The sequence below is a fragment of the Quercus robur genome, chromosome 2 (genome assembly GCF_932294415.1).
Source record: "Quercus robur chromosome 2, dhQueRobu3.1, whole genome shotgun sequence".
In the NCBI taxonomy this organism is placed as follows: Eukaryota; Viridiplantae; Streptophyta; class Magnoliopsida; order Fagales; family Fagaceae; genus Quercus; species Quercus robur.
In genome coordinates, this window is record NC_065535.1 from 20,722,392 (window position 1) to 20,793,577 (window position 71,186).

Genomic DNA, 71,186 nt, shown 5'->3' on the forward strand with positions numbered 1-71,186 from the left:
ACATTAAATTCATATGATTGTTCCTTTTTCTCTTTCTTAAAAACGTTTAAAAATGGTAGGTTTCAGTTAGTTCAACTGGTAAAGTCTTTGATAGTTGAATAAGAGATTTGAGGTTTAATCACCGCCTACATCAAAAACTTATTGGTGTCTTGGTTTGATCATCAAAAACTATTATCAGAAGTGGACGCTATAAGTTGAAACTCTCTTTTAAAAAAAAAACGTTTAAAAATATATTAGGTGAATTTTTATTTTTAAAGTGATTGGAATATGAGTTTTAAGAGTTATTTTTCAATTGAATTAATTAATGAATATGTTATTTTTGTCATTCATATAATAGTACTTAATATAATAAGTTTACTTTTAAAAATTCGCTTCCATTAATGTGTCAATATATCCAAAAACAAATCTACAAAGATGTGTTTAACACTTATTAAAAAAAATGTATAAACTTTTTTTTTTTTTAAATTTTGCTAAGCGAAACATTATAAACATATTTTTAGACATATTTTAATTCTTTATTGACTAAGAGTTCCATTCCATCGTTTATATGATGCATTAGTCATTTACATAAAAAAAAAAAAAAAAAAAAAAAAATTTGGGATCATGTACCTTCAGTATGGTTTGACATAATAAGCTATGTATGATATAATACTGATTTAATACTAAGACTAATAAGTGGAAAGAATATGGTGTAATAGTCATTTACAATGATAAAAGGGGTCATTAGTTAAAATTTACACACACACATATATATATATATATATATATATAAAAGTTGTTATTAGTTAAAATTTACAGTGATTTTTTAACTTTCATGAAAAACATAAAAGGGGTAGACGGATCTTCAATTTTTTTTTTTTTTTTTTGGTATCAAAATACCTTTGCCTGTAATAATAAACAAGTTTTTTGGGTTTCTTGAATCCTTTGAGAACAACTCAGATAGAATTAAGTAGAAAAATAATTATGACCTCTCTCTCTCTCTCTCTCTATATATATATATAGAGGATCCAAAATTTGAGGAAGAATGTTCTTATAAATTATTATTACTTTCTAAAAATACATGTTATTGTGACATAAGTCATTATAAATACTCTTAAATTTACGATAAAATTGGCCTTAAATTCATATAACTATTTTCCCTTTTTCTTCCTTAAAAATGTTTTTAAAAAATGTAATCGGTAAAATTTTTATTTTTAGGGTGATTTTTTTATGAAGATTGTTTTTACATGGGGGATATGAGTTTTAGGAGTTATTTTTAAATTTAATTAATTAATGAATATGTTATTTTTGTCATTCTTATTATAGTAGATTACTTTTTTAAAATTTGCCACCAATAATGTTTTCATGTTATCCAAAAACAAATAATAAACATTTATTTAACGGTATTTTTAAAAAAAATTTATAATGTATAAACATTTATTATTATTTTGTCATGTGACAAATTATAAACATATGTTTATATATACATATTGTAAGGACTCAATTTGTAACGATCCCCAAGGAGTATTGGGTTCGAACGTTAAAGGCCCAAACAATAAAATTTGTAGAGCATGGATGTCAAAGAACTAGGTTAACTCTAAAAGAAAAACGATTAAACCTCACGTTTATAGATGGATTAGCACTGATACAACGATCAATTTCTCCTTGAAACAAGTTCAGTTCTTTAGTTCATAAGGTTTTCTTCTAAGTACCCTCTGTTTAGAAGTTCCGATTCCTTTTTCTCAATGCATTCTTCCATGTTATATATTGCCCTCTTGGTGTCATCTTCACGACACACGTGTAGGTTGGATTCGGGGGATCCCTTCCTATCCCATCTAACACCTTCTGGAACCTCCAACCAGTAGCTATAAGGCTGCCTCATCACTGTTCAGGTATCACCTCCACATTAATGCGGTCAGAGAGTTGGTTGAGAGGCAATTAATGCGGAGGCAGCTGTTGTTAAAGATATTTGTTTACCTTTTCTTTCTTATCCTTGGTCCATGTCCCACTTTTAGTGGTAACGTAGCTCCGAAGTGTATTTGTAATAATGTGGCGTGCAAGTCGTCCTCGGACTCATATTGCCGAGAAGGATTTTGTCCTCGGACGAATACTGAACTCACCTCACATGATATCTACTCTTCCTTTCGTTTAGTTACCCTTATAACCTGATATGGGCCTCCTCGAACAATTTTACATCCTCGGATGGGCCACAGGCCTAATTAACATGATTTTAATAATTTATTGATTAACCGGCCCCCACACACACACACATATATATATATTATATTTTCTCTCTCTTTCTTTATAAATTAAGAGTTCCGATCCAACATCACTTATATTCAATTAAAGCTAACAATGTAGTAAAAGTAAAGATAACAAAGACAGAAATCATAAATTTGTTTTTCTCCGTTAAGAGAATTGATGTTGTTGTGTTTTTAATTACTAATTAGCCTAAAATGCAAATCACATTCTTTTTTTTCTTTTCTTTTTTTATACAAGATAAAATTTCTATTTAAGCTTAATCTAAGTGTATATGTGTGTGAAACTTTCTCCTGAAAACTTAAACCCCGGCCCTTGCCCCCCACACCCCATAAGCACTTATACTTGTGTGGTGAATTGTTATATTTCATTTGTAATTTCAATCCTTAAAGTTTACATTAATTGTCAATTTAATATTTTTGTTTGCTTCCATTAAAAGTTGATTTTAATCCTTCCAAAATATGTAAATATGTAATTTTTTTTTTTCATATTTTAATTTTAAAGGAGAAATTACACTTTTCTACCATAAATTATATCTCATTTTAAACTTACCCCTTAACTATAAGAATGCATGATCGCCCCCCTAAACTAAAACTCGCGTAACACTTTACCGCCCTTCTGCCACTTTTTCAATTAAGTCTATAATCTTTACTTGGTTATCTCTCTCTCGCGCGCGCACACACCAAGTGCAACTCCATGGTGTCAGTGAAGAGCTTAACAACAAGCTCACTCCTTAATCTCACCCATATTAACAAATGGTAAAACGATCCACTATTTTTCTCCTTAAAGTTCATCTATTTCAAAGTAAACTTCAAGGGAGAGACATATATGATTCTAATTCCCAGTATATGCGAGAACCAAAAAAAGAAAAAAAGAAAAAAACAAGCATAAAACAATTACATGAAACAAAAATTAGGCTACGTTCACAAAGTTGCAATGATTATCAAACCCTAATTTTGAAGCAAAATATATATAACCCAAAGAACGAATAAAACAATTTCCTGGGCTGATTTAAAATTGTTACGCTTCTAAGTTGGGTTTGGTCTAAAATCATTTATCTTTGCAAGCCTCGTCTCTAGAACAAACCAATTCTTCCAAATGATCTTCTCCCTTCCTCCCCAAAATGGAATCCACAATCTTCAGAATATTATAATCTTTTTGCCAAATAGATGTGCTTTCCATTATTGGGCATCCTCAACTTCACTTCATTCCTCACATGTAGTTTCTGTTCACATTCATCTTCATTGCCTCTAGTAGATTAAATTTCTCTCTAGTACACATACTTCATCTTACCACCTTGATAAGCCTAACCATCACTGGAATAATATCCACTTTCGTCATCAGACTCAGCTTTCCTTTTATTAGACCCAACTTACTCACCACTATGATAAGCTTCATTGCCAATAGCATCACTATCAACATGCCAAATTGAAGAACGAGCTCAAAGTTCATAGATTCATTTTCTTTTGTACCAATCTTGAAATAAAACAAGAACGGTTTATTTTTTCCACATATTAAAGAAAGAAAAAGATTTGACTAGCTTTTTTTTTAATATTAAAATTTGTAATTTAAAAAAAATCCACAAAAACTACATTGTTTTGTGATGAATTTACGGAAAATTTTTAACAGGAGTAGTCATAAGGGTCACATTTGACAACAAATATTTTGAAGTATTAAGGACTAAATGACAAAAATTAAATTTTGGGACCACCCAAACCTAAAGAGTGCAATTTGCATTTTCTCCTATTATTTATCAGTATTTATATTTATTCACTAATATATGAGAGAGAGAGCGTACAAAGATTTTCAAAGCAAAATTTAAAACCCAGACTATAAGAGAGTACAAGTACACTTTTAGGTGCTTCAGGTTCTTCTTCCAAGTGATTTTGCAAAAACTTTTGTGTTGCCCAGAGTTTTCAAGGAAAGGTTCAAAGACAACGTTTCCATGTACCAAAGAAAATAAGTTCTAGTAGCTACCCAACTTAACTAACTAAAAATCAAGCATAAACTCTGATGCCTTGGCCAGCATACCAGAAAATTGGCAGAACTCAAACTTAACTTTCTATTTACCATATTTACGACTCAAAAATGCAAACTCAGTCATTAGCAACCATGGAATCCATCACACGGCAGCTCTCCAGTTCTCCAGTTTCTTTATCCGCAATCTGTTTTCGGGAGGAATGTTTTTGGCTGACGGAGGTGCATCAACAATAACTGAGTCATCCTCTTTAAAGTCTCCTCTCAAAACTCCCATTGCAATTTCATTCTCAACCAACTGCTGTATTACCCTCTTCACTGGCCTCGCTCCAAAGTTCGGGTCAAAGCCCAACATCCCAAGAAGCTCAACAGCTTCCTTAGTGTAATGAAGATCAATATTCTTCTGTTTGAGCCTGTCTTTTAACCGATTCAACTGAAAAGGGAAAAAATGTGTTAAAAATGTAATTTTTATGACGATGGAAAAAAGAATTTTCTAACTGTGGGATTGCATTAGCAATAAATAAACTCTTAAAAAAAAAAAATTAAGAAGACAGAAAGATCATACTTCAGATTGCTGTAATAAAAGCAAGAGTCAATGTACAAAAATATATACATTAAAACAGGCCTGGGTTAAATTAGATATGTTCAGGAAAGTTATAAAAGACTAACACTATTTCAGTCTGACCCTACCTTTTGGAATCCCTATAAGGGAATTGAAGTTTTGGATGTGTCACTCAAACAGCATGAGATTATATGTGAACAATTGTCCTAAATGTAGCAGCATGGTCTCATGCTTCCTCTAGATAGTCATGAAAATCAGTGACTAGTATTTAACAATAAGACCACAATCAACTAGTAGGATCCTCTCCCTAGAATTTGGTGTTGGTTATACTCTCCCTCCCCCCTCCCCCCTCCCCCAGGGGCAGGGCCCAAAAAGAAAAAGAAAAAGAAAACAAAAACTATGCATGAATGAGTGCATCACACTGCAAGGCTTGCACTTACTTGCAGTAGGCAAATGAAGGCATTTAAGGACAATCAGCATAAGCCTCATTAAAAGAACACGACAAATTTTTATATGACCCTATGGGGAAGATTATTTACCTGTATCTCGACTATTTTACTTATTTCATTGGAGTCCAGGGGCTGGAACACAATATACTCATCAATTCGATTCATGAATTCTGGACGGAAAGTTTGTCTAGCCAATTCAACAACTTGTTTTTTCATTGTTTCGTAGACTGCTTCCTTGCTATCCTGTGAGCTACTAAGAGTCTCAAGTATATAATGGGAGCCAATGTTCGAAGTCATTATCACAACACAATTTGTGAAACTAACAGTCCTTCCTTGAGAATCAGTTATCCTTCCATCGTCCAACAATTGTAACAAAATGTTGAAGACATCATGATGTGCTTTCTCTATTTCATCAAAGAGTACTACAGAATAAGGCCTTCGACGAACCACCTCAGTTAACTGGCCACCTTCTTCATAACCAACATAACCAGGAGGGGCTCCAACTAAGCGTGAAACTGCATGCTTCTCCATGTACTCACTCATATCAATCCTGACAAGAGCATTTTCCGTGTTAAAGAGATAACCAGCTAAGGCCTTTGCAAGCTCTGTTTTCCCAACACCAGTAGGGCCCATGAACATGAAACTTGCTATGGGCCGATTTGGGTCAGACAACCCTGCCCTTGATCGTCGGATAGCATCTGCAACTGATTTAACTGCAAGATCTTGACCAATCACCCTCTTGTGAAGAACCTGTTCCAGATGGACTAGTTTGTCTCTCTCTGATTGCTGAAGATTTGATAAGGGTATACCAGTCCATTTGCTTACAATCTCAGTGATATCAAGATCAGTGACCTCTTCTCGAAGCAAAGATTTTCCAGACTTCCGGAAGTCAGCAAGATTCTTCTCTGCCTCTTCTAATTGGCGTTGAAGGGACATTAGAGTTCCATATTTGAGTTCAGCTGCACGATTTAGGTCATACTCACGCTCAGCAGCTTCCATCTCTAGGTTAACTCTATCAATCTGCAAACATTGAAAAAGATATGAATCAAAAAATATTAAAAAATATGAAGATATTTCTCGTGTCAAAGAATTCTTACACCAAGTGAATAATTATTAATTACCTCGTGTTTTATTGATCTTATCTTTGTCATGAGAGCCTTCTCACGATCCCACTGTTCAGTTAATTCTTTCTGTTTTTGTTTAAGCAAAGATAAATCATTTTCCAGTTTGCTTAACCTTTCTTTGGATGCTTTATCAGTATCGTTTTTAAGAGACAGCTTTTCCATCTCCAACTTCAGAATAGCTCTGTCTATTTCATCCAACTCTGTAGGCTTAGAAGTGATCTCCATTTTCAGCTTTGCAGCGGCTTCATCAACAAGATCAATGGCTGAAAGCAAAAGGAAAAAAAAAAAATCTAAATTAGAAAATGATTAAAGAGAATAGTGTTGAAGATGATGCCAAACAATAATCGTTTCTCAAGCTTAGCAAACGACAAGTAGCTCTTTTCCAAACAAGGCGTTGTGTGCAAAGAGTTGAAGTCAAGTCCTTTTCGTTTGAGCCTTTGAAGTTTGATGCAAGACAATTAGAACAAAATTATATAGGAAAATAAAGGATAGGTACCTAGAAGTCAGCACTTAGGATTGCTTGGAGTTGGCACCAAGAGAGGAAAAACTGCTAGGAGTCAGCACCTAAGGTTGGTTGGAGTCAACACCAAACCAAAGAAACCAAAAGGCCACTTTCCATTCATCTCTAAATCATCTCCAAAATAAGTACAATAAATTTCATTATATAGGAAAAACTAAACCCTAATTCTAATAGGTGTAAGGAACCCTAATTTCCTTATTACAAAAATAACTTTGCTTCCAGATATTAAAATACTAATAGCTTAATAAACTACTAGGACCTAAAACATAAAAATACAATTGACTTGCAAAAATAAAAATCTCCTTGTGTCTCCCGTATCAAAGTTACTATCTCATGCTCAGCTGCAAGGCATTTAAGCCTCTGTTCTTGACTTGCTCTAAACGACCTATTATTTAGACTGGTCTCAGTTATAAGCCATTAAAACAGATTTGTTTCTGTCACAGTAGCTGAATTCCGTTTTTGTATTAGTTATTCTGTTTCGATTAGTTGTAACAAAGACTTGATTAGTTTGGATCAAACTGTCTTAGAGCTTGTATTTAAATACTCATACTTATACATGGTGATCATTGAGAAAAATGAACTAGTTGTCTCGTTTCCTCCATAGTTAATTCTCTCTGTATGTTTAGTTCATCATAAGCTTCCATCTGTCTCATTTTCAATTTCTTTCAAATAGTAGACGCATAAACTTTATGATTTTAATAGCACCAAACTTCACTTTTCTTTTTCTTTTTCTTTTTTTTGCTGATTTGAACAAGATTTTAAAAGGAATCAAATCTCCCTGGAAAATACCATGCTCAGAGGATTACAAGGAGGAAAAAATAGAAAACACAAAAAGCTATTTGTTCCTATATTAGACTTTCCAGAACTCCCTAGTTCTTATAGCTTAGCAAGAGAGACAACATGTGTCACTTGTCATAAAAAATGTCAATGATTGGTCAAATCCATCCATAAAGGGCACCATTGCAAGAGCTATTAGAGCACAAATAAAGATATGTAAAGTTTTTTTTTTTAACTATTAAAAAGAAAAGAACAAAACAAGGGAAAACCTTTTTTAAAAAATCTGATTCCAAATCCAGAAGTGGAACAATGCCTCTGCCCATGAAAAAGTTTTGAACTCTTTAATAGGAATGAACCATGCTTTTTTTTCTTTTTTTTTGAATAATGCTATAGATACAAACTATTTTACAAAAAATTTTACAAATTGCTGAGGTGGGAAGTGATTATTGGTAAATGAAAAAGTGATATTAATGGTGGGTCTAGATAAAAACCAATAAGAGTTTGGCCACATCAACATTTTGTAAAAATGTTGTAAAATAATTTGTGGTTGTAGCATTACCTTTTTTTTTTTTTTTTTTGATAAGTAGGAATGAACCATGCTATTATCCATTTAGAAAACTGCATCTCAATTAATTGGCAAGTGAATGCATGGCAAGGAAATAATTAACATAAAACTATTTTTTCAACTGAAATTAACATCCAATATCAAACACTTAAGTTACAATTTACCTTTATCTGGCAAAAACCGTCCTGTGATGTATCGATCTGCAAGAACTGCTGCTGAAACAAGAGCACTGTCTGATATTTTAACACCATGATGCAGCTCATATCGCTCTCGCAATCCACGAAGAATGGATATTGTGTCTTCAACAGAGGGTTGATCACAGAATACTTGTTGAAATCTACGCTCAAGTGCAGGATCCTTCTCAATGTATTTTCTGTACTCATTCAATGTAGTCGCTCCTATACATCGAAGCTCACCTCGCCCAAGCATCGGTTTCAACAAGTTCCCGGCATCCATTGCACCACTTGTAGCACCTACAGGCATATCATCAACAAAGCTACCATATAAGATACAACATAAGAGTACATAATGCATTACATTGTAATTTGAGCATACATGCCACATTAACATGTAGCTAAATACGTGCAAATTGGTGAACATACACATATGCATGTGCAAATGACTGATTGTCATTTGCGCTTTCACATAGTAAATCAATCATGCTCTAGGCAGCAACATATATACCACAGAAAAAGAAAACAAAGATGCCAGATTCTATATGAGAGGAATCTAGCTCCATAGGAAACACAGAATAAGGGTACAAACCTGCACCAACAACAGTATGAATCTCATCAATGAATAAGACAATCTGCCCATTTGAAGCAGTGACCTCCTTCAAGACAGCTTTCAACCTTTCCTCAAAGTCTCCACGAAACTTGGCACCAGCAAGCAATGAACCCATATCTAGGGAGATTAACTGTACACCACGAGAGAAAAAAAAAAAAAATTTAAATTCAAATTTTAACTGATTAAAAAGTTTAGTAGTAAACAATGAAGTAAAGTCATGGTAAATCTATCAAAAATTAACAATACAGAAAGCTTAGTTTGAATTGCTATATAAACATGTCCTAAATAGTTCCATCTGCTGGGATTAGAACAATTATCTACACAACTGGATTCATAATCATAATCAATTGTGATGACAAACATGACATATTGTGATGAAGATATACAACAGGCAATAGGTTCAGTCAATCAAACTCCAATCTCAACTGAATCTGTTCCATCAACGCCAGATCTAAGATGTCACTGATTGGATTAAAAAAAATCATATATGTAGTAGAATTTTAGTCAACTCTTCAGTTAAGCATTGGATGTTTTAAGTCCAATACCTACTACTGAAAGTACTGTGGAAGATTTACATTCCAATGGAAAGGCAAATCTTAATTTCATTTAAATGTTGTAAAACTATTACTTATTGATTTCAAAATCTGCTAAGCCATCAAATATATATGATAAGGCAAATTGTATCTCATGTATTGCTTAATTAAACTCTACAAACACGATATACCTAAAGAAAAAAAAAAGTTCGGACTCAAAAAGCCATAGCAACATGGCTATGGAGTTGTCTTAGAATTGTGTTAATGAACTCCTAAGAAAGAATGATGATTTAAAAACTACTTTTTTCTTTCTTTCTTTTTTGGGAGGGGGGTGGGAGGAGGGGAAGGGTTCAAAACCTAGTGCCACTAAGCCACAAGGCTCTTGGTAGAGAGGATCCAAACTTAATAAAAAATAAAGGGTAAATTACACCACCCTCGCTTGAGGTTTATTGAATAGCACTCCCCCTTGAGATTTGTATAAATGCAATAGTTTAGTCCATGCCCTCTCAAAATGCATAAAACTAATTATATAAATATATATATATTTATATATATATATATATATATTTTTTTTTTTAAAGGATTCTTACCCAAATTATGGATGAAATGACACTCCCCTCCAGGTTTGTGGATTTATAACTCCTCCCTAGATATGTATAAATTACTATGAATCTTTTTTTAAAATGGAATATTCTGTTAGTGAAATCTTCACAGTTGCATTTATAACAAACCTTGAGGGGAGTTTCATTTCATGAAACATTTGGGGAAAAGTGTCATTTTGTAAACCTCAACGGAGGTGGGTGAAATTTACCCAAAAATAAAAAACGAATTAGAAAAAAGAACTGTACTACCTTCCGATTCAACAGTGGTTCTGGAACATCCCCTCGTACAATTCGTTGAGCTAATCTGAAAAGGATATTAAAATTATTAGTGCAAATTTATGACTAATGGATATGCAGGTTATTCATAGGAAGTTCGCTATAGCCCAGCACTCAATGTCACAAGTAAATAAACTACGATGATACTAGCATATGCTTAAAAGAAATGGTCAACATAACCATCACTTCAAAATGGCTGTCTGAGTGAACAGAAGAATTTCATGAGAGGAAAATAGTGAATGGATGAAATTGAAACACCAAATTCAAATGCACAAACCTAACTGGTATGATTCCTTAAAGAATGTAAAGATATCATGTTACAATTTCTATATTATGAATAAAAAGTTGGGTTAAACCAAAGCCTAATTTAAGCTATCATCATAAAGCATCATATAGGCCATATCTATTAAAACTATCTTGTTTTCTTAACAATTTTATGTTCAAGATAGAGCAAAGCATTGATAGCAAATGTCTTCTCCATAACAGTATTTCAGGCTTCACATTCATACATTACAATAAGGCAGAAAAGAAACTATAGCCAAACACTGGTGGCATAAGCTTCAGTGAGTTACTCCCCCGACCCAAAAAAAAAATCCATCAATTCTCTCATCTAGACTCAAATGTAAAATCCTCCTATCCTACACAGTTGGTCTTGATTAAGTAAGCCATCTATGTATTTCCTTTTCTTTTTCTTTTTTCTTTTTTTTGACAAATCCTTCTATATATTTCCATTTAATTATTTAGTAATACCATATCTCATGATTTGAATTTGCAGCAAGAGCATAAATCATAATAAAATAGCAGTGGACTCTATAAGTTGCAAGGTACCAAATATGAGTAGATTTTTACCATAAGTTGAATTAGTAAGGTGAAAAAAAAAAAAAAAAAAGAATAGCCAAGAGCTATTAGTTCTTTTCTTTCCATTATTTCTTTGATGTTTATCGTAAAGAGTGAATTAAAAAGATCTGAAAAAGAACTAAACTGTCTGATAGCAGCAGATACTTACATAAATGCATAAGATCACCTAAGGCACAACTTTCTTGTACTTGTCAAAACTAAGATGAAGCATGATTCCCATAAGTGAAACACACATAGCACTTCAAAAAACATACCCTTCAGCAATTGCAGTCTTCCCCACACCAGGTTCACCAATAATAACAGGATTATTTTTTGTTCTCCTAGATAATATCTGTATACAACGGCGAATTTCGTCATCTCGACCGATTACAGGATCAAGTTTGCCTCGCCTCGCAAGTTCTGTCAAGTCGTTCCCATATTTCTCCAATGCCTCATATTTTCCTTCAGGATCTACATACAACAAGAAACAGGAGTATGAGATAAAGGTAACAAGTAACAAAAGCAGCACTAGAAGGTGGGATTACATTGTTGTTAAAGATCAACTTGAGGTGGAAAATTGGACAAGAAAGTCAAAAAAGAGTTTCAAGATGATCTCAATTTTCCCCTTATATCTCTCTGACGTCTTAAGAACCTCTGTCCTTACTGTTGTCAATTTAAGAAGTTTAACAGGGAATCCTAAAAAAGAACTAGAATATCAAGATTAGCTGCTTTGTTATGACTCGAGCATCATAGTACCTCAACTAGAAAACAAGGGTGTTATGCAATACTTTCCTAAAAAAATGCAACAAAATCTTGATCCAATTACAGATCCCAATATCCACATTTGACAAAAAAAGATGTCCTACATAACAAAAAATGAAAAGCAGGAGCAACCTAACACACTACTTCATATTCTTACATGATATGTGGTAATAAATTTAGCGAATACTATCTTTTGCGGCTTGCTAGTCAGCCCTAGCTCAAATGACACTTCCTGCTCTCATAAAAATGGGTGGAGAATAAGGTCACGAGTTCAAAATCTAGTGGGTGCATGTGTAATTGACCAATTAATAAAAGACTATCTTTTGCAGCTTCCATGATTTTGTTCCATTATATGTACAATTCATGCATATTGTTTTTGAATAAAATGGCATTAAGATGCTAAAATATCTGCAGAACTAGAACTACAAGAGATTGAATTTGTACTTTGATCAGTTACTCTCTGACTTCCACGAACAGCACTAACGGCATCCTTCAAATCCTTCTCACTGAGCTGGAGGTCACTAAATAACTTCTTTCCAAACCTCTTGTCAGAATAGAATGCCAACACAAGATGCTCCACTGACACAAAATCATCTCCCATTTCTTTCTTATGCTTGTGGGAATTGTCCAAGAGGATAGTAAGATATGAGCCCATAATAGGGCCACTAGTGTCACCCACGACCTACCACAAAGAAAAATTATCACATTTCCAGAAAAAAAGAAAAAAGAAAAACCAGCAATAACAAATACTACAGGGTAGAATACAAAAACCACCCTTGAGGTTTGGGCTAATGTCAGGCACGACCCAGACTTTTCAAAAAACATCCAATTTGCCCTCTAAGCATAAAACACACTTAACACAGTTTGAAAGTTTCCCTCCTACTCCAAGTCTGTTTCTGCTTCCTTCTCTATCTCTATCTTTTGTTCATCTAGTATTTACAACCCAGAAACTCCCCTGTGCATATAATTACCACAATACAAACACTGTAGGACTGCATTGTGACAATTAACTTGACTGCAAATTAATTTTAGGGGAAAGGAGCACAAACAATGTTAAGTGCAGTTTGTACTTGGGGGCAAATTGGGTCGTTGCATTTTACCCAATACTATATCATGATCAAAGCAACTACCTTTGGTTGCTTAGATATAAAGTCATCTGTAGCCTGCAGAACTGAAGTGTTGTCAAGTCCTGCCTTGGTGAATATTCTCCTGGCTAACCCATCCTTTTGCTCCAGAAGGGCTTTCATCAAATGCTCAGATTCCACCACTTGTTGTTTGCTAGCCCGTGCAGCATTGACAGCATCAACAAGTCCCTCCCATGCCATCTCAGTGAACTCTGATGGATTAGCCTGATTTTAAATTTTAAAAAAGGGATAAAGATAAAGAGTTTCATACTTAGCAAGCATATTAAAATCTGTACTAGACAAAGAAGGACGTTCTACTACTATATATGTTGAACCAAGAGACTAAAGCCATAGGACAATCTCAAAGCAATGGGTTAAACTACACCATTATCAAAATTAAAATGATAAATAAATTAACCAAATTTTATAAGACCAAAACTCAACAATTGTATTAATCAATTACTTTTTTTTGTTAGAATAACAATTAAAACAATTAAATTCATCATTTCATAACCCTTTAAGCTTTTGAGAGTATTGTTGATTTATCATGGTATCAAATCAGATGATTTTGAGTTCAAAACCAGTCTTCGCCCTACCTTTCATTTAAAATTTAAAAATCTCACAGGCTAAGCCCCCCCACTTATTAATGTGGAGTTCACATGTGAGAGAAGTATTAGAATAATAATTTAATGATTAAATTCAATAAACCAAAATATATACACACCACACACACACAAACAAATCATCCAATATGATTATCTAACAAAAATGCACATAAGGGTCTTCATAAATTTTCATCCAATATGATTATCTAACAAAAAAGCGCAAAAGGGTGTTCATAAATTTTCAATACAAGAATCACATAAAAAGTTTTTTGCTTGTATGCTTTGTGTATGTATAAATGCGTGAATGAATGAAACAAGGGAGTCGAGTATTGTATGAATTGGAACCTGAGACCCGTTGGAGGCAGAGTAGAAGGAGGGAGTGGAAGCGTGAAAATGGCGCGTGAAAGTGTTGGCCAGAAACTTAGCCGAAGCGACATTGCTGTCGGATACACCACCGCCAAATACACAAGGCCGTGACGAAGAGGGTAGAGAATTGCGAAGGATATATGAAGAGAGTGGGCGCACGGAACGAGGGTGAGAGTGTGAGAGTCTAGCAGCAGTGGCTGTGGCTCCAATAAGAGACTTGCTCAGCCTTGAAGAAGCTCTTCTGCTTGCCATTTTTTACAATTTTTTTTGGTTCAAATGTAAGAGAAGAGAAGAGTTGGGTTTTTGAAAGCGTGGGGAAGAGGCAAAGGATGGTTGTGGAATTGTTTCGGACCTTCTTCTTGCTTCGTACTAAATCCACTACTTGCTAGTAGCCATGTTGGCATATACGGGTCCCACCACCGATTCTTGGTAACTCAAAATTAAAGGGCCAAAATTGGCAATTAAGTGAATTAACTCCAATTGCCAAACTATATACTTAGTTGGCAATGTTTCAAAATTATATTTTTAACTAACATCTCAAGTTTAAAAGATTTGATTTAGGACTTCTAAATCGAGCTTCAAATACTCGGTTTTCATGTTCTGATCATGTTTTGATTTAGTGTTTTCCCATGTGGTATTCACCTGGAACTCCAGTATTAGAGGCTTGAGTTATATCTTGACTCTTTGAGTGTCAATTTTTGTGTTCTGAGAATGACGTGGTTTATCCACATGAAAGCCACCTGGAAACCGAGTCTCTAAGACTCGATTTCATAAAGGGTTTATTCAAAATTAAACAGTCACAGACACCTTCTCCACTCTCATGCCTCCACTCTCACTCACCCTCTCCACTCTCACGTACCTCCACTCTCATTCTGTCAAATTCTCGTCATCCACCAAAACCCGCACTCTTTCTATCAATTTAAACTCTAATTATATATACTCAACCACTTTGCCCTTTAATATTCATAACCTTCTCCAGTTCTCTCAAGTCTGCTTTTCTTCTCCTAAACCCACTTTTGAAGTACATTTTCTTTGCACCAGCTTCAATTGTTTTTCTTATTGTGTGATTTTTTTTTCATGTGGGTTTGTCTGCGTTTATCTGCATCTAAAATGTTTTTTTTTTTTTTTTTAGGTTGGGTTTTACATAATCATAGCATTTGGGATTACGTGTGTTTTGTTTTGTTTTACTTATATTTCTATTGTTGGTAAAGAATGTAGGAGAATGTCTAATTATTGATTGATATTGCTATTGGGTCCCTCTCTTTTACTCTCTTTTTTTTCCTTCTGTTTTTGTTCCTTATCATTTGGATTTCTCGCATTCATGGTTGCAGGAGTATCAATTTCATAATTTTAGTATTTTTTTTCTTTATTTCATAAATATTTGATTGATACTGATTGGTCACCCTATATAGTGTGTGTTTTATCCTTCTTTGGTTTCAAATCATTTTACCTATTTTAATTTTTGGGTTTTCATTTTAGTGTGGTTAGAATTTGATAATGAGAGGATTTAAATGCTTCATTGAGTTTAAGTTTGTCAAGACTTGTCGTGGCTCTATATTCTGATTTAATCAACACCACTTAAACTCCTCACTTGCACTCGACTCCCACACTTATTCTTCAAATTTGATGTAAAAAAAGGGCAATGCCTGGAAGCCTATAAATGATGCCATTTATAGTTTATAATTACAGCAGTGTACTATTGAGTTTCCAATCTAGCTTTTTGGGTTATTTTTTTTCTTCACCTTTCATTAATTTTTCAACGCATACAAATAGCAAAACTTGAAATCCTAACCACTCCTAAAAAATAGGAACCAACTCCTATCTAAATTTAAATTTATATGAATTCAACTTATGAACTTAAAAAAAAAAAAAAAAAAAAAAAAAATAAGTTGAACTGATCCTTATCCTATGTTGTCTGATTTTTGAACATAACAATTCCCAAGTGGATGTTCTATCACATCATTCAGTTGGATGCATACTTTGTGACACATTGTGGGTAAAATTCAACTTTGGAGAGTTTGGTTTTAGGGGTGCCAATGGTAGCATTTTCACAATGGCTGGATCAAGGGACAAATGTGAAGTTGATTGAAGATGTGTTGAAGACGAGTGCGAATGTGACAACAAATAATGGAGGTATTATAGAAGGTGATGAGATTAAGATGTGCTTGGAATTGGTTGTGGGAGATGGAAAGAGAGGGAAATAAATGAGAAGGGAATGCCATGAAATGGAAGGAGTTGGCTAAGGAGGCTACCAATGAAGGTGGTTCTTCCTATAAGAATGTTAAGGCTTTTGTGGATGAGATTGGAGATGTTTTTGTTAAAAGAGTGTAGGTTTGTTATAAAATGAAAGCAATTAAATATTTTAGGTGGTTGATTTTTGTTGGGTTGGGAGCTAGGTTGCTAATGATGGTGGTTCTTCAATTTGCTTTTTTTACCCCCCTAAACTTGAAATTTTTACATTTGCATTGTGATGAATTAAGATCTGTTAATTTTAAGATTAATTTCTTATTCTATTAGTTAATAATTTTTATATTCATGGGAATTGAATTAAGGACTTCACTTTATAATATTTGTTTTAAGTTTCATTAAATTTATGTACAATTGTGTTTGTATGGGTTAGATCAATGATGCCTATAAATGATGCCATTTTAGTATGAGCTAAAAGACTTCAACTTCAACAATACTAGAGTAAAAGACTTCATAGAGAAATTGAATGAATAAATTATAAAGGAATAGAGACGAATGTAATGAAATTATAAGTTATCTTGTTTGGACGTAGATTAGGCCTGCATTTGTTGTATATTGCAGGACTATCACTTTGTTGAATTTTTTGTTTTTTAAGGATCTTTGTTAAATTGTTTTTGTTTTCAATAATGTCTATTACATGCTACCTTATTACACACAAAGTATACACAATTCAGTTTTTGAATTGACATTGTATATTGAAGTGGTCATTTCCGTCCAAAATGTCTTGTTTGGAAAATACTTTATGTGTACTTTGCGTGCAATAATGTGTGTACCAAATTCTCATTGTACAAACTGGCTTTTGTTGCTCTAACTCATACCTAGTTCTATAAGCATATTGTGTGTTCATTTCTCAAACTAATTGCTTATCATTCTTGTGCAGTATGGCTATTGCAAATGCTGGACAGATTGACCATGCGCAGCCTAGACCCATTGATGATTTGGTGTTGACTTTACAGGCCGAACATCGGTCAGAAGCTATTTGGAATGGGCTGGTAAAACACAACACTAAAATCGTTTGTGTTGTTCTGAACTGTATCCTTCTTATGGTACCCCATTTAATTCATAGAATGTACACACATTTGCTATCAAATATTAATCCATGGTTCTGTTTTGTGCAGGATCCGAGGTCCTTTAACTGCCGCAGCCATAGTGAAAAGTTCACCAATCTAGAGCCAATGGTGGACAACCAAGTCGTTGACATCATTAAAGGACTTGGTTTGAAGGGACTCCTCAGGACCCCAAGTAGAGAGATTGACCATGGGTTGATAATGGCCTTAGTGGAGCAATGGCGGCCCAAGACTCACACCTTCCACATGCCACATGGTGAGGTCACCATCACATTGCAAGATGTGAAGGTTCTTCTCAGGCTTCCTGTTGATGGCGAGGCTATAACAGGGAGCACGTAGAAAGAATGGCCGCATGTGTGCCGGAACTTCCTTGGCTTTCAACCTATAAATGATAATACAAAGGTGCTTATTGGCCAAAAGATTGTCATCAAACGACTTTTGGAGCAAGTTGCCAGTCCATTGCTGCCTAATGCTGAAGAAGATTAGCTGCATAAGTATGCACGATACTACATCCTAGCGCTACTAGGGGACACAATCTTCATGGACAAATACAGCGATAAGGTGCATCTAATATAGGTGCAGCAGTTGGAAGACCTTTACAACCCATGAAGGTACAATTGGGGAAGTGCTTGTCTTGCATGGTTGTACAAAGAGTTATGCAAGGCAAGCGATAAGACATCCAGTCAGATTGGTAGGTGCTTGCTGTTGGTCTAATATTGGGCATGGGCCAGGTTCCCATTTTTGTGCCCGAGAGTTAAGCGTGGCCTGCTAGTAGGTGCTTATGGTCCTCCAGTGTGTGGTCCATTATCCCTAATGTAAGTCTCTACCTCATACACGTCATATATATTATGTGATCATTACCTAACCATGTAACTTGATTACTTTATAAATTGATTACATTATAGTTTTAATCATAAGATTATCTTAGTAGGAAAGTTGTAGATATTAATCCCTTGTTTTTTATTGTAGGTGGTTGTGGGTCCCAAACAAGAAAAACAAGCCCACCCACATCTTCAAGGACAGGTATCGCGAGCAAATAGCTTCAATGTTGCCAAGCCAGGTATGAAAATAATTTTTTTTACATGTTTAGGAACAAGATATAGGTTTGGTGAACTTTAAAATACAAATATTTTATGGATCCTATTAAACATGATCTTTACATTTTTGTCTTCTTTAATCGTCATATATCCGTAATTTATTCGTTCATGAATGACTTCTTGTGAGTAACGGTAAATAATCTTTATGTTGTAACAAGCAGGGTTCAAATTCAATTTTTCCATTATTTTCATCTTCAAATCATTCAACGTCTTCAACTTACAACGTATCATGATCTAATAGCACTGGATACCCGGCCCTTTAAATGGGAATCCGTCAATCTCTTCAGGATTGACAAGGGGTCCACCGTAGTATATATTTATATCAATATTTTTCAAAGATTGTGAACCTATTAGAGTCAAGTGTAATATGTTAGTGACATATTTTATCTCTTTCATTTAACATCTGATAGTTCCTTGGATATCATTAGGTTGACAAGTCTCGAACGATGATGATCTTTGGGCTATATCTTGTAAAACATGAACACTGAATCAGAGGAGACCGATGGCGATCGGCTAAAAGTCCTCCGATGATGAAGTTAGTGAACTTGGAATTCTCTGTAAGGAAGGAGTATTTTCTTAAATAAAAATGTCTGAATGCCTTACCATTCATCGAAGAATCCTTATATAGTATGTGTGGAACGGTTATCTATTTAATAACCGTTCCTAATGTCGAGGAGCCCGAAGAATTGGGGGTAACTTCCATAACCGCTATGGAAGTTACCTTAGTTGGACGGCTCGTTCCATAGTAGTTAATGTAGAATTGGGCACTTAGTAGTTCAATCCGGTGAACTCGTCCATCATTCATTAAAGACGGACGAGACTATCTAGAACGGCTTGTCCTTGTCCAAATGATGAAGGATGGATAAAATTCCCATGGGATCTCGTCCGTCCAAAGACGGACGAGGTTAGCCAGGACGCTTGGGACGATCACTTCGCCTGTCTGGTTTGCCCTAGCTTGTCTTTCGTTGGACGAGCCATATGGACGAGTCCAGGAGTTGATGTTTTTTGTGACACCATCAACATCAATTACAAAACCTTTTTATCTACACTAAGTTCTGAGAAAATTACAACTTGTTACATTATATGTATATACAAACACACCCCACATTTGCATATACTCACCACACATCATATACAAATACACTCAATCATTATCATTTCATACTCAAATATAAAAATAAAATAAAATAAAATAAAAAACACTAAAGACAAAACTCACCCCCATTACAAAATTTCAAATCATTCTAAAAAAAATAAAGAAAAATATTAAACCAAACAACAACAAAAATAGTCATGATAATAAAAACCTAACAATACAAAAATATCTTAAATATTTTTTACTTTTTATAAAAACCTAGCAAATATATACACTAACTTGTTACATCATATGCATATACAAACAAACCCCACATTTGCATATACTCACCCTATCACATACAAACACACTCCAATCATTATCATTTCATACTCAAACCAAAAAAAAACTAAACACACAACTCACCCCATTACAAAACTTCAAATCATTCTAACAAAAATATAAAGAAAAATATCAAACCAAAAAAAAAAAATAGTCATGATACATACCCATGAAAAAAACCCTAACAATACATATATACACTAACAACTAGAGAGAGTGAGTGTTATAAAAACCTTACCTAACATGAGGATGTGTAAATGGGGGTGAGTTTTGTGTTAGATTGATTTGAAGTTTTGTAATAGGGGTGAGTTTTGTATGAGAGCGAGAGAGAGAGTGAGAAAGGGAGAGAGCACAAAAGTCTCAGCTGCTAGGACCTGTGAATGTGCCCGAGAGACCCACAAAATAGAGATTTATGAGGACTAAGGACAAGAGTAAAGCTGCCTAAACCACGTGGATTAATATCCACCAGAACTTACAAATCGAGACTCTATGACTTGATTTCCCTTTTAAAAAACTGAGTTTCTAAGGCTCAATATCCAGGTGGATCCCACATGGATTCTCAGAACACAAAAATCGAGGCTCTAAGTGTCAAGATATAACTCGAGTTTTAGAGGCTCGATTTCTAGGTGGATGCCACATGGCAAAATGCCAACTCAAACAAGGAAACCGAGTCTTTGAGGCTTGATTTACAAGTCCTAAATTGAGTCTTTTAAACTCGAAATGCTAGTTACAAATATACTTTTAAAACGTTGCCAACTAATTATATATTTGGCAATTGGAGTTAATTGCCAATTTTGGCCCGCCAAAAAACAAAAACAAAAACAAAACATACATTTATGAGCAATTTTTTTTACACAACCATTTTTAAAAAACATTCACTAAATTACTGTACATGTATAATATGGTAAGTGTATGAACGGAGATAATTTGGCATATTTAACAAAAGTATGTTTCAAAAAATCGACAAAAAAAAATACAGAAACGTAGAAATAACATAATGTGTATGGTACATATATAATATATTTATATTTTAAAACCTCGCCACAAAAATATAGATATATTTACTATGTATTTTTTAGATAAATACAATTATTCAAAAAGAGTGAACTTACCCCCAAAAAAAATGATTATTAAAAAAAAAAAAAGTAGGCTTGCACTTGCAGATGGCAGATGCAATAGGGTGCATTGGGGTAGATGAATTTTCTTTTAGATGTTACTGTTAGTATTTTGAGTTTTACAATGTTTAAGTGATATGTGCTATCTTTTTTAAAGTCTATCTATTAGGATTATTTTAATCTTTTACTGTAGCTGAATAGTTGGCAAAATTTGCCAAACAGTACAATTTCTGAAAAATTTCAGCTGGATAACACGCGTTCAAACTTATTTAGTTAGTTAGACTTTTTTGGAAGTCGATTTTAGCAAACTCGACTTCCATGGAAAACAAGCACCCCCCATTGCAAATATTTAAGACTGACGTGGATTAAAATAATGAAAAATGCCACCTGGAAGTCAAGTATACTGAAGTCGACTTCCAAAGTCGAGTATCCTACACTCGACTTCCAGCTTAGGTTAAAAAGGGAAATCTGAGTTTAATATAATCTAGTTCACTCTCTCTCCACCATTCACTCTCTACACCGTTCCTTTTCTTCGATAACCTTCTCTCTCTCTCTGGTGTCCCTCTCCGTCCATAGTTGAGTGACAAACATAAACAAATTTTGTTTTTGAGTCCGCTCTCCTCCAACCGCCTCCCTTCGCCACCGTCTTCAATTGCCCATTAATTTCAAGGTGATCCAGTCATTCTCTTCTAAACTTATTTCCTTTGAAATTCTAATTTGATAGCCCTCTGAAATTTAGAGTTCTATTCTATAGTTTAGATTCACTATTTTTAGAATTTATGGATTTGAGTATTTGGAATTTAAGGATATTGGAATTCTGGATTGAAGATGGAGGAAAGAGATGAAGGAGAAGGGAAAAGTTAAAAACAACTTATGCTTTGTAAAGGAAGAAGTTTAGTTCTAGACTGCAAGTGATTGGAGAGGGATTAGTTTAAAGAAACTTACTCTGTAGTTGAGATTCACCATTTTTTTTTTTTGTATGTCTTTTTTTTTTCATGATTTCTGTTGGACTTGCATGTACTCCTTTGGTTTTTATGCAAATTAAAAAGTTGTTACAAATACTCTCCCGATATAGATCCTGCTCCTGCAGCCGCTAAGTTCACTTTAAATTCCTGTTTGTCTGTCTGTTTTAATAAGGGTAATCTTCCAAGTGATATCAAGTCAGTTTGTAAGGAAGATTATCCCCCTTGTTTCGTTTCCTTTATATAATTCCATTGCAGATTATCAAAAAAAAAAAAAAAATCATGCATGCATATCTGTCTTAATATATAAACAAAAGCCCTTGATGAAATGTTAAGATGAAACTGTTAGTTTGGTCATTTACCCTGCAGGCCAACTTTTCTTATTTTGTCTATTTCTCAAAATATAATTTCTTGGGATGTCTCGGCTAGGAGAAATTTCATATGCTTAAATACTGTTGACATGTCCTGTAGCTCAACTCCTCCATTTTTAGTAGGTTTACATGCAAGTAAACATACGATTAGATAGATGGAGCACTCTTTTGATGAATTATATGTTGGATGCTGAAGAGAGAGGGGGAGTGGGGGAGGGGGAGCACATTCAGTGATGCTTCATCTTTGTTGCAGTGATAAGACTAAATTTTAGCCCCAAGTGGCATAACCTTTGCTATATAAATGTTAATTTTTATCTCACTCAAGGAGCTGCTATGTTAATCGAGTTTAATGTCTCTCAACAACTTATAGTGCTTATTGCTCTTAGTGCTTCTTATTTCTTAGAATTCCATATTTAGTCCAACAGTTTACCTTTGTGAAATTTATTTAGTTGCATTAGAATGAAGTCTTTTGTGAATTTTTTGAATTTCTATTAAAGATTGACTTGGGGCATACCTGTCACAAAATAAGATTGACTTAGGTCACATGGTCTATTACCACAAAGGTGATCTCATCACATATTCTCTTTGTCATCATCATTTACCAATAAAAAGAAAGCATCATGTACTTTATCACATTGTGTGCTCATATGCATCCAGACAATGACACCATTGTTCTAGGTAGTATACAACTATAAACGGGTGTTGTTGATAACTCCAGAGTAATGTGATATTGTAGTGCACACTCATCAATTAAATGTTTTTATAAATTCATTGTTCTACATAAAACTTTATGTTTAGTTTATTGTCAAATTAAGTTTTCTAAAGGGCTCAGTTGGATGATCTCTCAATTTTTTTCCTTTCCCCTTATTTCCTTTCTCCAGCAAAGGCTTTGCAATATCTCCATGACCTTGGGATTGTACATAGGGATGTGAAACCAGCAAATATTCTTGTAAATATCTTCCTTAAGTTCTTGATCTTGTTTTCAATTGGTATTTTTATTTTCTAAATTCAGTATCAAAAATTTTATTTTTACTTGAAGGTGGTTAACTAATGTATATGTTCTTGATCTTGCAAACTTTTTGATTGTTTAGTTTTGAATTTTTATTACTTATGAAAGGAGAGTACAATTTTGTTATGACACTAACCAATATTGCACATTTAATCTCTCTATTCAATGTCACTAACCAATATTGTACATTACACAAACCTATTATTTATAGCTAATACGACGCAAACTTTTTGTAGCATGACGATAGATCCTAGACCCATTGATCGTAATGTATTGACGGAACAAGTTAAACATCGATCTGAGTTACTGTGGAACCCTGGGAGATAGGTAATTGCATGAGTTTTCTTGTACTATGCATTCATGCCATAAATACTAAATATTTGCAAAAGATTTTTATCTATTGTTATAATATTTGTAGGATCCTCCTGGCACACTGGATTGTCGAAGTCGCCATGAAGAATTAGCACTTCGAGTTCCTATGGTAGATGATCATGTCCTTGCCATTGTAAGGTTGCTTGGTCTAGAGGGTCTGCACTTGGTCCCATCCATACAGCTTGACCATGCATTGATCACTGCATTTGTAGAGCGATGGCGCCCAGAGACCCATACATTCCACCGATCTCATGGTGAGATGATGATCACATTGCAAGATGTGGAAGTTATCATGGGGTTGCCCATCGAGGGTGAGGCAATGATTGGGCCCAGTAAAAGAACTTGGACAGATGTGTGCTGAAATGCTTGGAATTCAAATTCCAAATGGCCCTCAAACTGTGCTAAAAGGTCAAAGGATTCTGATACCCGCACTTGTCGAAAGAATCAGACAACCACTACCTCCAGATGCCAATGAGATTCAAGTTCATCAGTACACTCGCTGCTATATACTAGCCCTACTAGGGGATATGGTATTTCTTGACAAGTCCGGAGATAGGGTTCATCTCATGTGGTTAGAGTTCATGCAGAACCTTCGTAATCCACGCAAGTATAGTTGGGGTAGTGCAGCCTTATCATGGTTGTACAGACAGCTATGCAATGCAACCGACAAGAAAGCAAAGCAAATTAGCGGACCATTGATTTTGGTCCAATTGTGGATATATGTCAGTTTGCCACATATGTCCCCACAGATGGTGCCCCAACCCGAGAGTGTTTATGGTCCACCACTACCACCAATTCCTCTTGCTATGAAGTAAGTATATATTGCATAATTAGTGTGCTATTATGTATTATGCCACATTTTTATACGTAAACGACTAATGACCATGCAATGTTACTTGCTTGTAGGTGGGCAGGGGCGATGAGTACAAAGAATGCTCCCACGCACATGCTTTCTGCATATCGCAATCAAATTGCCACAACACAGCCCAACCAGGTATAATACTTGTATTTATACGTCCATAACATCTTATGTCCTTCAAAAAGTTTTTCATTGCCCACTATTATGCTATTTTTATGCAAATTATGGGAAAATTTCTGAATGTGGTTGCTTTACTTGGTGGCTTTTGTAGGTTAAGTGGGAGCTATATGGAAATGACTTAAGCCACCTTCCTCCTTCCTCCTAGTTTTCGCATTGAGGGAAGTAACGTATGGAGGTCGATTGTTCCACTTATATGTTTTTGGCTCGTAGAGTTCCACCTACCTGATCGTGTCCTACGACAGTTTGGGTTAAAGCAAGAACAACCCAGAGATGCTAATACCAATCACGATTTGCACAAAATAGATGCAAGGGGAAAGGTAGAGAAAAATTGGTCTGTGGAACATGCAGTCCATATTCAGAAGTGGAATGATCGTGACGAGTACGTTTATTATGCACTCAGGATGGGGGGGTCATGTCACATCATCATCCATATATGGTGTGGTATCGTAGGATCACTCGACTGTATATCGACTGCGCTAACGCTAAGATGGAAATTTTGGTAATGTGCATAAACTTATGTTGTTTTGCATGTTGTGTTTGACGTTATGTATGTGTCGTACTTAATAATGCTGGTGATTTAATGACAGCTTGCAACCCAACTAGTTGTCCTCAACTAGTTCAGTGAAGAATCTTACGAATACAAGTTTATTAAGAAGGCCCTTGAGGATGTGGATGAGGTTGATCGTATCGATGTGCCAGCCAATGATGAAGCAACAAACCAGACTGAAATACCAAATGTAGGGCCCAGTGCAAGCTTAGCTACTCCAGTGACACGTCATCGACCTGCCCCCACCCCTCCTCTAGCTTGCCTGGAAGTCGAGTATGCTATACTCGAGTTTCATAAAAGTCGAGTACCCTATACTCGACTTCCAGGCAAGTTAATTTCTCTTCTACCTGAAGCTTGAAGTTGAGTTCACTAGACTCAACTTTCAATAGAAGTCGAGTTTAGTATACTCGACATCCAGGTGGCATTTTTCATTATTTTAATCCACGTCAGTCTTAAATATTTGCGGTGGGGGTGCTTATTTTCCATGGAAGTTGAGTTTGCTAAAATCGACTTCCAAAAAGAGTCTAACTAACTAAATAAGTTTGAACGCATGCTGTCAGGTTGAAATTTTTCAGAAATTGTACTGTTTGGCAAATTTTCCCTGAATAGTTTAAGGGGCCGTTCGGTAATGTTGTTCTAGTAACGTTATTTGTATTTTTTTGAAATATGTGTGGATAAAAAAGTGTGTAGAAATGCATGTAATGTTGTTTAAAACTGAAAACATGTTGTTAAACCACTCTACCAAACCGGCCCTTAGGCTTTAGATTTTTAATTTTATCATTATTTAACTGCCGTGTTTATGTATGGATTTAACACTTATCCGTAATCGAGAATGAAACTTTTCATTCCAAAATTTTGAGTATTTTTGGTTTGTTTAAGATCCGATTATTTTGTTGAAATTGAAATTTTTTTGTTAAAAGTACTAAAAGTTAGCTGAAATAGAACAGTGAAATCCATAAATAGTACCAAAAAGTTCAATGGGGCCCATGAATAATAGCAAAAATAAGTTGAATAGTAAAATAAGCTGGCAAAATTAATCATGTCAAACGAACACTTTATCTTATATTTGAGAATCAAATGGCAAATGTGAGTTTTTTTAATAATACTATTACTATGTTTTTTCTCACACACTTGGCTACAACTATCCTACGTGATAGACTGTGAGTGGTAGAGAAAAAATTGTAGGTTCATATGATAGTGACAAATAGCTATTTACAATCTATCACATAAGACAAATTTTTTTTTTTTTTTTTTTATGAGATGTCATATAAGACAATTGGGGCAAAGTATGTGCAAAAGTGTGCGGTACTAATATTATTGTAAAAATAATGGATCAAATTATATTTTAGTTCTTAAAATTTGACCTCATAAATATATATATATATATATAATTATATGGTTTAAATTTTTTTTGTAAAGGTACAAAGTTAATCCATTGTACCTTTAGCTGTTATGATTTTTTCTTGTGTAATAAAATTCGATAATGCATGTGGCACTCCATTATAATGATAAGGTCATAGAAATAGAAGGACTAATTTAATTTATTTACAATTTTTTGGAGGACTAAAATAAGATCTGATTTTAAATTTTAAAATCAATTATATGCTTTCATCAAAATTAAATAAAGGGTCTCTTCTCAATCTTCCATTCTTCCAAGGCTTGTTGTTTGAGTTTAGAATAACCATAAAGTTGAGAAGCTATTTGAGGCATCATGGATTCATGGTACTTGCACAGAGCCTTGGCAGCAAGTAGCAACAAAAGTAATGATTCTAAACTTGGAACAAATTGAAGATTAATTGCATCATGAATGAGGCTCAAAATTTCAAATAATTATACAACTGTTTTTTGAAATAAGGGAATCACCCTTCAACATGGGATCTCACAAGGCCCCTGTACCAGCCAGATGGTGTCTCGTATCTTGGATCACAATAGCTCCAAATGTTTTTTGCAGCTGTCCAAAGTATTGTTGTTCAAGGCCCCTTGTTTAAGTAATTGAACGACTCCATTTTGCTCATTCCTAAATCCAACTGTGCTGCCACTGCCAACAGTGATAGGCCTATGAGCTTATGTATTGTAATGCCATCTATGAAGTAATATCTAAAGTTTTTGGCAAATAAATTGAAAGTTTTACTTCCCAAAATGCTAACTTCTTGGCAAGATGGCTTTGTTTCAGGGCGACTCATACAGGACAGGTTGTTAAAAAACTATTCAGTCCCAGTTTACATGCCATTAGAGAGCATTAAACAAAACTGAGTTTTTCTGGGAATGGTCAGACTAAAATTTAACTGACCTAGCTAGATGCTAGTGCCATGTTATTAATTAAGGTTGTGTTTGGGGTAGCTTATATTGGGCAGTTTCTTTTATTATTTAGCTTATTTTTGCTACATTTATGAGTTTCATTGCATTTTTTAGTATTATTCATAAGTCACATTATATTATTTCAGCTAACTTTTAGCTTTATCTACAGTACTATCAGCAAAAAGTTTTCAATTTCAACTAAATAAGCTATTCCCAAACGAACCCTAAGTTTGAGGATCATTGGACATAGGTGACAAGGTGACAATCTTCATAGAAGTGGAAAAACATTTCTGAAATTAATCTTCACATTAGACAGTTACAGCTAAGCATGTTTTACACGAGCAGCAAGATGTCTTTTTGTGCAAGAGGGAGTTGTAAACATGGTATTGCAGAAGCAGTGGGATTTCCTATTCTAAAACAACTCTCAATGGAATTAAAATTTGTCCATAAATTGCTTACAATTGTACAACGTTGAATGTGTTTGTCTTTGCAATCTTCATAGATGAGGAAAAGAGCAGACAGATACACATGCCACACCAAATCTACAAGGCCACATCCTCACATTCATTTTGCCAAATCATATGAAGCTCTAAGGAACTATACATGGAACAAATTTTTACAAGAACTAGTCATCGGGGTCTTCTTGCAGTCCTCCTCCTATTAACAGTCTTCACCCATTTAAAGGATTCACTCTCACCATCTTGACAGTAATTGGCACGCCTTCTCTGGCATGGATTCCACATCTTATCAGAAATCATATTCTCTTCACTGGCCTTGTGCAACTCCATCTTTGTTTGAGTGCCATGCATCTGGATATCAACTTGTGCAGTGCTGGGTGCCATACTGAGCAAAATCTCTGCAGCAATACTTTCAAATGCTTCATCCTGAGGTGATTTATCTACAATATTGTCACTACCTTCTCTCCCAAAAACTGGTTTTTCAGATACTGCCACATTGTTACATTTGGAATTTGAGTACATACTACTTTCAACGTGTTTGACTTCAGAATCAGAATGGGTGGAGGAGACCAAAACTTTCAAACCATCTTTGATGACCTGGGGCACTTCTTCACATTCTGATTGAACAGATTGTCCTCCACCATGGCTTGTCTGAACTGCCTCACAACAACCATCACCAGGTCCAGGAGAATCCTCCAATTGAATGATGATATTTTTTTCCTTACAGCTCTTCATATAGTGGGAGTGTACACTATTGCTTCCATTATCTGAGTCATTTTGATTTTCATCATGATATGCGCTTGTTTGAGAGGCTAAAGGAAATGAGTTCAGGTCTTGCTTTCCTGAAATTGAATTTGATTTCAAGGAAAGGGACCTTTGGATGGCGAATCCTTTACAATATGTAGAATCATGCTGCACAGAATCCAGGGTTGAAGAACCTTGAGAGCAGATGACAGGATTCTTTGGGAAGAAACCCTCAACAATATGACCATTTGCCAGAGCTGGAATTTTCTGAAGACTATCTTCCCCAGAATCTAAAGTATAATATTTCTGAGTCATGAAATTTACGAAGCCCTGGAAAGAAGGAAAATGTAGGAAATACAGAAATAGATCTTAGATAAGCTTTAGACAGACAAACAAAATATACAGTGTGAGCTATTTTTAGCAAGCTAACTGATAAAAAAAGCAACTGCATGGGGTTGGAATTCAACTAGCTGAACACCTGTAAGTTGGATGACTGAATAAAGAAACGTTAGTGTTTCCTGTCGATGTGATGTCTCTCATGGAACAGGCTACATGTTTAGAAGATGACTTCTCCTAGCTTTCAGTTGAAACAGAATTAAATTTCTAAGACCATAGGGAAGGCCAGAAATAAGCACTTCAATTTTACCCCTGAAGAACAATATGGCAATTGGTTGGCTACAGGTTACTAAGTTGAGGATGCACCCAAAACTACTGAACCCAAACCAAACATAACCAACTCATTAACATGTTGGGCAGATTCATGGGAGTGATTCAAAATAACAACTTGCCTGAACCATGTCATTTAAAATCAAAAAGGTGCATGGGAATGTGACCTAAAATCCATTGAGGATGAAAGAATTTGACAATCAGGACAGAGATAAAATGAGCATAAATCAATATCCAAGAGTGGCAGCAGGGAAAATTATATTTCTACAGATTTGTTATGAATAATCAAATAAAAAGTGCCCTCTATCTTATAAACAAAGAACAAAGATATCAATCATTTTTTTCGCACCGACTCCACAAACATTGAATTTCTAAGAATATTTTGGAAAAATTTCACAGATTCAAGGAAAGACGGGTTTCAATTTGCATAACCCATCTAGGAAACTGTGAGGGATAAAGCCCCAAAAAAAAAAATGCTAAATGCAATGTACAGAAATGCTGTGTGTAATGCAGACTTATTTCCTATAAGTTCTAGCAATGAAATCTATGGTCAAAATCATCGTGTAAATGCAGACTTAGTATAAGATCAATCAACCAGTAATGCACTACATGATTCATTATCCCAATTGCTCTGCATCCATGTGTGCACATATGCCATTAATACATCAATGTAATGCTTTAATCATCCATAAATCTACAAAAATTAATTTTAATTCACAAAAGCCAAAGTGTGACTCAAATATAAAACCATGCATAACATGAAAAGATGTTAGGGTATTAAATTCTCTTGCACTTCAGATGGCTTTCATTTTTTTATTTATTTAAAATAAAAAAATAAAAAATAAAATAAAAAAACCTCCTGAGTGATGTAATTTATACCAGAATGATTAATGCAGCCTTACTCAACAAAAATCACTGTAAGAAGGTATAATATGCAAGATCAAGATAAAAACCTGATGCAATACTGTTGGCTTTTCGATGTGCATTGAATACTGGCATAGATCGGACTTGGCACCTGCAGGCAAGTACTTTCTTGGAAAATCTTGTGATGTTTTATTTTCACTGGTGTTATTTGGACTCGGAAAACTTAAAGCAGATCTTTTTATCTCAGTTCTGTAAGCTTTGTCTTCTGAAACTCTGTCACAGTCTTGAATGATTTCTTGACCATTTTCTGAAAGTATTCTTATGTTTGTTTTTGGATAAATCTGCTTCAAACTTGGAGAACCCATTTGAATAGCAGATAAATTTTCTTTGACGGAAGAATCTCCATCTGCATTTGTGGTTCTTTTTAACGAAATGGAGTTTTCATCTGACATTTTGGAACTGTTTGGCTCAATCTGATACTCAGATTCATCCATGCAGTCCTCCGGGAGCTTTTCAAGATCAAAATTTCTGATCGGTTTACTCTGAGCAGTTTGGAGAGTTTCAACCCCTCTGCTATCCATCCATTCTGAACCACATCCTTTATGATCTAATGCATAGAAAGGGTGCAAGGAAAGACTTAGCGACTCATCCTTATAAGCTTGACCAGTAGCATAGGTTGGCCTCAGATGTTTCCCATCCAAAACAGAACCACTGTATCTATCATCTACATGTACAAAACCTTTAGAACTGCAAGCAAGAATTTGGGCCTGAGAGTAAATTCTTATTTCTTGCATTGCAGACTTTTGAATATTGTACAGCTTGTGCAGAGCCTGAACCTGCAGTAGTCATGATTTGATAATATAGACAATGAAATTGGGTGGCGAAAACAATAACATTGCACTCTGGATGGTGTGGAAAAAAGAACATTCCACCTCTATGAACAAAAACACCTCAATATCAGGAAGAGGAGAGCTATTCTGTTGAAAGAGATTACCATCACTGTGATGGTAATTAAGAGTGATGTACTTAATAGTCCACACAAGAATCCATATGAAGCGAGGGAAGAGACATTTAGCCAGTGAAACATGACCTGCTGCTGAGTCATGTCTGTCAACTTGCTTTCTGCAAAGAACTTCCCCTATGGACTTAAAGAACTTGTTTTCATTCATTTGGAGAACGTACAATGTGTTTTTAACAAAACATTGATGCTAGAATAGAGTTCCAAGAATAGACTTGAGAAATTGCCTCCAAACACACAGCCTAATGTTCTACAAGGCCCCCCCCCCCCCCCCCTCTCCTAGCAAACACAAAGAAAATACTCAAACCATCCCATCCCAATTATAGTGATAGTAATAATGATTGGTATGATATATATAAAGTTAAAAAGGAAAAAGATTTTCTATCCTACCCCAAAGAAACAACAGGAATGCAAGCACCAAATATTATAGTTGTGTCCAAAGGCCAAAGCTCTACATGAAAGTTCATGTGTAACGCTACGCTCAAAGACTGCAATTAATATAAATCTAGTCACTATTGGAAGACATCCATGCCATTTTTTTAAATTGGATACATAAAGAAACAATTTCAGAAAGAAAACCAGACATTTAAACTTCCCTATAAGAAATGCCTATTATGTTCACCTAAAATGTTCCAGGTCATTGTTAGGAGTAAATAATTATGCTTTCCTTGTATCTTCTTTTTAGGGATCATTGTCAATGGCATTCATTGTTTCTAATTAACAAGGACCTTTACCACTTAACTCAGTGTCACTAAGTCAGTGAGCAGTCTATAGTGCTTGAACCATCAACAATTCTTTTTTCTTTCTTTTTTTTTTTTTTTTCTCAATAGTTGAATACAATTGACACTCATCTGGGATTAAACCCATTCTGTTATAGTGCACAGAAAAAACTCTGTACCTGTTCCTTGAATAACGCTTCATGTTGCATAATTGTGTTCCGTATCTGATCCATGTTTTTCTTGACAATTATTTGCAGGTAAATTCAGACCCAACAAAGAAGTAGACCTTTGTCAGCAGCAATTGTTTTGGCATTGACATTACTCAGCTCTCTAGCCACAGACCAATAGCCATTCAGGTATTCGAATACTCCCTAACATGTTAAAAGATTTTAGGGAAAACATAAAGTACTTACATAGCAGATATTCTATAAAATAAGGTTGATTCAGCATGTTGTATAGCAATGAGCTAATTAATAATAATAATTCAGTTTGATAAAGTTCAACTCAAGAGCGAAACCAGTAATAGGTGTACAGTTGAGCCACGAGGATCTTGGCCTCGAAAGACATACACTTGATGGTACAATAGCACATGTTAAAAATGTTTTGTTCTAATTGTTCAGAAATCTAACAATATTGAAACCTGGGAGTTACTTTTCCTCTCTCAAAATTTCAAGGAACCACACAGATTTATTTATTAAAGGCCACGTCTTGAAAGAAACAAAAATTCAAATTTTCCAGTAAAGTTTGCACCATTAATAAAAAAAAATAAATAAATAAATAAAACTAAAATCTTAGTTAATATAGAGGCTCTGCATGATTATCAAAATCATTTGGAATTAAAAACAACAATCGAAATTTTAAATTAATTCCAATTATGAGTAAGTTCTAGCTCATTGACCCAATAGATGAGTAGCAGCGATCACATGTAGGAAAACTCTGGTACAATTATTAAACATGCACGGAAAAATATTAGTTAATACATTTGGTGAGAAAATAAAAATGTGCGAGAAGCAAAAGAAATTAAAATGAATTTCATTTTCTCGGGAAACAAACAGAGCATTAAGGAAAAAAAAAAAAAAAAAAAGAGTACCTGCATAAAATAGCAGATCTGATATTATTCAGGACCTTCTTCAATACAGTGACAGTGTTTTTGGGAGGCGGGGGAAGATATTTTCAGACAAAAGAAGATATATCCTGTGTAGTACTGTGCAGTAACAGTAGTACTACGTATTACATTACATAACTAACCGAATCCGATTCAACCTATGAGGAAGAGAGAGAGACAGCGTTGTGATCTAGGATTGGGGACGAGTGAGAGGGAGACACGTGGTGGGAAGAAATCAAAGCCTAGCTCCTGATTGGTTGGCATTTAATTTTAGCAGTTTGTGTACTGTACTTTTGTCTTTTTATCTGGGGTTAAAAGATTCTCGGATTCATATTCTGTTGTGTGTCTCCTGCGATGAACAATGTAAAATGGATCAAATAAAGTAGTAACCGAAAATTGCGGAGAGCAAAAATCATATAAATAGTTTTTGTTTTGCTTTCGTTGAGAGTCGAACTCAAGACCTCCCGCTTACTAAACGGGTGCTCTAACCAACTGAGCTACGAAAGCTTTGACATTCGGTGATCCTATATTTCTGCTTATCAACTCACTTGTAAAATATATTGCTCGTTGACTTGTAAAATTTTCGATGAAAGTTCTGGCTCTTGGATATGATTACTCACTATGATCAAAATTGATTGTTTCAATCTATCAAAAAAAAATTTTTTTGATTGTTTCAACTTTCAAGTATTTTAATATTAGCCTTTTATATTTTCAAAAAATATATATATATATATTAGCCTTTTATTTGTATATATTCATTAAAAAATATATAAATACTAAAACACTTAAAAATACATGATTTTAATTATGATTGTAAAACGTACCGTTAAATTTTCCACAATTAATATATTGTAGTTATATCAAATTCAAATTTTAATCTTCTCAACAAAATTTTTTTTTTCAAATTTTAATTAGTATAATAATTTTCAAAAATAAGATTTATAAAAGCTTTAGGCTTTAATTTAAGGGCACCTAACTATTTCACACATAGCGGCATAGCGCACACACAAAAAAATCGTTACTTTTTTATTATTATAGAGTTTCAATTTATGTAGTCCATTTTTGTTGATTGCATTTTTTATCATCAGACCAAAACACTAATCAGTTTTTGGTGTAAATAAGTATTGAACCCAAAATTTTTTATTCAATTATCAGAGACTTTATCAATTGAGCTAATCTGACCTAAAAATCGTTAAAGCACTTTTAAATTGTGACGGCAAGGAATTTTGCAGACTAGCATAGTAAGGGAAGACAAAATAGTAAGTTAATACACGTTTGAAAGGTTTTAGCAAACTAGCATTTCGAGTTTTAAAAACTCGAGTTGTATGTAAAACTCAAGTCTCAAAGACTCACTTTATACTTGATGACTTGACAAGAAAATGCCACATAGATCTTGAGTCTTAAAGACTTGAGTTTTACCAAATCAAAGCAAAGAACAACAAAGCAGGAGAAGAAACCCAATAGAACATTGAAGGTCCAACAGAACAAAAAGAAGAAACCCACATGAAATTTTTTTCAAAAACCAAAAAAAACAAGAAAAGTATCTCCCAAAAAAAAAAAAAAAAAACCCTAACCTTAACAATGAAGTTGTGGACAGAGTCGGTTTGGGATTGGCTAGTCGTTGCCCGAACCAATCGAAAATCAAACAACAAGAACAAAACGAAGTTGAAGCCTAGTAGATGAAGAACATAACGAAGATGAAAAAGAAGAAGAAACCCAGGAAGATGAAGAATTCCATAACGAACAATGATCTGATGATGAAGGAGGAACGATCTGATGATGAAGGAGGAACGATCTGACGATGAAGAACAGAGGAAGAACCAAGAACGCTAGAGCTTCCATTGGATGATTGAACACTGGGTGGGCGATTGGACAATCTAGTCTTCAGATCTACACGAAAAAGGACGTTGGGTCTGACTCAAAAGAATGTGAGGAAGAAGAAGTATTAAAATGGTGAAACTCGAGTATTTAAAACTCCAGTTTTAAAAGCGAAACTCGAGTCTTAAAAACTTGAGTTCCACGTGAATTTTCCTTCTACTTCGGCTACCACCATCTACAAATCGAGACTTAAAAACTCGAGTTTTATCTTGGAACTCGAGATACTAGTTTTCAACATTGTTTTGAAACGTGACAATTAACTAAATTTTTTATATTTAATGTTATTTGGGAAAAAAATTCTTGTGACGGTTGTGATGGTCTTTTTCCTTTTCTTTTCTTTTTTTTTTTTTCCTTTTTTACAAAGTCTTTTTTCTTAATTTATTACCAAGTTAGATGGTTGCAAAATTTGGCAAGTCCTGCATTCTAAAGCATTTATGCCCAACTCGTACGCATAGGCCCAAGGTACATATTCTATTCATGTGTCAACATGGCTGACCAAAGTCTAGTCTAAAAATCATATTAAAAAAAAACAAAAAAAAGTCTAGTCCATAAATAGAGTTAATGTTGATATGTTGTACACGTACACAGCACTACAACTCCCAAAAAAAAGTCTAGTCTATAAATAGAGTTAATGTTAATATGTTGTACACGTACACAGCACCACAACTCCCAAATTAAAGTCTGACAAACTCAAACGGGGAAGCAATAATTTGGCTCCCATGATTGCTAAAAATCAAGTAAGAATCTAATCAAACACACCACAACGGAGGCAAGGATTAAGGTTTAACTATTTAAGTCTCCATAATAAGGCTTTCATGTTTATATATTTAAATTAGATTATAATAGAATTCTATTTCAAATAAAAATAATAATAATAATAATAATAATAAAAGAAAAGATCATTAAGAAAGGTCTTCTTCTTCTTTTTTAGAAACAATGCAAGAAAAATCACTAAGAAGGTCAAGTAACCAAGATTCAATATAAGGTTGTGTTTGGTTCATGTAAAATATTTTATGGAAAATAAATATTTTCTCTGGAAATATTATTTTCGGGAAAGGAAAATGTATTTAGGCTGTTTGGCTGCCTCGGAATTCATTTTACGGAAAATCAATTCCGGTGTTTGGTTCGTTCAAACATTTTACGGAAAATGTTTTACATAGCCAAGCCACCCAATTTTCCATACACTTCCTCAGCTGTAAACATGTGGAAAATGAATCAATACCTGCCCTTATTCCTTATTGCCTTTTGTTTGTTCTTCAACCCAATTCCACACTCACATTTTCCCACCAACCAAACAGACTCACAAAAGAAACAAAACCCATAAAAAAAATTCATCAAATCCGATCAAATTGAGAGAATAAGGAAGAGAGAGAGGCGACTGGGTTCGATCTAGAGGCGAGATCGCGCGGCGGAGGCGAAGGCGAAGGCGAGATTGCACGGTGGAGGCGAGATCGAGCGGTGTTGGAGTCGATCTTTACTTGATCGGCGCGATGCTGCGATTGACGAGACTGGTGCGAACTAAGAACTCGATGGCGTGAACTCGGAGAAAGAGAGAGATCGGTGGCGCGAACTCGACGACGCAATCTCGCCGATGTGTCTGGGGTTGGGCTGCTGCTCACTCTTCCTACTCTCTCTCTGCTGTTCCGCTGTGTCTGTGAGTCCTTCTTTCTCTCTCTCTTTCTCCCTTTGCACATCTGTGAGTTCCTCTCTTTGTGCATCTGAGTTCCGGAAGTGATTTGAAGGTAAAATAAAAACGGAAATACTTTTACAAGGTCAGAAGGCATATTTTACGGTCAACGGAAGTTATTTTCCGTTTGGCCCAATTTTCCGAACCAACCAAACAGCCTATTTTACGGAAAAGCATTTATGAAATTAGTTTGAAGCCAAAACAAACACAACCTAAATCAAATTCCATGCTATATTAAATGTAACTCAATGATTGCTAAAAACTCCAACTTTCTTTACATAGAAGTAACATTCTTTAAGTATGGGAGAAATTTAGGCTAACACCATACTGATCTCCCTCCAAAATTTCCTTTTTCATTGCAGGTATTCATTATCAACATTAGTCCCACAATCAACTGCTTCATCAATTGGTATTGTCCTTGAGAATCTAATTATCAACTTTCCCTTGTGGCAAAGGTTGTATAGTTTAATAGTTTATACTATGTCAATTAATGGACACTCAACATAGCACTATAGTTGCAAGCAAACAAGGCAACCATAATGATCATCCCTGGGAGGAGCCAGGGGGCGAGAGGGGGCAAGTGACCCCTGGCTCCTCAAAAAATGACTTTTAAATAAAACAATTTTAACTCTTTAAGGTCTTGCCTCTCTTGACATGAGAAAAGAAAAAACAAAGAAGCATTCCCACAGTAACCAATTTGTACCACTGACATAAGAAAAAAGCCAAAAACCTATACTACTTAATCAATAAGCCTAGCACCTAAGAAAAAGAGACCAGCTCTCACTTATTGAAAGCCACTGTCACACATGATTTCACCACACCACACCACACCATTCCTACTACTCTTTTATATTTTCTCCCCAATACTTTTTTTTTCCCTTTCAAATCAGCCACAACAACTCAATCAACGAGCCCTCATATTAATATTATACACAATATAATATTATAATAATAATAATAAATAATGTTATAGACACAACAAAATGTTATAACAATTATAGTTGTTTGTTTATTTATTATTAATGTTGATTGATTTTCTTTAGGCTATTTTTTTATATTGTCTTTTAATAAACTGAAATCTTGACTTCGCCGCTGGATCATCCTCAGGATCAATAAAGGGTTGCTACTTTTAAAAAAACAAGTGAGGGACTTGACCCAAGGCATGCAACAACTTATAATATAACTAAAAAATCATGCAACAACTTTTGCCTTCTCAAGATGATCCCCACAAGCATCTAAGGGAAAAACGGAACAATGGGAAAGGAATGAAGAATGAAGAATGAGTTGTAAAATGACATGATGAGCAGAAAGTTGAATGACTTGCCTTAAAATTCCAAATAAGATCGAATCCTCTACATAGTAGGACGAGGGATTTGGATCCAGTGCAATACTCCACCTAGACTATTGCACTGGGTGCAATTACCCTACTCCCTCTCACATAAATTTTTACCATTTTATTTTTTAGCTTTAACTTTTTAACTTCTTTCAACTAGTTTTCAACTTTTTTTATTCAATGGTTAAGATTGAAAGTTGCTTTTTCCAACTTTCAATTTCAACAATTCATTGCTATTGTATCAGGTGCAATACCTACTTGATCTCAATCCCTAGGACGAGCAATTGAAAGAGGTAAAAGTAAATCTTAATGGATTGATGGAGGCCATAAAGGGAAAGCCGAACAACGGTGGAAGCATTGGACTAAACTATTGATGTGCAGTTTACCTTATAAGCGATGGTTTTCCCTTTACCATGAAAGTTAAATGTCATAGTTGTAAATATTCAATGACATGAAAGACCCCCTCTATCATATCGAGAGCTATAAGGCGTTTATGTACTCTCAAGCAATTCCATATGAAATTATATACAAGTGTTTATGTACTCTCAAATCTCAATCCCCCTAACCTTTTCTCTCTCTCTTCTTTGGCTAGTCACCTAACCCCTTTTCTCCCCTCTCCTCCATTCGCAACCCTCCAACCCATTTTATGAATGTGTCCATTCTTCAAGACAATGAGACATTCTCGACCAATTTGATTTATTGGTGACTTCAATTAACATTTTGCGGATGAAGACATGAGAGCTCAATGCTTTACAAGTTGGAATTGTATATGGGTTGGACATATGATTGGCAGAGACGAATAGGTTTATAAATGAACAAGATTGTTGATTTTGGCTATGGGTTTTGTGGGTTTAGCTGTGGGGGTGGGTTGTGGTTATGATGGTGGGTTATCATGGCTAGAGTTGTGATGGCAGTGATTGGTTGTGGCTGGTGGTGATGTAGTGTTTTTATTTTTATATGTTTGTGTGTGTGGTTGCCACAACCGTGGTGTGGCTATGGTTGGTTGCAAAAGAAATTTGTGGTGATTAATTATTTATTTATTATTTTAATAAGCTGTTTATATCACTTTAAGGCTAGATTGCAAACTATACCCCTAAAGTTTAGGGATTTTTAGATTTTATACACTAAAGATTTAGAATTTGGATTCTACCCTATAAAGTTTTATGTTGCTTGGACTGTTACCCCCTCCATCCATTTTTGAATTGGGTAAAATTAATTGATTAAACTTAACTATTTTTAGCTTTGCTATTCATCATTTTTGTTGTTGGGCCAATTTTTTTTGGGTTTGTTAATTTTGTTCTAGATTTTAGATCCATAACTTCTTCTTCTTCTTTTTTTCCCTTTTTTTTTTCATGGCCTTTAAAAGAATCAATTATATTGTTAAGAGAGATTAAGTGTAATTTTATTAAATCAAATTACTAAAGTTAGTACATAAATATATACCAATATTTTATTTAAAAAAAAATTTCCGCCAGGGGATGCCCCCCAAGCCTAAGAATAGATTCGTCTAAGGGCCCACTTGATCATGTGCATTGCACATGATTTTGAACACATGTAATGCACATGATTTTGAACACATGTTACTTTCTTTTTGCTACCATATAACTTATCATATAGTAATTGCATATGATCTTGAACATATGTTACTTTTTTTTTCTGCCACATAACCTATCATATAGTAATTGCTGCATGCTAGTGTGCCAGCAAAACCTTTCCTGTATATAAAATAAATCCATTAAATATAAAGTATTATGAGAATAGTCAAACAGGTCTTCCAAATAATTTTTGTTTTGGAAGCAGGAATCATTAGTGTTTTTGGTTTCTGTCCACTACACGTCACGATACAATAGGTTGCAACCATGTCAACCAGCTGTGAAAATTGGGAAAGCCATCGCATTTGGTAATAACAGTCTTCCTTTTCGCGTTGAACCAAAATACGAAAATACATGAATCTGATTGCGACAAGACATCACATTCATCCCCTCCACGACGATTCCTGTAAAATCAAAATGCATCTTAGGCTTAAAATAAGTGGTATAGCCAAGTCTTTGATATTGATAGAGACCTACTTTAAAAATTTTAGAAAGACAAAAAAAAAAAATTAATAATAATAAAGAAAATTTTGTAACTTGTACTTTATTGTTCATGGGTATGATATGGTCAAGGAAATTGGGTGTACTCGGTGTTCATTTTTTTCTTTCATGTGGAATGGTGAAAAGTGAAAACCGAAACGAGGGATTGGTGCTATGACTTGTCATGTTAAAATTGGTCAAATGATTTCTCAAAAAAAAAAAAAAAAAAAAATTGGTCTAATGCAGCCCATTATATGGAGCGAATAGATCATGCTCCTTTCAATCTTCATCCACTCATGTGCTACTGCTACGAACCTGCTTAATTTTTCATTATTTTTTTTTAATCAAACAAACAAATTACTTCTTTTCTATATTAACTTTAATGGTTTACATATATATTCAATTATATTTTAGTTATATAAAAAAAAAAAAGGAAGAACCTATAGAGATTAGAGAGAGAGAGAGAGAGTGATGCTGAATCGCTGATTGCTGACACATTTACAGCTCAAACAAATCTTACAAAATTTCAGATTAGTGTTTTATTATGCGCTAATAAAATTTGAAAAAGAATCTGCCAAAGCCAACGCAATAATGATGAGTGAGAGACTCCAATCCAAAGTCCGAACAAAGCTAAAGACCCGAATCAAATTTTGCTTTGAGACCCAAATGGATATATAATTTACCAATCCTCCCTCCAACTATGTGACAACTTAACAAAACCATTAACGTGTATGTCTTATTTTAACAACTTATTTCTATGTAATTTGGTCAAAATAATAATTTGACAACTCATCAAATAATAATAATTTGACAAATTTATTTCTATATATAATAATAGGTGAAACTAAGAGAAACTCAAATTTGAATTTGAATTTTACACCATGTGTTCTAAATTATTTATTTTTAAAGAATTTTATTTCTTAATTTTAGAATCAAATGTGGAACCACATCATAAATATTCATCCAAATAAGTTATTAAGTACAAAAATCAAAAAGTTTAGAATAAATGAATCTCAAAAAAAAAAAAAAAAAAAAGTGCTTCACAATAATTTTTTTTTTTAAAAACATGGACAATTTACATTTTATACCTAATAATAACCTTATAATTTTTTTTAAAAAGTCAACAAAATATAAAAATGACTATCAATAGTGTTTAAATTATATATATAGGAATTATATTATGCATCTTATTGTATATTTTTAAGTATTTTATGTATATGCATGAGGTTAAAAGCTAGTATGATTTAATACATGCTGATATATTCATATATCTTGATAAGGAAAAGTTAATGAATGTTTATCAACTTAATAAAAATTCCAATTAACTATCATCATCATCAGGAGCAGACGTAATAAGTTGAAATTATCTTAAAAAAATAATAATAAAAACGATTTTTTTTTAAACTAGTTTTATTAATAAATGTTACTTATTAAGAAGAGGGAAAAAAAATTTTGTTGAAAAATATCAGAATAGAGAGAGAAACGGCATCGTTTGACCCATTCGTAGGCAACATCACTTTCGCTCGCCCCCACTTGGTAAAGAAAGAAATAAGAAGGCACCACAAGACGCACAGCACACCACAGACCACACCCCCAGTAAAAGGTCTCCAACCCCATTTTCCCCTCTCTCTGGTTCGTTGACCTAGAGAGTTCGCTGCCCACCACCCCCACCCATATTATCATCACTTCCTCTACCAACTTCTAGATCTGTTTTTTCCAAACCCCATCTTTCACTTTTCCAAGGTCAGATCTCTCACCTTGCTTAAACTAGTTCTATACTTTGGTTTTTGTTTTGTGTTTTTTGCTTATGTTTGTTTTGTTTGTTTCAGATCTAGTGGAACCGCCAAAAACGCTGTCGTTTTTGGAGACTCTGATTTGCAAGTAACCAAACCCAGTTCAGGTTTTTTGGGGTTTCATCTGAATCCTTTTTGTTTTTGTTTTTTTTTTTTTTTGTTTAAAGAATAAGAATATATGGATTTACTGTTATTCTCTTTGGTATGTTCTAGATCTGTCTGAAGCAAAAAACGCTGTCGTTTTTTTGCAAAGCTTTGAACTTAGGCAAAAGAACAAAACTTTTTGTGTTTTCAGATCTGGGTTTGATTGTATTTCCCATCCTGTTGCCTGAATTGAAACATTGGAAATGTCGATTTTACCGAAAGGGGATTCGATTCAAATCAGGGAGGTTTGGAATGATAATTTGGAAGAAGAGTTTTCTCTGATCCGTGAAGTGGTCGACAATTATAATTTTATTGCTATGGATACTGAGTTTCCTGGCGTGGTTCTTCGACCTGTCGGGACTTTTAAGAATATTAATGACTATAATTATCAAACTTTGAAAGACAATGTGGACATGTTGAAGTTGATCCAATTGGGTCTCACTTTCTCTGATGAAAATGGGAATCTTCCCACTTGCGGGACTGACAAGTTTTGCATCTGGCAATTCAATTTCCGCGAGTTTAATATAAGTGAGGATATCTTCGCCAGTGATTCAATTGAGTTGTTGCACCAGTGTGGGATTGATTTCAAGAAGAATAATGAGAAGGGGATCGATGTAAATCGGTTTGGTGAGCTTTTGATGTCGTCGGGGATTGTGTTGAACGATGGTGTGCAATGGGTTACTTTCCATAGTGGGTATGATTTCGGGTACTTGCTTAAGCTGTTGACATGCCGGAGTCTGCCTGATACGCAAGCGGGGTTCTTTGATTTGATCAATATGTATTTCCCCACGGTGTATGATATCAAGCATTTGATGAAGTTTTGCAACAGCCTTCATGGTGGGTTGAACAAGCTTGCAGAGTTGTTGGACGTGGAGAGAGTTGGTGTGTGTCATCAAGCAGGTTCTGATAGTTTGCTGACAGCTTCTACGTTTAGGAAGTTGAGGGAAACCTTCTTCAGTGGATCTACAGAGAAATACGCTGGTGTTTTATATGGTCTTGGTGTCGAGAATGGACAGAGTACTAATTGAAAGGAAATAATTGGGGATAAGAAAGATTGATGAATATTTGTAGACTACTTAAGTGTGAGACTATCAGTTCTCTTTGTAAACTGGCAAAAAATTGTCAATTTAGTCGTAACTTTGTCTTCTTTGCTTGCTTTGTAACTGAAACCTTAACCGGTTTTTGTAGCTTGAGTTGCGTGTACATTGTTGCAGTTAGACTTTGAATAAAAACTTATGATGGTTATTTACTTCTTCTGAGTTTCTTTTTCTTTATTATCACCTATTGATTGTGTCTATATCATTCTTACTATTTAGGTCATTGCATTAGTATGTATATTTAACTCATGGGAGATCCATATGGAGTTGAGAGCTTTTCCTTGTGATAACATCCTATCGAACTCCCTCAATCATAGTTGATAAAGAGTTAACTTATTCTGATTTAGATATTAATTTTAAAATCAATGAACCCCGTTTCTTGATTTTGTAGTCCCTGTTAATCAAGATGTTTATTTTTGTATCTAATTTTCATTGAGGCTTTTTTTTTCCTTCTCCCAATCCTTACTTGCTAAGGTTTCCTCTAATCTTTTAACATATATTCTCAATAAATTACATTGTAAAGGTAGTGAAGTTTTGTTTTGGAATTTTCCTTCCTTATTATCACACATGCACGACCCATGCCTGTATCTGCCAGAGTGATCCTTTCTGGAAGATGGGGAAGGCCTGGAAGGTGTGGAAGAGGGAGAGTAGGATGATATTTGTTATTGGAGGTAGTGCATGCAGTTTACTTCTGCAAATACTCATGAATGGGAGTGGGTTCTGGTCATTGCACACCTTATCCTCAAGGTGTGCAATGATTATATCTTCCTCATTGTGCTCATTTGTGAATATGCTCTCTTTTTTATCCTATTTGAAGGATTTGTCAAGAAGGCTTGGAGGTGGCATAGATTGAACAGTATGAAGAGATTAGGAGAGCATATATTACCAGAGATGTGCGTACAGTTTTCTTCAACTAAACTGTCATCAACCAGATGGTTAATTTTGCACCATATCCCCCAGGTATGAAATTGCAATGTCCTCATCTTCCTTTTGTTCTATCATTGGAAATTTATCGATTAATGTTCGTGTTTTACTTCTATCACTGCAATTTAATTGATGAATATTTGTGTTTTTATTTTCTTTCATTGAAATAAACCAGGCTGTTATTTTCTATCACTTTATGGAGAATTTAGATTGTTAATGTTGCAATTATGTAGGAATGCACCTTTGTTCTTTAATCAGACATCATTTGTGTTTATCTACTCCACTTGGAGGCAGCAGTGTAGCTGCATCTGCTATGATTCAGTTTTGTTGTATCCCATGTTGTAATTTATGTGCAATTTTCTTTTTTTTACTGGTGTGTATTACTTTTATAGTGTACAAAAACAACAACATCCATGCCACTATGGGGTTGGCTATAGATCTAACAGACTAAGTCGGGTTGGTAATATGGATTCTTTTTTGCTATTCTATCCTATTCAGACTTATGCCTTTTGTACATCTTTAATTGACATCCTTTTTTACTACTTCTGCTAATGTGTTATTTTTAAGGTTTTCCTCTACCTTTTTTTGTTTCCTACCCTCAACTTTAATAAACTCACATTTTCTCATTGGTGCATTAATTGCTCTTTGTAGCACATGACCAACCCATAACAAGTGACTCCCTCATCTTTTCATCAATAGGGGGCACCTATATCTCTTAGCGAATTTTTGAATCATATCTTTCCTTGTATTTCTACTAATCCATTAACATTTCATACTAATCATATCTTTCCTGGCTTCTTAATTGCCCAACATTCAGTATTATAGAGCATAGTTGGTCTTATAATTGTAAACTTTTCTTTTAACTTGATAGACATTTTATGACTACACAATACTCTTATGCGTTTCTCCACTTCATCCACCCAATGCTTATCATATGATTCACATCCTCTTCAATCTCTCAATCCTTAAATTATTGATTCAAGACATTGAAAGCACTCACTCTTTGGTATCTCTTGACCATTAAGTGTTACAATCCCTTAATCTTTGTTTTCTACTTTTATTAAATTTATATTTCACATACTCTATATTAGTCCTACTCAGCCAAAAGTGTTTAGATTCTAATGTATCTCGTCAAATTCTAATTTGACATTAACTCCACTTCTAGTTTCATCAGCTTAAATTATATCATCTGCAAAAAGCATACACAGGTAATTCATCTTGAATCAATTTAGTGAGCTCTTCCATAATTAGTGCAAAAAGATATGGACTTAATGTTGATTCTTGATGCTTGTTGCAAAATTATAGCGGTAGAAAAACTCACTTGTAATACATCCACCTGTTCTCACACTAATACAGCTCCATTATAATATACATATCCTTAATCCAGTTAGTATATTTTAGAAGAACTCCTTTTCTAAAACTCACTAATATCTGCTCTAGCTACCCTATCATACATTATCTTGGTCAATAAAAATCATGTAGAGATCTTTTCAGACTTCTCTATATTTTTCCATAAAATGTCTAAGAAAATAGTTTCAACGGTAGATGTAGATCGTCCTGGCATAAACTGAATTGATTTCTCAATACTGTTGTTTCATCTTTGATATTGGGTGATTTGCTCTTATGTTGTCTGGGAACCTCAAGATTGCATCACTTTTCTTGCACATGCATTGCAAAATGTCTGCTGCTTTTTATGTTATTTCCTAGCATAATCAATTTATTAATTATACTCTCAAGTGTTTTTCTTAGGGCAAGGTTACCTGGATCATGTTGAAGGAATAAGTTTTCTTAGAGCTTGGATGCAGGAGTAACAGTGGATGGTATCTGGCTGGTGGGAAGCTTTGAGTAGCATCAATCTTTCTTTTCAAGCTCCCTCCTTTCAACTGAAGCAGAAGCATTAGGCACTGATAAAAGCAACAGTGTTATGGACACTTTATTTTGATTGAAGAAAGTGCATAAATCAAGGCACAATGAGGCTCATGCAATTCCCAGTTTACCCAATTTGCTAGGGTCAATGCCAGAGGCCTATCAACTTGTGTGCTTCACTTGTTTTGTACTTTGTGTGTTTGTGTAAAAAAAGGCGCATATTTGCAATGTTCTGGCAACCAATTATGAAGTATTGTCTGACATCAACATTTGAGGCAAGTTTTGTAAGATGAGATTGGATTTTCTGTTTTATTTTCAGTTACACTTTCAGAAAGTATAAATGCATCTGATGGATGCTGAAGAAGCAGTCTCTTTTTGTTGTCTCTCTCTTTTCTTTCTTTTGCTTGCTTTTAAAATTTTTATTTTCCCAAGAAAGAGATTCCGCATTTCTTGCAATAAGCCAATAACTGGGTAATATGATATCTCAGGTTCTTTGTTTTTTCTTACTTTTGACTGTCATCATGTTCTATCTTTACTACGACTTGGGTTAATAAAGAGATGCTACCTAACAATGAAATATATTGCAGATGATGTAATTGCCTCGGGAGACAAACATTCATCAGAAGATAAAAGATTCAGCAATTATGTTAACAGTTGGGTGAATGGAACCCTGTTGCAGTCAGAGTTTTGCATGCATATATGGAATCTCGGAATATATGACATTATTTTGAGAGAAGTGTGTTACTTCCTAGGCCATGACTAGGATGTAACTTAGTGGAGATAAATGGCTAAAATGCTAAATTTAACAACTAAATATAACAAAGTGACTGAAGCTAATTTTTGCTGTTGAACAAAAAGCAATATTTTATTAGCTCCTAGCTCAGATTACGTATTAGATACCTGCCGGGTGCCTCACAATATTGGCCACAACTCGCCCATATGGTAAGTTGTGGTTGGTGGAGGGGTGATGTGGGGACACCTCTCCATCAATCACAACTCACCACATGGGCGAGTTGTGGCCAATGTTGTGTCTTTTGGTGTGGCACAAAAATTATTCTAAAAAAATTAAAAAACTAGAGTCGAATTTTTTTAAAACTTTTGTTTTTTCTAGGCATGATTTTTTTTTTTTTTTTTTTAAATAAACTTTTGTTTTTGCTTTCCTTTTGGTTGTGGTTGTTGTTTATTGTAGTGGATATATTATTTTATTGTATTGTTTATGTAAGGGCCGAATTTGGATTGGACCCAATATAAGATTGGGTTTTAGCTCAATAAGCTCAAACAATGAATTTGTAGAGCGTGGGTAAAAAAACTAGTTCTATTTGGTAAGAAAGACAATAACAGTTGTTTATTTAAGAGAATAAAAAACAAGTGAAATGAGAAAATTTGTCCTCGGCATAGTCCGAGGAGCTATATTATAATATCCAGTTGATGATCAATGTTATAAGAGTTCAAATGATTATTACAAAGATTTCTTGATTTCTCGATCCCTCTCCTTTAGGCCACATCTCCATGCTATATACTATAATTTTGGTATCATCTTTACCATACACGTGTAGGTTAGTTTTTAGGAATTCCTTCTTGTCCCATTCAACACCTCCCAAAACCTTCAACTAGTAACTGTAAGGCTGCTTAACCACTGTTCAGGTATTACCTCCACATTAATGCGGCGAGAGAGTTAGCTGAGATGCATTTAATGTGGAGGTAGTAGCTTTTGAAGATATTTGTTGCCTCCCTTTACTCATCCCTTATCCAATGTCCGACTTCTAATCGTGATGCAACCTTGAAGAATGTCCAGGATGATAAGATATTCTTACTGATCTCGGATCTCTATTTCTGAGATGACTTTTCTTCTCGGATATATTTTGGACTATTATACACAATCCTTATTTCTTCTTCTCATACCATTCCCATAATAACCTTATTTGACCATCCTCGAATTGGTTAATATCCTCAGATTGGGCCATAGGCCCAATTCGTACAGTTTTAATAGTACCTTCTGGCTAATTGATCTCCATAGTTTATATAATTAAAATGTGTTGAATGTTAAAATAAAACAATTGATATTATGTGTTTTGCAAAGTGGGGTGGTGAAATAGATAAAGTACTTTTTGTGGTGTCAAAACTTAAATTTTTGGTACCACCAATACTGACGCTCTAAGCATGTTCAGATCCTTTGTGGGGGTGGAGGGGTTGGGGAATGGGTATTTACCCCTAACTTTAAAAATATGTAGCAAAATGTCCTTTTTATTTTTTTAAACTATTTAGCAAAATGTCCTTGTTTTGGAACTCGATTTTAACAAAATCGAGTTTTTTGTAAAACTTGGTATCCTTAAAATCGAGTTCTATGAATAGAACTTGACATTAGCAATGCCGAGTTTCATTTAAATTTTCAAAAAAATTTAAGTGGAAAAATATGAATAGAACTCAACATTACTAATGTTGAGTTTCATCTGTAACTTGATTATATTAAAATCGAGTTTAAAAACTAGAGGCATTTTGCTAAACATTTTCAAAACAGAGATATTTTACTAGATAGTTTTCAAATTATGGGTAAATACCCATTTTTGGCTGATCCTTGGATTTCTCTTAATATAGTCATCGCTCTGAGTTTTCAAAATGGACAACAACCCATTACCTTGGATAAGTTGAAGCCTGATTTGTAGATGGATTTGGCTTGTGTCAAGTTTTCTTACACTGGACGTAACATAAGCCCGACATGTGTTTACGTTGTATCTTTTCCAATGTATAGGAGCACTTGATGGAAGCTTTACCCTTTGTAAATAAACATCTTTGGTGTTAAAAAGACCAAGATAGCAGCATGTTGTAATTATCTCTAAAAAAAAAAAAAAAAAAAAGTAAAAGATTGCGGTGTTCTCCCTCATAAAATAGTGTGAGGTTGCATGGAGTGACTCACTGCTCTCTCTCTTTGGTTGAATAAAATTCTAAGCTTGCCTTAACATTAAAAGGAGTACTCTAATTGAAGCTAAAAATTTATGTGAACAAATTCTAACTCATCTTTTAACTTCAAAAGAGTACTTTAATTAAACAAACCTCTTAAAATTTATGGACGTTCAAAAGTCGAGTTCGGTCCTTTTAAATTTTTTTTTTATAAAATCATTTACCCTAGTTGTGCAAGTATTGGAAAAATTATAAATTGAAAAAAAAAAAAAAAAAGTCAACCAAGTTGGCAAGTGAAGTGTTCTAGAAAAGTTTTGTAAGGACTAGATTTTAAATCTTAACCCAACAGATAGATGGACTGAGGCCCAAAAAACCCAAAACAATGAATTTGTAGAGAATGGGTTGGAAAACTGGGTTCTAATGAATTAGACAGACACAAAAGTAGATTTAGATGACAAGAAGATGTAAATTGACAGGTTTATAATAAAGAAAATCGTTCTCGACAAAGTCCAAGGAGATCCGTTCTTGTATATTTCTTTCAGATTTGATTATAAAATCAATTCTTGATGTTACAGTAATTTTCTCTCTTTTTCTCGATCCCTTATCCATGGAGGATCTCTTACTTTATATAGTTCCTCTTGGGCTATCTTGATCTTACACTTGTTGATCATTTGAGCCACTACCTGAGTGTTTGTCCCATCAGACATCCTCTCTAGTTTTCTGTGAATTGTGGTAGTCAAGGCAGCACTATTTAGGGGTCTTTTCCACATAAATACGGCTAGAAAGTTAGTTGCAAGACATTTAATGCGGTGATAGCAGTTTTTCCTTAGATATTTTCTAACTCTCATTCTTACAGTATGTTCATAAAGCACTTTTTTCTCAGTGGAATTTCTTGGAATGTCACTTTGAGTGATAGAATACACACTTGATTTGTCCTTCGTTCGTCCGAGGAGATACTCCTCCTCGGACTACCTTCCCCAGCCTTTCTATTTGAATCTTACTCATGGGATTCTGAGATCGACACCCTCACTACTGTTTATCAGTCTTCGGACCAACTAACGTCTTCGGCTAAGGCCCAAGACCCAATATACGAATTTGGACCCTCATCCTACAAGTTCTATTTATTTTTCTAAAATTTCATCTACGTCTAAAGAGCATTTGCAATTCGTATTAGTTGGTACAATTTTTTTTTTTTTTTTTGTCTATTTTAGAATAAGAACCTATTTGTTATATTTTAAATACTTATTTTTCTATACATCCCACTTTAGATTATCTATTTTATAGTACATTTCATTAAAATATCAAATTTTCTTAATTTTTTAAAATTGTTTTTCTTTCTTTACATACAACTACTATTCATTTTTTTCTTTTATTATCAGGATAGGTAAAAAAAGAATAAAAAACTAAATGCAAAATAAATAGTGTCAAATTGCTAGTGTAAATTTACATGGTTATTCTAGTTATAAATGAATTTTACACAATTATACATAGATTAATGTGAGAGATTTTAAGAATTAGTTAGGCAAAATGTGGAGCTTTTTCTTACAAGAATACGAAATCAAAATGATTTTGTAAACCTTGAAGAGCTACAGAGAGATATGTAGAACACACCAGGAAAAGATATGCAAACTGAGAAGGATATTCCATTCTTCCCATTTCTGGGACTCTTTCACCTTGAGCCGTTTCTTTATTTGTTGTAACTAAAAGTCTAAAACCGAGGTACAAAAGCAAGAAGACCAAGAGTCCAAACAATACAAAACTCACCAAATAAAAATGATATTTGAGTCAAACCTTTTCACATATTTCCAAATTCATTTGATTATTCTGATGTTTTTATATTTTTATAACTATTGCGCAATGCTTGGTCTGCTACAAGTATTTCCACTATCATCATTATTAATCCATGATTGGGATTTCTATGCATTGGCATATTCCATCACGAAGCACCATTACCTAAGTTTTGTTCTACTTTAATTAATGTTGGTGTGAAAAAGGATATTTTGTTGTAGAGAGAAAGGACAGATGATGCCCACCTCATAGTTCATAAGCCATTAATAAAAGCTTCTTAAAGAAAAGGCTTGGCCACGAAGTAATACTTTATGCAATGGAAATGACTTCAATTTTGTTCTTTGTATTGTTTAAAAACATGATTAATTATTCTTGTGGTTGGAGTCATGTAATGCTGGCCATGTTCTGTTACCCTCATTACGCCACTTGCCCTTCGCCACGGGCGCACGGTCCATGCCTACCCTAATGCAGATAGCACCCAATATATATATAACCTTAAAAGTAATTCAATGAAAATAATTCAAGAATATGAATAAATGTTGTAAGGGCACAACATCTTTAACGGCCCAACAACGATGTTGGGCTCGCACACGAAAAGTCCCTCACAATAATATTTGTAGAAAGTGGGCTTGAAAGGCCAGCGTTGGATCATAGGGCGACATTTCGGGCCGGACTATAGGTGAACCAATATGAGATAGAGCTTTGGGCTGGATATTCAGGCCCTTCAATCTTGTATCTAGGAGGATTTGGCTCCTCGGATCATGTCCGAGGAGCGATGGTGCTGTCCCCGGTTACTCGTCGGAGGGTTTTTATGTGGTGTCCGGCGTATATTATCCAGACATTCTCTTTCATCAAGTCTTTCTCAAGAAGCTAGCTGGGAGAGAGAGATATCCCCCTTTTGGTCACATAACATTCTCTTTTATACTAGCCTACGTTCGTTGTCCTTCGTCAACGTGTAGGGTCGATCTTTCCAGGACATATATCTGTCCCATCAGTCTAATCCCAAAATTGCTGGAGATGATCCATAAAGCCTAAGATCCCGGCTCTGTTAGGGGCAGTGTCATGTCAGGGAAGGGTATTAAAGACAACTTCCCTAGGATATTTTCTGATCTTTATAGTTTACTCGTGTTCCATTTCTATCCATGAGGTTTTGGACCTGCCGAGGACGAAACCGTCCTCGGCTGTGTCTTCGGGCCACTTTTTATGTTTCCTAGTTTCGAGCTTGGGCCCTGGCCTCCTTCAGTTTAGGACCGGTGGGCTTCCCATAAGCGCGTGGGCCGGACCCATAAACTATTGGACCCCACAAATGTATATTTTTGATTTGTGCAAGTTTTAGGTTTATTCTTTTGTTAGTGCAAGTTTAACTGTTATTTCCTGCTAGTGCTGCCAAAAAGAATGAAGAGGTCATTAATTATTTGGCTTGAAGAATGTATATATATTTTCCATTATAATAACGGATTACGAATGAATAAAATTCATTGTCATTTTTAATATATATAAAAAAAAAGTTGATGCAAATGATTAAACTTGGATTTATTATTATTTATTGTTTTTTTTTTTGTTTTGTTTTGAGAAACTAGAATTATAAATTATTGATTTTGATAATTATATTGTCAATTATAATAATATAATTTGGCGGAGCAAATGGTTATATTAATTATAATAAGAGTATTAAATTTTGGTCAAATTGGAGTAATTTTATACAAATATAATGAAACAAAATGTTTTTGTTTGTTTCAAAGGAAAAACTTGTGTAAAGATATTTTTTAGTATTTTCTAGTAATTGATAGTATCAGAAAAAAAAAAATTATATCTCATAGTAAGCTAAATAAGAGAAGTTAGAAGATTATTTTCAACTCATTCAAGGTTGCGATGAAACATAGAAAAATGGGATTTTAATATAAAATTTCATTAATATTTGAAATATTGGCCGATATTTTTCATGGTGACTAATATATGATTATTTTATTGGTTTAGTGATTTTTAATATTCGTAATGCATCAATAGGTAAACTCAATATATTGCTTGAAACATTTTAGTTCTTTTTTTCCTTCTAAATTTCCACATTAATATCGATATATTTGATGATCTAAATAATATATTTATAATTATTTAAAAACTCCCAAGATTACATAATGAGATATCTTATTATTACTTTTGTTGAGAATCCCATAAATGAGGATGTAATCATTCAAATGCAATCATTTCACAAAAATCGTATAGAAAATGACACCCCACCTAAAAAATTTGAGTAACAAAATATTATAATATTTTCACAATTAAGTTTTGAATTATGGGAGGTTTTATTTTGACCCACGGAAGACTAATAATTTTGCTTGTTGTAAGACCATTGTGAAATTTCATTGTGTTAATTGAAGAACTCTTTTTTTTTTTTTGACTAATTAATTGAAGAACTCTTATTGCTTATGTGATGGGTTATTTCAATACCTAATAAATAAATGTTTAGTGGCTTTTGCATTTTAGCCTCAATTTTTTTAGAATTTTTTTTTCTATAATTAGTGAAACATTAATACATATAATCCAATTATATATGTAATAAAATTTGCAATATACTTTAACCCAACATTACTCGATTTTTTAGTTATCTATATATATATATATATATATAAAACCGAAACCTCTGCTGGCACCACAATTTTCCACGTCAGCACAATATTTAAAAAATATATATATAAAACCGAAGTCTCTGCTGGCACCACAATTTTTCACGTCAGCACAATATTTAAAAAATAAAAAATAAAAATAAAAACATTATAACACCTTAAAACCCTAGCAACCTTACCCTCAAAACTCTAGCAACCTTACCCCTCTCTCAAGTTAAGAAATATAAAACCACAGTTTCTGCAAACTCTCTCTCTCCAAACGTAAATATCAAATTCAACCCTTTTAATTTCTCTTTATATTTTGGAGGCTTCTATAGAGTTATAGTGAGTTATGCTGATTTTGTTTTTTTTGTGTGTGTATATAGATGGTCATAATACTCCGGTATTCTAAGAAAAGTTTGTGTTTTCGTTAATTGAAGGCCTTAGAGAGATAAGTGTTACAGTTTGGAACAGCAATACAAAAGACGATTTCATTGGCAGCGGAAAGTAATTACTTTGTCTCATATTTTTGTTTTTTGAATTGATTTTGTGTGCTTTTTAGACCATTTTGGATCAATTTTGTTAATTGGGTGTTTTTTTTTTTTTTTATAGGGTCCAATTAGGGAAGGTTCTTTCAAAGGGTTACGACGACCGCACTTGGTATCTGTATACTAATAGTGGGGGGTAAGTGCTATAAATTACTAACCCTTTTAAGTGTATAATCTGTTTCTAAAATTATCTATAATATTTTGTCCTCCGAAAATTTTATCTCTTTAATTTTATTATATTGTGTTTTTTAAGCTATAGACAGATTTTCTTTGTTTCTTATTTTCAATAATAAATCATTTTATTGCAATACCGGTAATTGTTTGAGAAATCCAATATATTCATATCTCTATAGAATAGAAAATAGTAGAAGCCAATTTATATTACAACTACTTAAATTGATTTGACTTAATTCCGTACAATTACAAAGTATAGCATGAAAGATAATGGAATTAATTGTTGTAATTTTTATTTTCTTTCCATGTTTTGAATTTCCATGTTTTTATTGTTGATGAGAAATTAAGGCTTAGTTGCACAATATGTGTAAATTCTTCAGAAGGCTACTTTAAATAGTAAGTCAATGTGTCTCTTACATTTGGGTATTAGTTAGAATTATTTTCAAATGATTGTACCAATAAAAGTGAATATGTATAAATTTTGTTTAACTATCCCGTGCATTACACGGGTTAGCTACTAGTAATATTAATATCCAAATCTCCCTCGTAAGAACCTAGACTAGACTAGAAGAAAACAAACTGTTTCTTCATAGGAGGAGAAAAATTAAAAAAAGAAAAAGGCATAATGTTGGACAGCTTCCATGTCTCTTCCTAATTCCAAATGAAATTGTCTTTTGCTTCCAAAGCCAACCCCAAGAACAACGTGGCTTCTTCGCTTAACAATTAAAAGAAAAAACAAATAGAACCACCCCACCCCACCCCACGCAAAACGCAGAGTTCGCCAACTTCCTCGTACTCATTTCTCATCGACGGCGACACCTCAGTTCTCCTTCATCAACCCATCGGGGTAATCATATCATTCCCTCTCAACTATTTGATTCGAATTTCGGATCATACCCAGTACCAGATCCGGGATCTCATGCCTCAGAAACCCATCTTCCTGGGGTTTCTCTTTCTATTTCTCTTCCTTCTCTGCCATGCGGATCCGAATCCCACCTGCTCCAAAACCAGCCCCCTCGTGGGCCTCCGATCCGAGTTCAAAATGGTCCAGCACCAGCTCCGCGGCGCCCTAACAATCCTCGACGATTGCTCTTTCCGGGTCTCCCAGTTCGACATGCTACCCGGATCCGACGTCCACTGGTGGGGCTCCGTCGCGCCCGACTTCGCAAACCTCACCGCCAAGGGCTTCGTCGTTTCGGACCAAACCCTAAACGACACCTACACCAACGCCACCTTCGTCGTGCATTTGAGAAGCAACGTCACCTGGGATCGGATCCAAGTCCTCTCCGTTTGGGACCTCCCCACCGCCTCAGATTTCGGCCACGTCGTCCTCGAAGTCCCTCCTGCCGGGTCGTCGCCCGACTCGAACCCGAGTTCTCGCAACCATACCGAGCCGACCATGTTCGAGAATTGCAAGGTGTTGAGTGAGAGGTACAGGATTCGGTGGACTTTGAATGCTGACGTGGACTCCATCGATATCGGGTTGGAAGCGGCGACCGGGATCACGGACTACATGGCTTTCGGGTGGGCCAACCCGAACTCGACCTCGCAGCCCATGATCAAATCCGACGTGGCGGTGGCGGGTTTCAGAGAAGACGGCACGCCGTTTGTGGACGACTATTACATCACGAACTACAGCGAGTGCGTGACCAACAAAGACGGTGTCGTACAAGGCGTTTGCCCCGACACCATTTACGAAGGATCCGACCCGGTTGGCCTCGTCAACAATACCAAGTTGGTTTATGGGCGTAGAATTGATGGGGTCTCGTTTATTCGGTATCGGAGACCGTTAAATTCGGTTGATGACAAGTATGATTTGCCGGTGAATCATACTGAGAATTTAACGGTGATTTGGGCAGTTGGGCCTATAAGGCCACCTGATACTTTGAGACCTTACTATCTTCCTCAAAATCATGGTGGGTTTTATGGGCATTTTGTGCTTAATGTATCAGACCCAGTTGATGATTGTTTGGGTCCTTTGAATTCAGAGGATAAGGAAGATCAGGGCATAATTATTGCGGATGCTAATGCTCCGCTGGTGGTTGCGTCCGGTCCTGCATTGCATTACCCGAACCCTCCTAACCCGGCTAAAGTGTTTTACATTAACAAGAAGGAGGCTCCGGTGTTGAGAGTTGAGCGTGGGGTGCGGGTTAAGTTTTCAATTCAAGCTGGACATGATGTTTCTTTTTATATTACTTCGGATTCAATTGGTGGGAATGCTACATTAAGGGGTTTGAATGAGACGATTTATTCAGGGGGGGCGAGTGCTGAGGGAGTTCAAGCGAGTCCAATGGAGTTAGTGTGGACGCCGGATAGGAATACGCCTGATGAAGTTTACTATCAGTCTTTGTATCAACAGAAAATGGGGTGGAGAGTGGAGGTGGTTGATGGGGGTCTGCCTGATATGTATAATAATAGTGTTATTTTGGATGATCAGCAAGTTACATTCTTTTGGACTTTGTCGGAGGAATCAATATCAATTGCAGCTCGTGGTGAGAAGAAAAGTGGTTATCTTGCAATTGGATTTGGTACTGGAATGATAAATAGCTATGCTTATGTGGGTTGGATGGATGAGGACGGGGTAGGGCGGGTAAGCACGTATTGGATTGATGGAAAGGATGCAGTGAGTGTGCATCCGACTCATGAGAATTTGACATACGTGAGATGCAAGTCAGAGGGTGGTATCATCACTCTGGAATTCACACGTCCCTTGAAACCTCTGTCTTGTGGTCATGGTCATAAAAGGTTGGAGTGTAATAACATTATTGATCCCACAACACCTCTTAAAGTTATCTGGGCAATGGGTGCTAAATGGTCAAATGGGAGTCTAAGCGAGAGAAATATGCATTCCGTCACAAGTAGCAGGCCTGTTCGGGTGCAGCTTATGCGTGGTTCTGCAGAGGCAGAAGAGGATTTACGACCGGTATTGGCTGTACATGGGTTTATGATGTTTCTGGCTTGGGGCATTTTGCTTCCTGGTGGAATATTGGCAGCTAGGTACCTAAAGCATGTTAAGGGTGATGGTTGGTACCAGATTCATGTTTACTTGCAGTACTCGGGTTTGGCAATTGTCTTCCTTGGCCTTCTTTTTGCAGTGGCTGAGCTTAGGGGATTCTATGTTAGTTCATTACATGTTAAGCTTGGAATTACAGCAATTGTTTTGGCTTTTGTACAACCAGTGAATGCGTACCTAAGGCCTAAAAAACCAGATAATGGGGAGGAGGTTACCTCGCAAAGGCTTCTTTGGGAGTATGGCCATGTCATTTTGGGCAGATCTGCCATTGTTGCCGGTATTGCAGCACTCGTCAGTGGAATGAAGCATTTAGGAGAAAGATATGGTGGTGAAAATGTTCATGGACTTAATTGGGCTTTAATGGCTTGGTTCTTGGTTGGTGCATTGATAATCGTGTATCTGGAATTCCGTGAAAAACGTCGGAGGAGGGAGAGAATTTTTGGAAGAAGCAATTGGGTGTTGGGTAACCATGATGAAGATGATTCTCATGATCTTTTAAGCCCAAATGGAACTCTAGCAGAAAAAGAGTCACAACAATCTGGAAGAATGGAAGTTCAATTAGAACCTATGAGCAGATAGATATGTTAGAAAATTACTTTTTGGTATACAGTCACCACTCCACATCAGTTTTGATATTGTTGTTACTCATACACAGGTTAGCCGGCTTGTTCATTTGCATGAAAGGTTTTTGCAGTGTGAGGGGGTTACTCAGTATTCGCTATATTTGCTTTCAAACGTTCATCTTGAAGATAATAACCCTGCAACACGTATTTTGTATACTCATACATCTCAACACAGTGGAAGGTTATATTATTCTCTCTCTCTTTCTCATTAATTGAGAGCAGAGTTTCTTTGCAATGTGGATTAGTTTAGCTTCTGTATGTTAAGATTTAGGGGGTGTCATTTTCACACCTTTGAAAGCTATAGTTTCTTTAGCTAAAATGAAAGTTGTTGTTGCTGTATATTATGAGATGCTAACCAATGATACTTAATGTTTTACAGGCATTGCCATTGCATTCTACTAGAAATTGAAATTTAGTTGATCATAAATGGTATTCCTGTAGGTCAAGCTTGTGTATGTTTTTTGGTTTTGGTTGCTACTGTTGCCACAAGAGAATTTTTTTTATTATTTGTTGCAAGTGTAATAAGACTAGGGATAATATCCCCCTCCAATTGAATCCTCCAATCTTTAGTTAGATGTATGACCTGTGGCATTTACAATATTTGCCATCAGGGAATATGTATGTGCTCCTATAGTATTTATTTGCTTTTGACTTGCTTCCAGTGTTCTAGACACAAATGTAACAGTGTTCCAAACACGAATATAACTCGTGTCTAAAATTGACCATGTGTCAGTCTCATATTTGTCATGTTTGACTTTCTTATCCGTTTAGTGTACTAGAGTATCGGACAGAAGCCTTATCTAATTTATTTTGCCTTGTGAATTACTTGGACAGAAATATGAAATTTTTTTGTGGACTTTGGAAGTGATCCTCAGATGTGATGACTTGTTTGTAAGTTAAAATGATGTAATTATCACGGGATCTGGAAAGTTTTCTTATATTGAAAGAAAAATTTATAAGTGGAAGATACAATACCAGAAGATATTTGACTGAGATTTTTCCCCCCTGGTAGTCAATTTGGCCAGGATTTGATATCCTACTATATATAGAAAAAGAGAGTTTTTGCCTCTTTGTTTATGGTGTAATAAAACGCTTTTAGAGAGGTCAAACAACATAGTATACTAAACGACAGGCTAGAGGCTTAAGGGAGGTCAAAACAAGAGTAAGAGTGTCATTGCCAGATTCTTCAGCAGAAAGTCAGTGCTGATTGCAGACACTCAAGATTTTGGACTAGATTTTCTTTACCTGCTTCAAGTCACTTTTTTCTTTTGCTTTCTATCACCGATTACTCCTACCCACTCTCGCTTTCAGGGATTATTTAGGGCCTTTGTGTAAGAAATTGCTTCGCAAAAAGTGACTCTTATTGTGCCTTTGTTAGGGAAGCAGGGTGGTTTGGAACCCATTTTGCTCATCTGAGACACTCTACTTCAAGATCAGCTTGTGAAAACCTGTGGGATGGTTGAGTTGCTATCCCTTCTTACTATGTAAGTCATACAAATTCTTAAATTTAGTAGTTATCAAAAAAGTCTTACAAATTCTTAAATTTAGTCCTTTATGTTTCATGCATGATGGGGACTCCATGTATTTTTCTTGTGACATAGACTGAATCATGTGAACAGCAGTGGTCATTTGAATTGAGTAGTTGTTGTTTCTCTTTCGGTTTGGATCTGGTTTTAGGACTAATGTAGATATTAGAAGTGTTCCTCTTCTTTATTTTTCAGAAATCTGAATATTATATCAGTTTACTTTAATTTCTCTAGATGTTTTGGGAGCTCCTTTGTTCTTAAGTTTCAGAACCAGGGTTGGGGGGTAGATGAAACTTCCTTATTGTTTGAAAATCCGGTGGGGACTCTGAGCGAACACCATAAAAATGCTTGCTGCTGTTCACATGGGAAGGTAAGCTATGTTTTTTGGTTTCTGCTTCTCCAATAACAAACTTATGTGTTATTATTATATTATTGGGTTTCTCACTTATTTATTATTGTTTTTTTCATTTCATATGTATATCTGATTGTTGTCAGTTAGTGAATAATCATATGGTATGCATATTTTACCATAGAGACCATGCTGTTTGAATCAGGTTCACTGTCAGATTTTGATGCTGATTGAAAGAGGGAGTAAGGGTAAGGGACAAAGATTTCTTTTGGCCCTTCAACCATTAGAGGTCTTGTAGGTCTTTTAAACCAATTTTTTTCAATGGTTTCACAGCAGTTTCCTCTTTACATAATTGTTTGATTTTAAGCAAAACTATAAGTTTAGGGCTTTGGTTTTGTAGATTAGTTCATTAGTGGCTGGATATGAAGTAAATCTATGACACCCAAACAAGAGAGACGGAACAGAATTTTTTCCTTGCCTTTTTACTGTTCGCTAATTTGAGTTCCCTTTCCAAAAGAGAATGAAAATTAGCTTGTGTCAAATTTCAAGCTGGACGCAACATGGCACAAGTTAGCGGCACCTCCTTGTGAGACCTAATTGTGAACGGTCTGCAACTATTACATAGTTGGATTTTTCCCCCATCATTTATTTTTCCTGTTAAATAAAAAGAAAATAAAAAAAAAGAAAGATGAACAAATAGGTTAGTGGTAGGTAAGGGGTTGTTAATAAAAACATAATCCTTCATTTGACTTTGTTAAGAAAAAGAATAATCTGAATGAGGACAATGAAGAGAATAAAATTCTGAAAGCTGATAAAATTACTTAAAAAAGAAAATATTTATTCTCATGCTAAATTGGCAATGAGAACTGCTTTCTAGGGGGTGGGTTTTTCCCAATTTCTCCACCTACCCCTTTCTTTTTTTAAGAGGTTTTGGTGTTGTTGTCACAGTTTTTTGTAAACATGCCTTGAATCAAGGTGAGCTGAGATAATCCTGATTGTGATGTAATTTGATTGGTTTCAGAGGTAAAGTAATGATTTTGATCATAATTTATAGCTAACTCATGTTTCAAATTGTTGTTGTCTAGTGGGAGAGTTTTTGATTGAATTGTATTGTTGAGTTCGTTTTGAATGTCGGGTTGCCTTTTGGATTGGGAATTAATTGGTAAAGTATCATGTTCTCATTTGTGTAGTAGTTGAGAAGTTTCTATATGGCTTTTGAGCTTTAAGGTGTTTGTTGAATTTAGTGTCCGACTCTTTGTGTTCATTTAATTTCAGGACCTGGGGTTAGTTGCTTTTGTTTTGTGGGGAAAAACTGAGCTGGTTAGTTTGTGGTTTATGAATTTATGTTAAATGCTAAGATTACAAAATAGTTTATTATGCTAATGGTTTAGTGGTTAAAATTGTAGATAAATTGATATGGTTTGTGAGATTATATTGTGCTACCTTACAAAAACTTTACACATCTATCTATATCTATATACTAGATAAAAATGGAAGTGTAACATTTAAGGTTTTTATGCTTTTGTTAAGCCACATCATCGATCACGTCATCATTCTTTTCCTTATTTTGTTTTTCATCATTTTTTTTATACCAATATTAATATATAAATATTAAAATATTCAATAGTGCCCATGACTTCACACATTCTCTAAGCCGGTTGTCACTTATTAATCATAATAATTGCTACTATTTACTATTGGTTTATAACTATAATTGAATAAAAGCACTCATCAAATATTTTTTTCCAACCTATTTTTTCCCACATTATCATCCAGGTTATCAATTTTTTCCTCCAACCTATTTTTCTTCTTCTTCTTTTTATTTATTTGGGCTACAGCTCAAATTCCCACCTGTTAACATTTATTGAGCCTCTCCTTGGATTCGGGAGTTACTCTATCTCTAGCTCTACAGCTTCTCTCTCTGTCAATCCAAACTGTTCAGACTTCAGACCCTTCAGATGCTGCAATTATATGGACTGCCACCGATTGATCTCTCTCCGTCAATCCACCAATTGATTGGTATAGCCTTCAATGGGATAGCTTTCTTGAGTGTTCTTTCGGTCATGTCCATCTCCTCTGGCTTTAGCCCATCTGTCAAAACCCATATTCACGATCAAATGGGTGCAAGAGACAGAGAGAGACTCTAGAGCTAGTGGAAGCACATGAGAGGTGCACGTGAGTTTGGTTTTTTATTTATTATTATTATTATTATTATTATCATTTTTCTCTCATTATTAGAAAAAGAATGTAATTCAATTTTAGGATTTCAGGATGAACAAGTTTGAGTTTTCATGGTTTCAAAACTATATAAATGTAATTTTGCGTTTTGTCAAAATTTATTTGAGTTGGGCTTGGGCATGTTTCTTGTTAGTGGTGATTATTCTTAGGAGTTGTTAAATACACTTACCATCAATATTTTCTTCATTTGATCCTCGTGTTTGCTGGGAATTGCTTTTTAGTTGCCCTTCTCTAGAGTTGACTGCCTAGGAATATTTCTCTTGATATGGTTGCTGTAATGTTTCTGTGTTTAATAATTGACCACAGTATGATGTTTTGGTTTGGTTTTTGTTTTATAGTAAGGGCTTTTAGCATTTTCATTAGAAAGAACATGCTATTTTTCTCTTTTTCCTGTAGTTTCATAGGCTTAACTAAATGTCAATGATCCAACCTTGCAATCACTGGAAGCATTTGTTATAAATTTAGGGGACAGTCCATTTGAGCTCCTTAAGAATTTGTTATGTATGTTTACTTAATGGGTCATACTAATGAGTGCCCTTAGGGCAATGTTTAACAATCTATTTTAGGAAAGTTTTGATATCACTTTTATGAGAAATGAAAAAAGCTATCAAAACATTAATTTTTTTTTTCCTTTTCCCATAAAAACTTTCTTTAAATGGATTGTTAACCATTCCCTTTAGGGCATCTGTTAGCATTTCCCTTACTTAATTGCCTTTTAATAATGTAATAAATGTACTTTAAGCCACATTGAAAACACAAAGGTAATAAAGATCCAAACACTTGAATGAAAGGAGCTCCAATGTTCAATTACTTGGAAGACAAACTACACACATTTGCACAATGATCATTATGTTTTGTTAGATAAGTGACTGACCTTCTCGAAGGTGGTCATTTGCATGTGTTGAGGTCAAAATAGGCACATTATGGTTTTGTAATTTTAACGTGTGTATATACTAAACATGGTGAAATTTTGTTTATTTTACATCTAATTAACACCATGATTGGCCCTTGGAGGAAGTTGTATTTGCTCATCCCATTAAGTTCATAGTCCGGGTTTAATGTTGACTTTTGTTTGCTTTGCCATTTCCTGTATTGGTACCGTAAAGATTTGAAGGGATGGGGCTCTGACTGTGTTTTTTATCACATTCTGGAGCCCCACATGTCTTTATTCTAGAAATGCTATTTTACATTCTTTTCTCATAATCTTTTGAAAGAAAGGGGAATAAATTTGTTATTTTCTTGGGTGGTGCCGTCATAAGGAGCCCTCATAATTTTCTATTTATGGTTCAATACATATCAGCTATATTAGACTCTAATTTGTTGTTTATGGTTTAATTGGACTGTGTGGTGTCTCAGAAATTATGGGAAAGTGGAAGAGGTGAAATTAGAGTTTAAATCTTAAAATTTTTTGTTGTACAACTTGGGGTGTAGCAGTTTAAATTTCTGATTTTAATTTTTTAAAGGAAACTCTTCAAAGTACATCAGCTTAATTTGATTGTTGTTCTGTCATTTGTGGTTGGAATTGAGGTGTGAGGAAATTTAAAAAACTGACGAGTAGAGTGGCCTCAATAACTTTTTAAACTCCATTGGTATAATAGCTTAAGCTAATTGTTCTGTCTGCATTTGATGATTGTGCTCTTTATTATCAGACTAAGATATCAATCGGTTTTTGATATATGGGAGGATTGAAACCTAGATATCTTATTTAACTATTAGAGACTTTACCAGTTGAACTAATTGAAACTTATCATATTCTTAAATTTGGCTAGCATATTGTAATAGCTTCAAGTAATAAATTCTAGACTCATCAATGGATACTACTGTTGCTTTTTAGCTCAAAGATGGATCGCATCTTATGCATTTTATTTCAAGGTCATAAATTTGCCCTGTATAAGGAAAAACTTAGGGGGTGTTTGGTATATGTGTTTGAAAACATGTGTGGAAATATGTGTGAGTAAAAAATGTATGGAAATTCATATAATGTTGTTTAAAAATTGAAAATGTGTGTTTGAGTGGGGTGTACTAAACACCCCCCTAATTGTGTGATTTGATTTGAGTCTTGTAGGAACATGAAACGATACAAATTATACTGAAAGTATGAAAGACTAAGCCTACTCTCATCGATTACATTAGTTGTCTCCCTCTTGATGTTCTGTTTTATAATATATTTTTTTCCAACTATTAAAAAAGGGGTCAAAAAGTGCAAGGAGCCGCTTCAAAATAATCAATTAAGCTTAAATAATTATAGAAATGTTATTCTAGCCAAATGTGAATTTCATGTTATAGACAATGCATGCATTTTCGAAGAAGTATTGTATCATATCTATGGAGATGGTTTTTTAATTTCAGCCATTAAGGATATATGAGCAAAGACCATACATTCTTCATATATGTCTTGAATCAGTCAGTGACGGCTCTAGAAATTTTGTTTAGGGGGTTATTAAGAAACTTAATTTTTTTAAAAAAAAAAATTAATAAAAAGAGGACTTAAATATATTAAATTATCAACAAAAAAAAAAGTTTTACAATTTCCTTTTATAAGTTTTCAAATTTCGAATTGTTACATGATAGTTCATTATAAGTATTTAATATTTATTGCCAATGTGGGTAGTTATATAGCCAATTTATTTTATTAAGTTTGTCTAACATTTTTATTTTTATGCAGTTGTTATTATTAATTTGTTATTATTTTTATAAAAATATTTTAAACTAAATGAATAAATTAAACTTGTAGGGTTAAGGGCCCAGAATCATGCATCGGGCCTTGGGCTTTATCCGAGGAGGTTGGATGGTCTGAGGAGGAACAAATAGTTATTATAAATTTCAATTTAAAGTCTCATGAATAAAGAACGAATGAAAGGTGGTCTGAGGAGGAACTCCTCCTCGGATATGATGAATACAACTCAAGTATGTACTCCGGCAATTAGAGTGACCCTCTAAGAAACTCCAATGATAGGGACATGCCTTATGAACATATGAGAATGAAGAAAACTCAAAAATATCTAAGAGAAAGTTGTCACCACCGCATTAAATGCACTGCAGGTACTTTTCTGACCGCATTTATGTGGAGAAGACCTCTGAACAGTACTGTCTTGGCTACCACAACTTACAGAAAACCAAAGAGGGTGTCTGATAGAACAGGTACTCAAGTAAGGGCTCAGATGATCAATAAGTGTAGGATGAAGATGGTCTAAAGGGAGATATATAATGTGAATGACCTTCCATGAGAAAGGGGTTGGAAAATAGAGAGAGAGAGAGAGAACACTGTAGCAATCTAAATTGTTCTTGTATTCAATTGTAACCAATTTATATAAGTTGGACCTCCTCGAACGGTGAAGTCGTTCAGCTTTACCTTCTTTATTCTTATTTGATCATCTTCCAAATCCATACTAGCCGTTGTCAAATTCATTAGGGTCTAATTTTTCAACCCACTCTTTATAAATTTATTGTATTGGACTCATTGGGCCAAAATCCCACACATTTTGGGCTTGGGCTGTAAACCGTGTCCCTACAAAACTCATTGGCTCATTCATACATAAAATAATACACTACGCGTCTACTTAACTAATTAAATGCTTGAACAATCACTAACTTTACAATTTTTTTTCTTGAATTTTTTGCCTTTATAACAAAAAATTATTATAACATGTTAACAATATACACATATGTAACAAACCCTTTCTATTTCCTAATTATTAAATTATATAAAGTTATATTACATTTATACTATACACATACACAAATATCTACACGCATCGTTATTCACACAAGTAATATTATAACGAAAAGAAATACACACCGTCAATATTAGACACTTACACACATATAATATAAATTTATAATAATTAAAGTGTGACACTTACAATTCACAAACACTTACTTTTACTCTTAAAGTCGAAAATTCTTATAATAAAGATGTATAATATTTAAGTCAGGGTGTACACAAATATTTTTAAAAATAAATTAAAATATTAAACTAACAAAAAAATATATATATATGTAAAAAAAAAAAAAATTTGAAGTCAAGGGTTCAAATGAACCCCCTAAACAAAGTGTAGCACCGCCCCTGAAATCGGTAAAATTTTCTTATGATGTAAATGTATATCTCAACTATAAAAATTGTTGGTTCAAATACAAGAAAAACAAAAATAGTAGAAGAGAAATTGTATTAAAAAATGGATAAATTTATTTGGAAAAAATTACACAACACAATTTGGAATGAGACGTGACACTAGCTCTCTTTAAGGAGATTCAAGCTCTCGATTGGTTGAGTTTATAACTAGTACAGACCTTCTTTGATTATTTCTCCCAGGATACAACAATCCAACAAATGTTGTATAGCTCGAACAACCTTTGCATAAAGTGTTTAAGTCAAAAACTCCACAAAAAAGAACACTTTATTTTTTACAAGAATCACACTTTTTTAGCATATTAAAATGCTTGTAGTTGCTGTATTTTGGAAAAAGGTTTAAATTAGTCTATTTATAAGCTCAATGAGTCTCACAAAATTGATTACTCAAATTAATATAATTAATTAGGGTTATTATTCTAATAAAAGAGTCTCTCTCCTTATTAATGTGAGATTAAACATTTTATTAATTCTTTATCTTCCATATTAACTCCCTCATCTTTACATTTAAGTTGCCAATATTTATTTATTTTAATTATCTAATATGAAAATGCTACAACAAACATATCAAAGGGCCAAACTACAAATAAAAAATTGACATAGTCATCCTAAAAAGTAAAATAAACCATTATTTCTTTAAAATATTATTTCATATTTATCCTGTGCATCGAACGAGTTTACGACTAGTATACATATAGGTAGTAGATCATTAGTTATATTACCAAGGGTATATGAGAAAGCAATGTTTAAAATTTTGGTGAGTACCAATGACCAGAATTGATTCAAGATTGACTTACTCAATTGGGATCATCAGATTTTTTATTTTTGAATTTCACTAATTGAAGCTTTTAAATGATTGATATATAGTTAATAATACATATGTAGTGGTTAGGAGTGCTCAAAATGTATATATGAACATCTCATAATATTCAAACTAAGAAACCTATTATAAAATAACATTTTTCTCTTGATAATAAGTTTTGCCCTTTGTCTTTTTTATGGTATTACTAATGAGACAACTAAGTTCATAATGTGTAAATGGGCATTCCACTTAGTGAAAACTAAGAAAATTGTAATGAAGATTTTTTTAGATTTTGTTGTTGCTCTTCGAAAGTTTGGCTTTCTGTTTTTTAAGTTTAAAAGTTGTTTTTATCTTGCTCTATCAAAATTAATTTCTATATTTTTAACAATTTCAATAAATGATGATTTTAAGTGGCTACTATGTATGGGTATATATTACCATTGTACTTAGTAGGAAATGTCATAATGAATATATAAAACCTAATATGAAAAATTAAAACCTATTTAAGAGATTCTCAAAAAAAGAAACCCATTTATGAGATAACTTTTTTCTTTTTTTTGAGAAACATTTATAAGATAACTTTTTTTTGTGAAAGATTATGAGATAACCTTTGTTGCTAACAATGAGTTTTGCCCTGTCTTTTTATGGCATGTATAATGTAACGTACACATGAACATATTAGAATGTGAAACTTATAGAAACTATCATGAGAATTTTCTTGGTATCCATTTTTGCTCTTTATAAGTTTTACCTCCTACTTTTACTGTTGAGAAGTTTTGCACCATTAAAATTAATCTTTATGTTTTCTATTGGGGTATTAAGGTAATTTGATGGAGGCTACTATTGTGATTGACATCTTTATATTACCAAATTGTGCCATAAAAAAAAAAAAAAAAAATCTCTTTTCAATGTACATTTTAAACCTTTTTTTTTTTTTAATAGAAAACTTGATGTACATATAATTATAATCATTTAGGTGGTACTCATAAGAGATATATTACAAACCCAACACTTGGGGGAAATGGATGGATGATAATATATTTTATTTTCAAGTTCTTTTGACAAAATAAATTTCGAATAATAATTTGATATATGCTTGTTATAGACTTCCTTTTTATTTACTATATTCATATAAAAAAAGAAAGAAGTTGCTAAATTGGTTTTGCAACATTTTGATATTTTATCAATCTCACTTGTCATTACAAACTCCCTGAGAGTATTTTGACAATGGTTAGGGCATTGGAAATTAAGAATTGCTAGGCATTTAAGCTACTTCTCTCGACTTGATTGAGTGATTCCCCCCTCCCCCTCCTTTTTATTTTTATTTTTATTTTTATTATTATTTAATTTTATGGAATTTAGTTTTTATGGTTCAACACTCTAATAACATGTAATAAACTTCTGCTATTATGATCATTTACTACATAGTACTTGCTCATATTTAATTAGGTAGTACATATTAGTGGATTTTGGTTAGTTCAACAAGTAAAATCTCTTATGGTTGAATAAGAGATTTAGGGTTTAATCCAGCCTACACCAAAAATCAACCAATTGATGTCTTGATTTGATGATAAAGACTCATTATCAGAAGTAGACATCATAAGTTGAAACTCGCTAAAAAAATGTTGTATATATTTAGAATGGATAACTACCCTTTTAAGCTCCCTAGGGAGGTATTTTACCATGCCTTACATTAGATGGATTTTCATCACATTTCTTCATTGACAATAAGATTGTTAATTTATGTTAAGATTTGTTGTTGCTTACCTTTCATATTGAAATCAAATGCTTAAGGTTGTCCAAAGAACCACCCCACTCAAAAGTACTAACTCAGCCCAAGGCTTGTAGATGGTTTTGCTAATTGGTTTGTAGTAGGTTTAATTTATCTTAAAAAACAAGTTTTTATTTGACATTAAGCATTCTCGTTTGGTAAAATAAATTCAACCGAATCTTTAATTATTCTACTATATGCTTTATTCTTTCCATTCTCGTTCTCATTATCATTCTCTCTCTCTCTCTCTCTCTCTCTCTCTCTCTCTCTCTCTCTCTCTCTCTCAAATTGAGATCTTGCGTGTACCTGCATAAATACCATTCTCTCTTACAGATCTCGAGAACCACCACATAGATTTATGTTGTGCTGATTGATCTAAACAATGCACATCACATCAATGAAGTTGCAGATTACCACTTCTCCACCCATCCTTGCCACTGGATTGTTATTCGTCACCATCATAGATATGTTGCTCATTAGGGTCCCCAATGACTCAATACTGCCTAGACAAAGCCCAAGAGTTTAGCTCATTTTGACTAATTCGACCACCAACCCATGGAGTGAGCGATAATTGTGTGTTTGTTTCGCATTAGTTAGTGTGTTTCTTCATTCCCCACCTGATTTCGAAGAATCGATTGGCAAATTGACCCCAAAACTAAGATCAATTGATATGGACAATTACACCCGGCCAAAGTATTTGGAAAGCGAAATTTGCAAAGTTTAAATAACTTTGCCTAGTTGAGTACAAGTAATTCTTAGATACTTTCAAAACACGATGAAATGGTACTTTATCCTCTCACATTCACGATGGGCTCATTAAAAATCATGGTAAGGTTCATCATAAATATGAGAAGGTAGGGTCCATCATGAATGTGAGAGGAGAGAGCACCATTTTACTATACTCTAGAAATACCTACAAATTTTCAGCTGAGTCCGAATCTTGTTCCAACCAACTAGCTTATGGCTAGCCTTCTTACCCCCCTTCTTGAAAGCTATAGTGATTTGCAATGCATGGCTAATAATTATACCTTGCCAAACAAATTGTTCATATTAATTTATCTCTCTCTCTCTCTCAATAATCGTGGGATTGAGCTTAATGCAGTGGTGATGTGTTTTAATTATAGGGATTCTTGGGGATTTTATGGTTGGTGATGTGAATTGGGATGAGCACCAATTTGAAGCTTCATTAGTGAGGTTTAACTATAGGAGTGATGTCTTTATGGTAAATATTAGGCACAGTGTTAGTATAAAGGTGTTTTGGGGTTGTTGGTTGTGTGGTAGTATGGTTCAATAAATGAGTTTATTGGGGTTTTCATGGTTCATTATGTTATTGAGAAATGTTAACGGATACCTTAATAGCACTTTTTAATGAGTCATTTTTAAAAACTTTTTATGGGAAAAGAAAGAAGTAATTGACTTTTGTTAACAGCTTTGTATATTTCCTATGTGAGCGGTGTCGAAACTTTCTTAAAATAATTTATTAACAAATGCCCTAAAAACATCCGTTAATATGACCTTGTGTTATTTTGGGATGAGCTTGAGGTTCAACAATATGGGTGGTGTCTTTGTGATAGTGTCATTAAATCCACACACTCAACCAAATAATGTGCTATACCACCAAGAATTAGTCCAGTTACAATTACAAATATGGCTCGTCTTAATTGTTTATATAGCTCAAATCTAGTTACTTAATATTCAATATAGTTTTAACTTTTATGTGTGATAATTTTGAGGGTTTGGGTGGCCTTTTTTATTAGTGTAATACTACTGTCATAAACTATTTTACAACATTTTTATAAGTTGTTGATGTGACCAGCTTTTTATTGGTTTTTATTTAGGCTCACCATTAACATCACTTTTTCATTTACCAATAATCACTCACCACGTACACATCAGCAATTTGTAAAATTTATTGTAAAAAAAATTGTATCTCTAACATTATTCTTTTGTTGATGGGTTCAGGTTGTTGTTGTGTGGTTATTGTTGTGGTGGTCTTGCTGATTTAATGGTGGAGGTAGGGAAACTATATATTTAACAGAAAAAAAAAAAAAAAATAAAGAAAGAGTATACAAATGGAATAAAATAAATCTTATATAGTTTACTAGTAAGTGTATTTGAAAAGTACGTCAATTAAAATAGAAAAGTGACATTTTAGTTAAAATTTAGTTATTTTTTTATTATTTTTTTTAGGGGGAAAATTTTGTTAGTTCATTGAGAATGTTCTTAATGTTGTGGCTCCCTTCATTAATTATTAAATTTTTACGTGAAAAAAATGTCATACTAAGAAATTAAACGCTATTACTTCTACTAGAGTCTTAGTTTCAAACGAAAAAAAAAAAAAAAGATTTGATTATGCAATCCTAAGACTACCAATTTGAAAAAAACTTGACCACCGCACACCCTTGGTGCAGTGGTCACTCCACAAGTATAAATGCTTGTGGGGTGTGGGGGATAAGGGTCGGGGTTCAAGTCTCCAGGAGGGAGTTTCACACACATATACACTTAGATTAGGTTAGAGTAGAAATTCTATCTTGTAAAAAAAAAAAAAAAAAAAAAAAACTTGATCCTACACTATAACAATTTGTAAAATTATTATTTTTAAACGTAATATTTATTTTGATATTGATATTTTATATTTGCTTTTAGAACTATTTTCATTATAAAATTTTACAAGTAGAAGAAAATACTACAATTAATGTACTAATTAAATTG

At 34.3% G+C, this 71,186-nt stretch overlaps 5 protein-coding genes and 1 non-coding gene across 9 annotated transcripts; 3 read left to right on the forward strand and 3 right to left on the reverse strand.

The window, feature by feature from the left end:
- Nucleotides 1-3,974: 3,974 nt before the first annotated feature.
- On the reverse strand, nucleotides 3,975-14,458 carry LOC126712840 (chaperone protein ClpB4, mitochondrial). The gene is given in 11 exon segments (XM_050412330.1): nucleotides 3,975-4,367; nucleotides 4,370-4,648; nucleotides 5,317-6,246; nucleotides 6,348-6,613; nucleotides 8,377-8,685; nucleotides 8,978-9,128; nucleotides 10,383-10,437; nucleotides 11,522-11,717; nucleotides 12,453-12,690; nucleotides 13,139-13,357; nucleotides 14,083-14,458. Coding segments are annotated over 11 exon segments (2,949 nt in total). The 5' UTR covers nucleotides 14,356-14,458; the 3' UTR covers nucleotides 3,975-4,334.
- A 9,664-nt stretch (nucleotides 14,459-24,122) lies between these two features.
- Nucleotides 24,123-24,944, forward strand: LOC126696057 (serine/threonine-protein phosphatase 7 long form homolog). Its single transcript, XM_050392844.1, has 3 exons — nucleotides 24,123-24,571; nucleotides 24,667-24,754; nucleotides 24,891-24,944. The coding sequence occupies exons 1-3, from the start codon at nucleotides 24,123-24,125 to the stop codon at nucleotides 24,942-24,944; spliced, it is 591 nt and encodes a 196-aa protein (XP_050248801.1).
- A 2,967-nt stretch (nucleotides 24,945-27,911) lies between these two features.
- LOC126712842 (uncharacterized) lies at nucleotides 27,912-33,547 on the reverse strand. 2 transcript variants are annotated; one of them, XM_050412332.1, is made up of 4 exons: nucleotides 33,204-33,547; nucleotides 32,293-32,443; nucleotides 30,466-31,212; nucleotides 27,912-29,176 (listed from the first exon to the last, which is right to left on the reverse strand). In XM_050412332.1, the coding sequence occupies exons 2-4, from the start codon at nucleotides 32,344-32,346 to the stop codon at nucleotides 28,274-28,276; spliced, it is 1,704 nt and encodes a 567-aa protein (XP_050268289.1). In that variant the 5' UTR covers nucleotides 32,347-32,443; nucleotides 33,204-33,547; the 3' UTR covers nucleotides 27,912-28,273. The 2 variants fall into 2 exon arrangements, with proteins under 2 accessions (XP_050268289.1, XP_050268288.1); XM_050412331.1 differs by having other exon boundaries at nucleotides 32,293-32,484.
- Nucleotides 33,548-33,651: 104 nt separating this feature from the next.
- On the reverse strand, nucleotides 33,652-33,725 carry TRNAT-AGU (transfer RNA threonine (anticodon AGU)). The gene has a single exon. It is a non-coding gene; the product is annotated as a tRNA-Thr (tRNA).
- Nucleotides 33,726-41,744: 8,019 nt separating this feature from the next.
- LOC126712843 (probable CCR4-associated factor 1 homolog 7) lies at nucleotides 41,745-46,397 on the forward strand. Of its 3 annotated transcripts, XR_007651175.1 has the most exons (4): nucleotides 41,745-41,931; nucleotides 42,018-42,088; nucleotides 44,040-44,182; nucleotides 45,896-46,397. XR_007651175.1 is itself a non-coding variant. In XM_050412333.1 (3 exons), exon 3 carries the CDS (start codon nucleotides 42,329-42,331, stop codon nucleotides 43,151-43,153), a length of 825 nt encoding a protein of 274 aa, XP_050268290.1. In that variant the 5' UTR covers nucleotides 41,746-41,931; nucleotides 42,018-42,088; nucleotides 42,195-42,328; the 3' UTR covers nucleotides 43,154-43,374. The 3 variants fall into 3 exon arrangements, 2 of the variants coding, with proteins under 2 accessions (XP_050268290.1, XP_050268291.1); XM_050412333.1 differs by lacking the exons at nucleotides 44,040-44,182; nucleotides 45,896-46,397 and adding an exon at nucleotides 42,195-43,374 and having other exon boundaries at nucleotides 41,746-41,931; XM_050412334.1 differs by lacking the exons at nucleotides 44,040-44,182; nucleotides 45,896-46,397 and adding an exon at nucleotides 42,277-43,374 and having other exon boundaries at nucleotides 41,746-41,931.
- Nucleotides 46,398-54,616: 8,219 nt separating this feature from the next.
- LOC126712844 (cytochrome b561, DM13 and DOMON domain-containing protein At5g54830) lies at nucleotides 54,617-58,086 on the forward strand. Its single transcript, XM_050412336.1, has one exon. It carries the CDS (start codon nucleotides 54,943-54,945, stop codon nucleotides 57,613-57,615), a length of 2,673 nt encoding a protein of 890 aa, XP_050268293.1. The 5' UTR covers nucleotides 54,617-54,942; the 3' UTR covers nucleotides 57,616-58,086.
- The last annotated feature ends 13,100 nt before the right edge of the window (nucleotides 58,087-71,186 follow it).

What these genes read in the sequence shown, in the direction of transcription:
- LOC126696057 (XM_050392844.1), top strand. Translation starts at nt 24,123, where the DNA reads ATGCTTGGAATTCAAATTCCAAATGGCCCTCAAACTGTGCTAAAAGGT. An exon ending in CCAATTCCTCTTGCTATGAA is followed by an intron (nt 24,572 to 24,666) that starts GTAAGTATATAT and finishes ACTTGCTTGTAG; the next exon opens with GTGGGCAGGGGCGATGAGTA. An exon ending in CCACAACACAGCCCAACCAG is followed by an intron (nt 24,755 to 24,890) that starts GTATAATACTTG and finishes TGGCTTTTGTAG; the next exon opens with GTTAAGTGGGAGCTATATGG.
- LOC126712842 (XM_050412332.1), bottom strand. Translation starts at nt 32,346, where the DNA reads ATGGATCAGATACGGAACACAATTATGCAACATGAAGCGTTATTCAAG. An exon ending in AAGCGTTATTCAAGGAACAG is followed by an intron (nt 31,213 to 32,292) that starts GTACAGAGTTTT and finishes TGACTACTGCAG; the next exon opens with GTTCAGGCTCTGCACAAGCT. An exon ending in AGCCAACAGTATTGCATCAG is followed by an intron (nt 29,177 to 30,465) that starts GTTTTTATCTTG and finishes CCTTCTTTCCAG; the next exon opens with GGCTTCGTAAATTTCATGAC.
- LOC126712843 (XM_050412333.1), top strand. Translation starts at nt 42,329, where the DNA reads ATGTCGATTTTACCGAAAGGGGATTCGATTCAAATCAGGGAGGTTTGG.
- LOC126712844 (XM_050412336.1), top strand. Translation starts at nt 54,943, where the DNA reads ATGCCTCAGAAACCCATCTTCCTGGGGTTTCTCTTTCTATTTCTCTTC.